At 36.3% G+C, this 70610-nt stretch overlaps 2 protein-coding genes and 2 long non-coding RNA genes across 4 annotated transcripts; 3 read left to right on the top strand and 1 right to left on the bottom strand.

Moving 5' to 3' along the window:
• The first annotated feature begins 13497 nt into the window (after window positions 1–13497).
• LOC144571439 (uncharacterized) lies at window positions 13498–16012 on the top strand. Its single transcript, XR_013517511.1, has 3 exons — window positions 13498–13624; window positions 13749–13851; window positions 15862–16012. It is a non-coding gene; the product is annotated as an uncharacterized LOC144571439 (long non-coding RNA).
• Window positions 16013–17630: 1618 nt separating this feature from the next.
• Window positions 17631–21376, top strand: LOC144571964 (uncharacterized). The gene is made up of 3 exons (XR_013517616.1): window positions 17631–17796; window positions 19637–19746; window positions 21113–21376. It is a non-coding gene; the product is annotated as an uncharacterized LOC144571964 (long non-coding RNA).
• Window positions 21377–31253: 9877 nt separating this feature from the next.
• On the top strand, window positions 31254–33966 carry LOC144571608 (uncharacterized). The gene is made up of 3 exons (XM_078320957.1): window positions 31254–32012; window positions 32595–32867; window positions 33460–33966. Exons 1-3 carry the CDS (start codon window positions 31395–31397, stop codon window positions 33796–33798), a joined length of 1230 nt encoding a protein of 409 aa, XP_078177083.1. The 5' UTR covers window positions 31254–31394; the 3' UTR covers window positions 33799–33966.
• Window positions 33967–35167: 1201 nt separating this feature from the next.
• Window positions 35168–38192, bottom strand: LOC144571754 (putative receptor protein kinase ZmPK1). Its single transcript, XM_078321123.1, has one exon. It carries the CDS (start codon window positions 38100–38102, stop codon window positions 35703–35705), a length of 2400 nt encoding a protein of 799 aa, XP_078177249.1. The 5' UTR covers window positions 38103–38192; the 3' UTR covers window positions 35168–35702.
• Between the last annotated feature and the right edge of the window lie 32418 nt (window positions 38193–70610).

Genomic DNA, 70610 nt, shown 5'->3' on the forward strand with positions numbered 1-70610 from the left:
GTGAACTGGTAAAGGAAGTGCTACCAAAGTGGAATTTTATATGGCTAGAGGGCCTAGGTGCAAATGTGCACCGTTATAGAAATGGTTAATAAGAAAGAAGGAACCGAAAAGAACCATTAGTAAACTAAAGTAAACGTATAGACCACTAAACCCGAATTAAACCAAGTATACGTATAATATAGGTGTAGGCTCGGACGAGCAAGAATTTGCGAGGCAATTCGAGACGCCCGATCCGTAACTAAGCGGTACGCTCGTCGTAACCAGGTGCGGGATTCTTGGACTTGTTTGATACTTTATTTTCAGGAATTAAACTGTTATTCGTTTGTCATGTTGAATATCATTGATTGCATTATTGAATTGTGTAGAGCATTTGCATAGCCCAATCAAATTAAACTCGAATTGATGTGACTTGAGTGATTTGCATGCTGGTATGGTTGTAGGTTGTGTCGATCTATTATGATCTGATCTGATTGAAAGTCACCACGAACTAAATGATTTGGATATGTATGTGAATGGATTTACGAAGTTAAGCACTTGGATCCAATGAATTTGCCAAGTCGGGCTGTATGCTGACTTGGATTCCCAGGATCCTAATGGCCTTAGGTGAACCGCCCTCGATGATTCCCAGTACCGGTTGGGACGAGGGAGGGTGATTATGTTATGATGTGTGATTTGGAATCGTGGGTGACTAGTGTGTAACGTCTATGGCTCGGTGGCATTCTCCTACGTGTTAATGCATTTGGAAGGTCAATTGAATATTGTGAATATTGGAAACGACATCTCAAGAGAATTTTCTTTATGTGACTTGAACCAGATCTTAATAACTGTTAAGCCAAGCGATTGCAGATGGGTGTCAGATAAAGGGTCCAGCTCGGTTGGCCATCTGTAGGTGTCAGTAACCCTACAGATGTGGGTTTGATAAAGGGTCCAGCTCGAAAGAACATCTGTAATTGCTACAAGCCCTAATAAATAGAGATATGCCAAAGTATATGTGTTGTGTTTGAAATTCATCTTGGAAATTCCGTGAACTGTATTTCAGGTTGATTAACTGTTGTCGAGCATTGGCATTCTGTTATTTATGAATTACTATATATACACTTGTTTAAATTGCTATTGCATGGGTTTCATTGTTGAATATAGAGTTTGATTGCAAGTCCAATAATCTAAACTGTGGCAAATTTCGCACTGGGAATTTATTCTCACCCCCACCCTTTGGGTTACTTTACAGGTACTGGTGCGACTGATTCCGGAGAGGCACGAGAGTTGTAGGCCTTAGTAGTTTACCACTTGATAACCCTAGATATGTTTTGTTATATAGATTTAGGGTAGGCCTCATGGTTGGTATCCGGATGTAATACTTTTGTTGTATTATTTACTGTCCAGACTGTGTACTCTGATTTTATATTAGAAACTTGTTTCTCTTGCTTGTTGTTGTGTTTGAATTGTTTATTGCCTTGTAAGCATACACGGCGTTGTATGCTTACGGCGGGGGACTGTTACGACCCGTGGCCGCGGGGTGTGACAGCATCCCACATTTATTTTGCACTTGAGGCACTACCAAAGAGTGAGGCTACCGATTCACTAACCAAGTTATATATGGCATTGCTTGCAAGATCATTTTCTTTCTTGTTTTGTTTTGACTAGGGAGTCTCAATTTTAATGTTGGTTGCACTATCGGTAGTAATTGAGGTAAATGTTGGTGTGTAACCCTTTTCAACCACATTCCATATCTCAAGGATGTTCAAGTAGTTAATCATGGTTTTCTTCCAATGCATGAAATTTTTGGTGGTAGTACCAAAAATTAGGGGTTCCTTCACGGATCTGTAGGGTGCCATTTGTCAAGTTGATCTAACTCCAATTAAGTGTGTCTTAATTTGAGTAACTTGCTCTGATACCACTTTGTTGTACTAAGGGGCACCTCTAATTGCTCAAAAACTAAAATTAAATCGCAATTGAAAGTAAATAGACGAGTTTAGAGAAATTTGACACGCGGGATGTTAACGGAGTTCGGCAAAACAAAGGCCTACGTCTCCGGGGCTTCGCAACCTTGAGTGGTGCGCCTTTCTATTACCCAATATGAAAGGATTACAACTTGTGAACCGTTGAGCCCTTACACACCAAGCGGGAAGTCAAACCACCTGACATTTTGTTGCCGTTGAGCCGTTAGTGTAATAATCTAGAAGTCAAACCACCTTACAACTTGTGAACCGTTGAGCCGTTAGTGTAATAATCTAGAAGTCAATAATACGATAATTTATCATAAAGCTTTGTTCATGAATTGGATGATTAATATCATTTTGTTGCCTTGAGTATTATTGAATTTATGGATCATTTCGAGTTCATGACTGAAATTGTGAAACTCCATAATATAGATAATATATACTCTTAAAAAGTCACTGACCAAGGTAATTAGCAGGAACACTAATTACTGCGATAAGGTTAGTATGTGGATTAAAAGATGGTTAAGTTTTACAAACCACCTGACACGAGATGTCATTTTAATCACATAGATACATGTTCTAGGAACATGGTATTTGACAGACCCCGAATGAAACATTAAATAGAATTGTGTTCGTGTCATTTATATTTTCATTCAGTGTCACGTTCTACAGTATGAGGTATTTATCGTTCCCACTGAGAAATATGTATGTGTGATTGTTATCTACCGCTGTCCGTAAAAAGCAGTCATAACGGTAGCTTTTCCATATGTATAGCTTAGCTGAGGAAGTGATAGTTTACCAAGAATACTATTTGTCCCTCGTATCTCTATACGAGCTATGGCATCATTGGGCCCCTTGATAGAGTAAGATTATCTGCTAGCAGTATAATTACAAGAGTAATTATATTTGATAATCTGCTCAAGATCAAGAAAAGATTCAGTTAGCAAGGATGACACACATCTACCTTGAAACTAATCTGATAGCTATGAGACAGAAGAACAGACACAAGTAAATTGTTTACTGGATCGTGATATTGTACAGTACAGCATCATCTGTGTAATTGGATGGTCATGATGTGTTGCCAGATGCCACCCATGATTATAGAAGTTAAAACAGTTTTTAACTCTATTTACCAACATAACACAGATCCTATTGGGTCACACCATATAGGAGTTAATCGGAGAATCTTATTGTGATTGATTATAAAGATGGTTATAATTAATTATACGTGTTATAATTAACTTATAAATGTTATGTAAAAATAACAAGGAAAAACATTGGTTAATTTATAAACGTGTGTGACACGTTGTATAAAAGTTAACCGGTTAATTTATAAATGTGCAGGACACGTTGTATAAATTACCGAAACAACAACCGCAAGAAAAATATATATAATTGTTCAGAATAATTATACGAATATTATTTGTATTCGGGCCGAGGGCATTCGGGTCTTTTCAGATTCGTCTTATCCGCATGACATGTCATCGATCCTATCCAGATGACACGTCATCGATACCGAAACAAACAACCGCAGAAAAATATATATAATTGTTCAGAATAATTATACAAACATTATTTGTGTTCGGGCCGAGGGCATTCGGGTCTTTTCAGATTTGTGCTTATCCGCATGACATGTCATCGATCCTATCCAGATGACACGTCATCGATCTTATCCACATGACATGTCATCCTTATCCATTCAATGGCATATCTTGTAAATAGGCATAAGTTGAGGGGTATTTCGGTCTTTTGCGAACCTCCTCAAAAGCCTATAAATAGAGGGGTGCATGTAGAGAGAAAAATAACTAATTCACTTGTATCGTTTCGTGCAGAATCGAATCGGTATTTTCTCTCTTTCTCGGTTTCTCTCCCAAATAGTGTTTCGGTTGAGAAAAGAAAGTTATACGTAGTTGACGTATAATCTTGCGGGTTGTTGTGAAGAATATTTACGGGATCGATGAATAGTGTTTTACCGAATTTAGCGGTATGTCAGTTTTGCATATTGATGAAACTGAGCAACCGAAAATTCGTGTTTATGAGTTTTCGTCTTTTCCCCGTGAATAGTGTTTTTGCATAATTCCGCGGTTTACGGTATTTCTGGCAGAAGAAATAAACCGCTCTCCGGTTAGTCCTGTTGGATAACCGATAGAGGTATCACACGTGTGATACTCCGAGTCGATTCCTTCCCTGGTGAGGCTCTACTCGCTCGGTCTACATTCCAACTATGATTTGAAAACAAGGTATAAATATGTTATATTAATCTATTTAATTGGTAAGTAGATTAAAGTTTTAGAAATCAATCATGGAGTAGATCTGTAAAAGGATTAAATTGGGTTTTGATGCCAAAGGAATACTGAAGGTGGACCGCCTTGGAAAGTTTCCTGACATACCCCGTTTAATCCTGAGCTTAAGTTGGCTGTAGAAATTTTTGTTCTACGGTCATTCCGCACCTTAAGCCTAAAAGGGGTTTTGGTTAGCACCGCGAAACCCCAACAGTGGTATCAGAGCTCAAGGCTCTCCCGCTGATTGATTTTCTAAAAGTTATAACTTATGCAAATTAGGTGCATATACCGCATATCAGTTTAATTCTTACATTTGCAGCTTAAGTCCAAAACCGATTAGAAATGAGATTTTCTTGGATCGGTTCTACCGACTAAGAAAGTTAAATTAGATTTAAGTTTTCTTTATGCTTTCTTATGAAATGTAAACTTTTACATTTCTTGGATCGGTTTTCCGACCGAGAAAGATAAAATAGGATTTTTATGCTTTCTTTATGTTTCCGCTTTCAAAACTTTCAACTGCATTTGAGTATATCTAAGAATGTGATGAAGCAATAAAGTATCCAAGTAAGAACTGCTAATCTCCACCCGTGAACGACAAGATTAATGACAAGAAAAGTCTCGACTTTTCGTCTAACCCTCGTTTACGTGTCCTGATAGCTGGCCCAAAGGGAACTTTGTCACGTTACCAAATTACTCTATGCTTTTGAAATGGCAAAATTTAGTGTAAGTTTTTGCCTTTTCGAAAACCTTCGGATAAGTAAAGTTAATCGAAGAATGTGATGAAGCAATAAAGTACCTGAGTAAGAGCTGTCATTTCCACACAAGAAAGAGATGGTTCTGTCTAGGAAAGATTGAGTCTAAGCGGTCCTCGTGACCCCAATCTTTCCTGGGAGCCCCTTTCACGTGTCCTAATGGCTGGCCCAAAAGGAACTTTGTCACGTTACCAAATTGCTTTATGGACCGAAAAGAATATCTGATTTTAAAACATATAAATTGTTTATGTGCTTTAAATGGTATAAATAAGAACTGAGCATAGCTGCAAAATAAAGAATTGGTAGCTGATAGATTATATACCCGACTTGGTCCTGTATATAAGTAAATTAGATTTACAGCTTATAGTAAATTAGATTTACTGCTTTAAAATGAAAATGGGTAAAACTAGATTTACCGTCTTTCCAAGGAACCGTGAAAGAAAACTTTCTTTGAAGAAAAATATGAATGTGAGATCACATTTGACATTGTTTCTTTCTGACTTCCTTTCCACGACTGCTTGCTGAAGCATATGAAAGAGGTCTTTTAGGAAAATGTAAATGGGATCATATTCACTATTCTTTCTGTCTGACTTCCTTTCCACGACTGCTTAGTGAAGCATATGAAAGAGGTCTTTGAGGAAGATAGGAATTGGATCACAATCGATATTTTTCTGACAAGCAACTTTCACGTGTCTGTAACGCTGACAAAGTCAACATTACGAACTGAAAGAAATATACGTGACTCGGTCACATATATAGGTAAATCAGATTTACTGCTATCATATAAAAACATATAGATTAGATTTACCGTTTTTTATAAGAAACCATATAAACTACCTCTACAAGATAGACGGTAGCTAAAGTCAGTTACAAGAACTGACTGCTTAACAAAGCTAAACATATCAAAGAGGTACTGCTTAATGAAGCATATGAAAGAGGCCGTTATAAAGATACGAATAGAATCACATTTAGTCATTCTTACATATGCTGAGAAAAGAAAGTAATGGGGATCACATTCGATATTTTAGACTTCCTTTCCACGACTGCTTAATGAAGCATATGAAAGAGGTCGCTATAAAGATACGAATAGAATCACATTAATCGTTCTTTCTGACATAAGATAAGAAAAGAAATGGAGATCACATTCAGTATTCAAGACTTCCTTTCCATAATTGCTTAATGAAGCATATGAAAGAAGTCGTTATAAAGATACGAATAGAATCACATTAGTCGTTCTTTCTCACATACCCCTTTGGAGATTGCTGGCACTGTTAAGCATAAACACCAACCCATTAAATATTAAGTAGTATGCCATTCCCACTCTATCCTCCTCAAACCATTGTTCATTGGTTGATGATTAACCTGCTCAGTGGGCATCGCCTTTTACCTTTGGTGGTCGAGGGTTATGTGAGACATAACAAAACAAAATAGAGTGAGGTTACTTACCGATGATTTCTAAAAGAGTTTTAGGCTCGGGGCAAAGTCTTCGTTAAATACACGTGATGTTTTAACGAAACCAAGAATCACAAAGAGTTGTGATTAGCAAGTTTGCTTACCTAAGATAACTGATAGCCATGATATGCATACACTGCCTTGGTTATTGGTGAAAATATGGATCTTGGTCCTACTGCAAACGGGAATAGAACAAATTTCCAGTGGGAGTTTTATTATTGGAATAAAACATTACATGAACAAAGCTAAAATCTTTACTTTAAACGTTGTAGAAATATGACTAAAGAAACGTCTTTCTCTCTACGCTACCTACTCGAAAAGGTAGACATACGTGAGAAAAAGGAATATATCCTAAATACACCGGTCCCTGCTTAAATAGTAGAGAGCAGCTCTGTCAGTACTCACACGCTTCGTATGACAAGTGATGATGAGAAACTGGAGAAGCTTAATTGTCCATTGAGCCACGAGTTGGCCACGAAAGTTATCCTGAACTCATTTCCTCCCAGCTATTCGGAGTTCATTGTGAACTCCCATAAGCAAGAGTTGGATAAGAGTTTGCAGGAGCTCCAAGGGATGCTAAGGATCACTGATAAAGACATTGAGAATAGCTCTCATGTCCTCATGATCCAAGAAGGTGGGAGGAAGATCAAGAAAGCAAAAGGGAAAAACGGCGATTAAGTACAAAGGCAAAGGGAAGTTGGTTCCGGGAACGAACTCTCCCAAGATAAATGTTTCTGCTAACTCTGACTGCTATTTTAGCAATAGCAAAGGTCACTGGAAGAGAAACTGCCTGGAGTATCTTGGAGATATGAAGTTTGAGAATGTCTCAAAAGTCTCAGTCTCAAGTATTTATGTTATTGAAATTAATGTTGCGACCTCTCTTAATGATTGGGTACTGGATACCGGATCATGTGCTCATATTTGCACGAATATGCATGCACTGAGAGGAAGTTACGCAATAAGGAAGTACAACTCTGAGTTGGAAACGGAGCACAAGTTGCAGCCGTTACAGTCGGTAGGATAGAATTGTACTTGCCTAGCGGGTTTATTCTGGAACTAGAAAATGTCTATTTTGTTCCTACCATTTCTAGAAATATCATATCAATCTCGTATTTAGAGATGAATGGTTTCTCGTTTGTTATAAAGGACAATAGATGTTCTATTTATAAAAATGAGACATATTATGGATCATCTTACTTGTTAAATGGTCTTTATATGCTAGAAATGGAAAATCCCGTGTTTAACATCAATAACAAAAGACTCAAAACGTTTCATGAAAGTATTGACTTACATGAGACATAAGTCTGAATCCTTTGACGAGTTCAAGGAATTTAAGACTAAAGTAGAAAATCAACTGAACAAAAGTATTAAGGCATTACGGTAGGACCGTGGAGGCGAATACTTGAGTTATGGTTTTCAAAACGTACTTAAAGGAATGTGAGATAGTCTCACAACTCACACCTCTAGGAACACCGCAATGTTACAGTGTTGCCAAGAAAATGAAACAAACCATACTGGACATGATTCGTTCCATGATGAGTAACGCCACCCTTCCAAAATCATTTTGGGGACACGCACTAGATACTGCCGCACTAACGATAAATATGGTTCCATCCAAGTCAGTTGAAAAGACTCCATACGAGTTATGGTTTGGGAAATCCCAAATATGTCTTATCTTAAAAATGGGGTTGCGAAGTATTTGTCAAACGCCTGACGTCTGACAAACTTGGTCCCAAATCTGACAAGTGCTTTTTCGTAGGGTATCCTAAGGAAACAAAAGGATATTACTTCTATTACCAGTCCGAGAACAAATTAGTTGTTGCTCGTCATGGTATACTTTTGGAGAACGAGTTTCTTGCAAAAGGAAGTAGTGGGAGTAATGTAATACTTGAAGAAATTCAAGATACATCACACAATACAATATCTGAACTAAATCAGATTAACCCACCTCTTGATTTTTTGGCTGATGAGCATCTGGAAGTACCAAGTCCACAAGTAGTTGTGGATGAGGTTCTAGTCTCGAGCTCAAGTGTTTCAATGCAAGTTGAAGTAGAACTGGATCCGCAGACAGTTGTGGATCAAGTTCAACAGCCTGAAGAACAAGTGCTACGTAGGTCAATGAGAACAGTCCATGCACCCGAGAGGTACTTAGGACTGCATGAGGTCTCAGTTTTTGACACTGAAGATCCTCTGACCTATGCGGAAGCAATGGAAAGGCCTGACTCTGATAAATGGCTGGAGGCCATGAGATCCGAAATATAGTCCATGTATGACAACACGGTCTGGAACCTAGTTGTACCACTTGATGGGGTGAAACCCATAGCTAACAAGTGGGTTTTCAAAAGGAAAACAGACATGGATGACAATATGACTATTTACAAAGCACGGCTAGTAGCGAAAATGTTTCAAACAAATTCTGGGAATTGATGAAACTTTTTCACCCGTGGCTATGTTTAAGTCAATTCGGATACTCCTAACAATTGCCGCATTTCATGATGATGAAATATGGAAAATGGATGTCAAAACCGCCTTCTTAAAAGGAAATTTAAGAAGAGGATGTGTATATGACACAGCCTACGGGTTTTGAAGATCCAGAGAATGCTGGGAAGGTATGCAAGCTTCTTGAATCCATTTATGGATTGAAGCATGCATCACGGAGTTGGAATCTTCGATTTGGCGAAGAAGTCAAAAAAGCTTGACTTCATCAGATGCGAAGAAGAATCTTATGTGTACAAAAAAACTAGTGGGAGTGTCATCGCCTTTCTTAATCTTATATGTAGATGACATACTCTTAATAGGAAACGATATTCCTCTATTGCATTTAGCCAAGTCTTCATTAAAGAAAAGTTTTCTCGATGAAGGACTTGGGCGAGGATGTCTATATACTAGGCATAAAGATCTACCGAGGTAGATCAAAGAGACTTATAGGATTAAGTCAAAGCACGTACATTGACAAAGTGCTGAATCGGTTCAGCATGCAGGATTCTAAGAGAGAATTCCTGCCAATGAATCATGGTACACAACTTAGCAAGACTCAGTGTCTGTCGACAACTGATGAGCAAAGCACTATGAGTAGAGTACCATACGCTTCGGCTATTGGCTCTATCATAAACGCCATGTTGTGCACTCGCCCAGATGTCTCGTACGCTTTGAGTGTGACTAGTAGATATCAGGCTAATCCAGGCATAAAGCACTGGAATGCTGTAAAGAATATCCTTAAGTTCTTGAGGAGAACTAAGGATATGTTTCTCGTCTACAACGTTATCACCTAATACTAGAGATCATAAACATAATAAGATGTTTATAAATAATTATAAAAGATATAATTAATATAAAGGTGATGTAAAGATATGTAGAGTTGACACAGTCAGCAACACAGCTGATCCACTTACAAAATCTCTTCCTCAAGCCAAGCACGAGATGCTTAATGCTTCTATGAGTTTGGAACACATAGAAGATTGGCTGTGAGATTTTCTCAGGATCTACGAAATCTTAGAGAATATAGAGTTTTGTATATAAGTAGGGCCTATGATGATTGGCTCCTAGCTTAAGTGGGAGATTGTTAGTGTAATAATCTAGAAGTCAATAATACGATAATTTATCATAAAGCTTTGTTCATGAATTGGATGATTAATATCATTTTGTTGCCTTGAGTATTATTGAATTTATGGATCATTTCGAGTTCATGACTGAAATTGTGAAACTCCATAATATAGATAATATATACTCTTAAAAAGTCACTGACCAAGGTAATTAGCAGGAACACTAATTACCGCGATAAGGTTAGTATGTGGATTAAAAGATGGTTAAGTTTTACAAACCACCTGACATGAGATGTCATTTTAATCACATAGATACATGTTCTAGGAACATGGTATTTGACAGACCTCGAATGAAACATTAAATAGAATTGTGTTCGTGTCATTTATGTTTTCATTCAGTGTCACGTTCTACAGTATGAGGTATTTATCGTTCCCACTGAGAAATATGTATGTGTGATTGTTATCTACCGCTGTCCGTAAAAAGCAGTCATAACGGTAGCTTTTCCATATGTATAGCTTAGCTGAGGAAGTGATAGTTTACCAAGAATACTATTTGTCCCTCGTATCTCTATACGAGCTATGGCATCACTGGGCCCCTTGATAGAGTAAGATTATCTGCTAGCAGTATAATTACAAGAGTAATTATATTTGATAATCTGCTCAAGATCAAGAAAAGATTCAGTTAGCAAGGATGACACACATCTACCTTGAAACTAATCTGATAGCTATGAGACAGAAGAACAGACACAAGTAAATTGTTTACTGGATCGTGATATTGTACAGTACAGCATCATCTGTGTAATTGGATGGTCATGATGTGTTGCCAGATGCCACCCATGATTATAGAAGTTAAAACAGTTTTTAACTCTATTTACCAACATAACACAGATCCTATTGGGTCACACCATATAGGAGTTAATCGGAGAATCTTATTGTGATTGATTATAAAGATGGTTATAATTAATTATACGTGTTATAATTAACTTATAAATGTTATGTAAAAATAACAAGCAAAAACATTGGTTAATTTATAAACGTGTGTGACACGTTGTATAAAAGTTAACCGGTTAATTTATAAATGTGCAGGACACGTTGTATAAATTACCGAAACAACAACCGCAAGAAAAATATATATAATTGTTCAGAATAATTATATGAATATTATTTGTATTCGGGCCGAGGGCATTCGGGTCTTTTCAGATTCGTCTTATCCGCATGACATGTCATCGATCCTATCCAGATGACACGTCATCGATCTTATCCACATGACATGTCATCCTTATCCATTCAATGGCATATCTTGTAAATAGGCATAAGTTGAGGGGTATTTCCGTCTTTTGCGAACCTCCTCAAAAACCTATAAATAGAGGGGTGCATGTAGAGAGAAAAATAACTAATTCACTTGTATCGTTTCGTGCAGAATCGAATCGGTATTTTCTCTCTTTCTCGGTTTCTCTCCCAAATAGTGTTTCGGTTGAGAAAAGAAAGTTATACGTAGTTGACGTATAATCTTGCGGGTTGTTGTGGAGAATATTTACGGGATCGATGAATAGTGTTTTACCGAATTTAGCGGTATGTCAGTTTTGTATATTGATGAAACTGAGCAACCGAAAATTCGTGTTTACGAGTTTTCGTCTTTTCCCCGTGAATAGTGTTTTTGCAGAATTCCGCGGTTTACGGTATTTCTGGCAGAAGAAATAAACCGCTCTCCGGTTAGTCCTGGTGGATAACCGATAGAGGTATCACACGTGTGATACTCCGAGTCGATTCCTTCCCTGGTGAGGCTCTACTCGCTCGGTCTGCATTCCAACTGTGATTTGGAAACAAGGTATAAATATGTTATATTAATCTATTTAATTGGTAAGTAGATTAAAGTTTTAGAAATCAATCATGGAGTAAATCTGTAAAAGGATTAAATTGGGTTTTGATGCCAAAGGAATACTGAAGGTGGACCGCCTTGGAAAGTTTCCTGACATACCCCGTTTAATCCTGAGCTTAAGTTGGCTGTAGAAATTTTTGTTCTACGGTCATTCCGCACCTTAAGCCTAAAAGGGGTTTTGGTTAGCACTGCGAAACCCCAACAGATATCAATAGTGATAAGGAGATGGGTACCAAGGCGGGTAAGAATGAGGAGGGAACCAGGGCGGCATGCTCTCTGGTGGGGTAGCGGCCGATTTATGCGGTGTGGACTGTACTCTCACCCTTCTCGAGCGGCGAGTAGGATCTGTCTCTTGAGAGTGGGTCACGGGGTGGGCCGTTCCGTGTTTTGGTCGGGAGCGACAACCCTGGGTCTAATGGGAGGGTCTTTGTCCCCTGCTGGGGTGTCGGTACTCCTTGGCAGGGAAGCGGTATCGCCTTGAGGGGACTCCGGCATCTTCGAGATGAGGTCCAAGAGCCGGTTAAGGTCGTCATTGTTAGTGGGTGGTTTGCATGTGTTGGTAGCCATGTCACTCTTTGGTTAGGAAGGGCCCCACGGTGGTTGATACGGACTATGTCGGATAACAGGCCGTATGCTCTTGCTGGGCTGAACTGGGCTCGTCCTGCTTGAGGTCGCAGGCCGAGAAGTGGTCGACTTGAGGAAGTCAAGTAATGATCTCGAGGATCGAATCCCGGAAGTAGGTAGGCCACTTCGGGGATAAGGGGAAGAATCTCGGAGATATCAAACTCTTACCTATATGATATCTCTGAGGATGTATGTGAGTGTACGAGTGTGAGTGTGTAAGAATATCAGAGTCTCTCTCTCTCTCTAATTATTCGCCCTTTTCTTACGGAACGAAGGACTTTATATAGTATACCCATATACTGCCTTTTCCCTGCCAGGGCAAGGCAGAACGTTGGTTGGTTACAAAGGTATGTGATCATGACCACGTTTAATCGTGTGAACGAAGTTGGTAACCGACATGGTAATCGGTTATAAACGGTTAATATCTCGGAATCGACTTTGGGCTGTATAACCCCCTGCAAATGTTGTTTTATCATAACTGGGCCGGCTTATCACGGGCTTCAATCATGGACTCCCGCATTGTTTCCTGGGTTGGCCTCGCCAAACGAGGTCCTAATTCTGGCTTTGTTTGTGGTCCAGATTGAAGCTATATGGGCCGTGGAACATGGCCCTATCAGAAGGTAATTGAGAAATTTTGTTCAAGTCCTCAATTTCGTGTTTTGGTACGAATTGGTACCAAATTTTACTGCTGACTATTGCTTGCTATGGTACAATGTCCTAAGTTTTAAGTAAAGTACCTAAGCAGGCCCTTTGAGATGGCTTCAGCAGTGGCCAAAAGAGAACATCACAGGCGCTCATCATCTGGTCAATGAATTTCTTCTGAGAGAGATCGTCATTCTTGGTAGCACGCTAAGTGTTTCTCACCGCGCCCTCCCAAGCTCCCATGTTGTTCTTTGTTGCAGTTTACCCTCTTCGGAGACATCAGCTCCAATTTCTCATACCTCCTATTGCTGTTCACCTTTTCCCCATTCAATTTCCACGAGTTCAAGGACGCACAGAGGCACACCCAGCACAACCCTGATCAAGTTGATAGTCGAACACGCACCACAGAGAAGATAGCAAAAGGCCCCTAATTGGGGTTGGGGAAATTGAATACAACAACAAAAAGAGAAGAGAGAAAGATAATAAAATAGAGAGGAAACAAGTTCTACCGGTAAGATTTCTTCAACTTTGCTAATGCATTTCTTTTACTACTTTAAGAATTTATCCAGAAAAAGGATTTCCAGTTCAATTTTAATTTCATCATTCATTTATTTTTGTTCTTTTAACTGAATCAGTTAGAAACTTGCATATGGTTATATACTGAGATAAGGACAGGATGCAGAACGATGACATAATATGGGACGTCATCAAGCACCACCACTGCACCTACATGGCCAAGTAATTTCAAGCTCCTCCCGATTTTATTTTATCATCCCTTCAGTGGTTTTATTTAGTATTTTTTGGGTAATTGGAGAATTGTGATATTGCTATATCCGACCTATTGTTTTGACCAATTTCACTACCAAAACACGAATTTTGAGCCATTAAATAACATCTATTATAATGATTATGCGTAGAATTGGAACTGCTGTGCTTTCATTCTTATCTTGCAGGAAAATTGGTGAAATCAAACGAATTGCTGAAGTTAAGAGACCTTGATGCGACCCTCATCAGACTTGACGCGAGGCGCATCAACCACTCAGAGCCGCACCAGCAGGTCGCAGCACCACTGCATTCGAGGCGCATCCATCACACTCCGATGAGGGTCGCTTCAATGGTGATGCGGGTCGCATCGCGAGCTTCCAGAGCAGACAGCAAAGGCCCAATAAGGGCCCAGAATTGAAGCAACCGTTTTGGAAAGTCTATAAATAGACCACCTCTGTCTCCAGAGAGGGAGTTCCGAATTTAAAGATTCAAATCCTCAAGAATTGGAGTGTTGATCAAGAAAGAAGGGAAGATCCTTGCAAGATTTCTACATTGGGTTCTATCATGATCTCTTCTCTTCTCTCTTCTTTTATGATGTTGTTTGAGTAGATCCTTCTTTGTTTCTAGGGTTGATGTAGTCTAAAGCTTTGATTGTATGTATTTTATTTGAATTTGAGTTGTTCTTGTGATCAATTGATTGTGTATCTTTCTTTTAAAACTTGATTGAGATTGTGTGATTGCATTTTATTGACTATTGTTGAATGAATCTTTCATCTCTTCTAATATCTTGATTTAGATCTTTCTTGCAATTTAATCAAGCACTTGAGATAGGTTAGAAATCTGAAAAGATAGATCAATTGAACCGAAAGGTGAGATTTCCATTTATTGAGAGATAGTGGATACCTTTAGCAAACCGATCAATTGACTTAGATTGAACACGAATAAACGAGAGTTGAAAGTTGTAGATCTAAGAAGGTGAAATTGCAATTTCCTACTAGGTTACTGGTGCTAATAAACGAGAGTTGAGGCTCAGGAATCGTAGGTAGGGTCAGTAGAACCTTGCACAATCGAATAACTCAGAAACAGGTGAAATGCTGCATTCACTCGATGGCCATGCGACTCGCATGGGAGATGATGCGAGTCGCATCACTAGGGTCGCATCAGAGATGATGCGAGTCGAGTGAATGTCCAGAGAGGCAAAGCTGAGGATGAAATCTGAAACTCTGGAAACATCCTTTTAAATTTGACTGAAACAAACATTTACTTTCTTTTGCAATCTCTTGTTATTGAATTTAGAAATTGAAATCAATTCAACCAAAGTTTGTCACTTCTAGTACCTAACTTGGATTAGTGGGAATTTAGAATCGAATTAAACCGTCCCTGAGGATCGATACCTTATTATACTATACGGATAGGATTGTGCACTTGCAGTCCTAGACGTGAGTTGATTCAAGGTTTAAAACAGGTACAACTGTACTTGGAACTTTGTAAGCACACTCTTGTAGGCGAACAAATTGTCTAGAAACCACCGCTTGAGCAACGTCCAGTTGCAATTTCGAAAACCTAATTGGCGATGAATTGTTCACTGAGATCATCTCCTTTCTCATTGTTTATGATTCAAATTAAGTTCCAGTAGGATGACAGGTCGATTTGCTGATGCCAAGTTGTTGTAAATACTCGATTATACCCAATTTTGGCTTCGTTTGTTTTCTATCAAATTAAGATGTATATTGTATGTTGAATATGTCTGATTAATTAAAGGTGAGAACTTTTCACACACCATAACATATGCTTTTAAGAAACTATCTTCTACCCTGTATGACAATAAGAAAATTTGAAATTGATTTTGGTGATGCAGACTTTTTAATAATTTAGTGGAATATGGTGGTATCCACCATTTTTAAAAAAGGAACAATAGCATTAGATTTATTAGAACTTTCTTAAATTGATTTGATTTTGACTTTGTGAGTTCACTATTTTCAGGAATATTATACCTATATATGGAAACAATAGAAAGACCTCACATGCCGAATATATTATGGGAAAGGGTTAAACTACCGAAAAGCTACATGAAGGCTCTTGAAATTATTGACAAGCACCTGGTATGTAATTCTTATTGATCAACGAATGTTTGGTGTCATAAGTTTCTGATTAAATGACTATGCAAACTTCAAGGCTTCAACCGAATTAAGTAATGGGCATATAACTACAAACAAAGTTTAGCTTGAAATAAGGAATATATTAATACTAGATAATTGCATGCTTCATCACATAAGGAAAAGTTGAAGATCAAAAGTGTGAATTACCAATTGATTGAGTAAATATAAAAGATCCACAGTAGGCAGCAATTCAATAGTATTTCATACTGGGTCAGTACTGAATAAAGGGGAATTCAGTTGTATTTCAAGGGTACCAGTTGTGAATATTTTATGGATAGATTCGCATGAAAATTGCAGGAGTTCAAAAAGAAAGCTTAGAAACAAAGAGGAATACCTCAGCACGGATAGAAAGAGCAATGCACACAAAAACAAAATTGCAGGATTGCTGCTTAATTGTTATTGTTATATTCCAAATTTTAAAACGTGATTAAGATCATTAAAATGATATTTACACTAAATAAAATTTTCTAACTAAATTAATCATCGATCGCACGTCTGATTTAAAATTAAAACAAATATGAAATTTTAAAATATAAATGAATATAAAACTTGTAGATTTAAAAACTTGTGATAGATCCTAAAATAAATTTATAATTTTCCGCAAAAATTTGTTACCAGTCGTGAGATTTAGAAAAGAAAGATAAGACAAAATAAAATTTTATTATATGAATAAATAATTTTAGTGAGCGTTAAATTGTAGAATACTTGTACCAAATTTTCATACGAACAAATTTTATGAGAGTTACAATTCTCGTTTAATTGAGAATTATAAGGATTTGATTTGATAATCATACATATATATATATATATATATACACTCTAATCAATATTAAATTATTGAATTCTGAAATCACATTATAAATACTTGAGAATTTTACGAAAAATTCGATTCACATCCTTATAATCGTAACAAAATTTTGAAACAATAAATTGAAACCAAGTTAGAACTGCTGGAATTGTCTAAGCCATTGATCCTTAATATTACACGAATCTTGAAGATATCATGCCCTTTGATTTTTGAATGAATTAGAAATTGGGAATTAACCCAATTTGATGTGGGGTTCGGGTCCATCACCTCTTCCTCTCCAGTCTCTCTTTCTCTCTCGCTTACATGCAGACCCCCCCCCCCCCCGCTCCCTCTTTTTATTCTCTTTTCCGCCTCCTTCACCTCTCCCGTGAAAACCTAAACCCGGCTCTCCTCTCTCTCTCTGAACTACGGCCCCACCCGAGAACTCCTCTCCCTCCCTCTCTCGTTTCCTTCCTATAGAAGGAAACTAATTTCCCGCTCTCGTGCAGTCCCGTCGATTGTCAGAAAACCCCTCCCCCGTACTTGACTTGTGCGCAATTTCACCTGCCCAGTGCGACTTGTGCTGTACTCGTGCCTACCCTCTGACAAGGGGGCTTGGCCGTGCTTCCTGCTCCGTACCTGCTGCCTTGTGTGAACCCGGGTAATATATATACCCCCTCTATGTTTCTTGTGGGGTTTTGCCTCTCCTCTTTCTCTCATGTGTTGAGAAAAATCTGTTCCCTCTCTCTCGTTGCATTGTTTCCTGTTTTATTTGAGATTGTAAGAATTCGAAAACCCTAGACAGTTTAGAGGTTTTCTTTGCTTGCTTGTGAGTATTTTCGGTGTCTCTCGGTGCTAATTTGGTGCTTAGAGATGCTTAAATCTGGTGGTGGTGTTGATTTCTTTCCGACGGCTGTGAGGCGACGTGACCGGCCGTTTTTGCCATCTCCATCTTGTGCTAGCTCTAATCGGGTAAATTTCGATTTACCTTGTATATTTGATGTGTTGCTTTGTCGGATTTTGAGTAGATAATTTGTCTTGCCGGGTTGTTGATTTTCCCGGAAGCAATGAGGTTTCCTTGTTCCTTGTTGCGGCATGACCTCCCTGTTTTGACCATTGATACCGTGTGTTGTTCTGTTTCGAGTCAGTACCTAGGTGCTGCCTTGTTCTGATCTGAATTGAGTTATTCCTCTTATTTTTCTGGTGCCTTGTTGAGGTGTTGTATGATGCTAATTACTCAAAATTTGAGATTTGATTTTGGTGTTTGATGCCATGCTGACATGGTGCAAATTTCCTCTTTGATCTGCCGTGTTGTGGTTGTTTGATACTATATCGGGTCTGGTTTTGTATACTTACCAGAATATTGAACTGGCAGGGACCGTATTGCAAAAATTATTTCTTAGGGATCCGAATGTAAAATGCATGCCCTTGTGTGAAATTTTATTGATTAAGGGCCAATCTGAAAAATGTGAATTTATATAGTATAAAGGGGCCGTGACCTCACTGTTGTGCTATGCATAAATAAATTAAATGTTGATTGTTTTGGGCCTTAAGGAATTGGGCTTGTTTATGAATTTGATTAATAGATTGGGCCTTTGAATTGATTGGATTATGACATGACATGATATGTATATATGAATAAATGGGCCCAATCTTAGAATAGGAAAAAGGAATTGAAATTGGACATTGGTATTGGAAATGAAAATTTTGGAATTTGGAATATTCAAAATGCGTAATTGTCGGATAAAAGACGGCTTTTAACACTTAGGTTATAATTAAGAATCGAATAAAATTGGACGCTTAAGTAAACCTAAATAGCTCGGGAGATGATTATACCGTCCAGGGTCTTGATGCCTCGATGATAGCTCATAACATAATTTGAGCAGATACTATAATAACCCGATTGGACACCTGTATGATCCCGAAACAAACCTAATGAAAACACCCAACACATTAAACTAAAATAAAAGTTTTATAAAAAAGTTTTTAAAGTTAAAATAATTCTTTTAAACATTTTTCGAACTTGTACAAAAATTCGTTGTTAATTATTAAAGGACCAATTTATTTAGCAACGGAAAGTATTTACTGGACATAGATTCGAAACGACTAATTAAACGTAGAAATTAATTTAGTTATAAAAATAACGAATTGCGCGACTTAGGAATAAATTAATTAGAAAACTCGTACGATAATTAAAGGTTCTGTTTTTAAAATTTTATAAAAGAATTATACATCTAGAATATAAAATAACTAAACTATATTAAAACGGATTATAAAAATTGCACTGACCATACAATCAATATATTTTTATTAAAATATTCGCATTAGAGATTTTTGATTATGAATTTACTTTCGAAATCGAATTTTGATCAATTAAAATTAATTGTAGTCCGTTTAAAATAAATCAAAGTAGATAGGCAATTAGAATATATTAGTTAAGTAAAACCCGTTAATTTACCATAGCTCTCGAACAATTATTTTATTTACGAATAATTCGACATTTGAATTTCTACAAGCAAATATCTTCAAATTAAATTATTAATTATATAAATTAATTTAGGATTAAATTAGATTAAATTAGATCAAAGTGAATGATCAATATCTGACGAACTTATAAAGAAATTAAGATTAACGCTAAGCTCGATGACATGAAATTAAATAATTAATATATGCCTAACCGGATCAGTCAGACTGACTGAATCGGTAATTTTATAAAATCGAACTAATCGAGAAATTGAATTGCACATTAACTGGGACGAGGGTTATAATAAATTAGCATAGATTTTAATTAGTTTAAATTACGTGATCACAGATCAGTCGACTCCGTACGAATCCGACCCGTGGGCTGATCCGACTGACCCGCAGATCGGAGCATACGTGGAGCACGCTGATTATTAGCGACTGAGACTCCAGCCCCCTCAGGTGTGAGATATCTGAATTATTCTTTTCGTGGGCGTACTCTTACCAGTCGATCCATCTGACCTGACATCTGCACTTTATTTTTAAGTAGTTGCATTAAAACTGTAGAGCATGTTTATCCTTTCTGCACTGTAGGTAGAATTGCATAAACCCTGAAAAACCTGAATTTACTATAGTTTAGGAGTAGAATAATTAAATAATATTATAAGTATATTATTAGAATATTAGGTTATTAGTTGTCTCCCTCTCGTGGAAGACAATATATTATTATTATATTACGTGCATACGCATGCATTGGTGAGAGCTGAGCAGAGCCGAGTGACTTCGTTCCGTCTTGGTGTCACTTGGCATGGGACGGCCCGATAGCCGCTAAGCTGAGGGTCACTTGATCCTTGGATAGCTTTAGGATTTATATTATATGTATAAACTTTGATTATATATATATTTTTCGATTCATTTTACCATTACGTGCGGGCCGGATACGAGCCCTGAGGTGCGAACGATTCGGGATTTATTCCTTCCCTACATTAGGAGCTACTTTGCCTAGAACGGAAGTTCCCAAGGCTAGTGCAGGCCTTGAGGAATGATGTGCAAGTGCATAAGGTCGACGAGCCTTGATGCACAGGGTCGACGAGCCCCTGATCCTATTGGTCTGGCCGGACGGTAGAGTTCTCTCCTGCTCATGAGGGAAGATATTAACTTTTTACGACTTGCATTGTATGATTTCTCCTATTGGATATGTTTGGGTGATGAATCGTTAGGCGAGATGACACACCGGATTTTGATATAACCATCGGCTAGTGTGCAGTTCTTGTGGGCAATGCGCGATGTCATTAGGCAACGTGTATCATTGTTCCCTGATCACAGTCCTTGGATTATATTATTCAGATTCTTTTGGTAATGGTATAACCATCGGCTAGTGTGCAGTTCTTGTGGAGCAATGCTCGATGTCACTAGGCATCGTGTATCATTGCTCTCTGATCACAGTCCTTGGATTATACTATTCGATTCTTATGATACTATTGGCATGGCACAGGGTGATTTACTTAATTTCATATTATTATTATTATATTTGTTCACACAGTGCTTTGGTACTGGACTCCGACTGGATTTATATCCGATATTTCACCTTGATTTTATCTTGGGTTTATTTCGCATGTTGGCATAATAGAATAATCGCATCATGGCATCATTCAAAGCATGATAAATTATATTAGATATTAATATAGGTTCACACATGTCCATATTTTCAATTGCATTCATTTTATAAATAAAAGTGCTTTGACCGTAGAGGATCCCTGAGGGGATAATTCTGGGTCACATACTGGGCGATTCGTCGCTCACCCACAAGTTGTTTCGTGGGTTTTAGGTACAGGTTCTGGCGGTCCGCAACAGGAGATGTCAGGAGCTGTCCCCGAGGGCCACACCACTTGACCTAGTTAGGAGTATGCTTTTGATTAGGTTTACGAGTCCCGTAATTTCTGTGTTATATATATACGGGCTCGATAGATCATGTATCCCCTTCTATAGATGGTGTGATTTGGATCCGAGATGGATCGAATTATATGTTATGTATGTGTATGTTTATTTATTTGCTATGTGACTGATGCTTGATATTTATATTATTTTGCTTCCGCTGCTGTTTGATTTATTATTGATGATTAGCCTTGCGTGCTTAATGACTAATTAAGCACGAGGCGAGGTTGATCACACCCTAAATCCAGAATTCCTGGTTTGGGGTGTGACAGTTATTGAGAAAAAAGCTGGATTGTTGAGAAAATCTAGACTGTTTTATGAATGTCGGTTGATTATTGAATTAGTTTGTATAATGGTGTTAATGTACTCTTCTTCAATTTGAATTTTGTTATTATCTAAGATAGTTGCATATTGCATTTATCCTGCAATCCCTTTTGTATGCACTTGTTCAATAGGTTTATATATTTCACCAAAATTTCAAATACTTCCTAATAGTTTTATATGTTTACCGCATTATATTTGGAATTGTATATTTATGTCCGTATTTTCTCTAAGAACCATCAGAAGAAATCCTGCAAGATATATCAATTTTTATTATCACATTGATTCTATATGTTGTTACGTTTACACTTTTGTACAATTTCAATTCCGATCCAAGGAGAATATGTGGTACAATGATCACAACAAAAGTAGAGAACAAATTGTTCCCCGTTTGCACCAACATACACTCGAAAACAGTTGCGGCAACGCCGCAACGAAGCATCTAGTTATATAGATTGGTGGATAATCATCCATACTCTTGAGATTTTGCATCAATTGAGCCAACTGAGAGTAATATTATTCTGATCGGCCGTTTGGAGATCAGATTGAATGGTTCGAATGTACCATAATTTAGACATTTTAAAATAGAATGTACAATATTGCAACGTGAAATTCAATACAACACGTTGTATTTTGGATTTCCTTTTTTTTTTTTAAATGATTGCCTGATATTTGATTGCAGAATAAAAATCCGCACTAATTAATTAACGCACCTTTGTCAATTGTTTTTATTATTCTATATTCCAATTTTTCAACAAAATATTTTTAGTTTATTAATCGAACAAAGGAACTCAAAAGACAATAGTCGTTCAGACATGGGTCTGAACCCTGGATTCATGAAATTTGACAGAGTCCCAAACATTTGTTGGTTATTGGTCAGAGTACGTAATTTATAAGCAAATAACAAACTCCAAAAAACTATTTGATTCACCTGTATATCCTGGTTGCTTCAAACTAAAACTGTAACAAAGAAAGATCCATGATGAATAGAGGATACGCTGACATAGTGATATCAAATTTAAGTCTCAAATATATATCGACTGTGTCAGATCTTTGAATTTAATTAATAGTTAATTAAGGTGATAAGTTGTTGAGATGATTTTCAAAGGTAATAGGTGTTGAATTTATTGCCAACTTTGTTGGATTTAATGCCAACATTGAGCATATATGTAATCTAATTATGCATTGTTTACTGTCATATATGATTGTCAATTAAAGTGATCAAATAAGGTAATAGACAATTAATATATTCATTAGGATGTGGTTCATAAATCTGTAGAACAATTTAGGCAAAAATCAAATCATTGATGGACTGATTTAGAAATTTGCAACTCAAAAATCTGTCTTTATGGAGGGTTGTGCTATCCGCACGGATATCGATGCAGTTGCACAGTTTTTGATACACCAGCACAGTTTTTGATGCACAGCACAAAATACCTTTTTCAATTTGGCAGATAACCATAAATGTTATTATATATAAGGATTGGTCCCCAAGGCACAAGGTAACCAAGAAAAACACAGAAACTGAACATATATTTTTCTCTTAATAAAAATACAGTTCTGTATGTCTTCTCTTCTTCTTCCACCATCAAAGAATAGAGAAGAGAAATCCATTAGGAAAATTTGGAGAGGATTTCTCAAGGGCCACACCTTGCTGTCTTGGAAGACTTATTCCTCGACCCGACGACAAAAGGCGAGAAGGACTTCTTGCCATTGAAGACTTGTCTCGTGGTCACGGAGACGGCTTGCTCTACAAGGCTTTGGTTATTCCATGGAAAACGACATAGAATCAGGTATTATGTTCCGCGCTTATGATTTATGTTTTGGGTCTCTTTGGCATAGAACGGTCCTTAGGTTAAGGTGGAGAATTGTTTCTCCTTCCCCGGGGTGTAAGTGTTTGACCTCTAGATGAGATGTAATTGTTTGATCTCTAGATAAGGTGTAATTGTTTGGCCTTTTATGATTCCCCAACAAGTGGTATCAGAGTCTTCCTATGCCGAAGGATTAAGTCTTTTAGGATCTAGAGAGAATAAGAAATTATTGATGATTTTTTCGTCGATTTTTTGTTTGATTTTTCTTGATTGTTTTAAATCTGAAATTTTTTTTGTTTGGAGAGCACAAAACTTGTAAAAGTTTGCAACCATAATTGTCTATTTTTAAGTTATTAAGTTGGTTAAAATTTCCTAGAAGATTTCCAATTGAAATCGCAAATTTTTAATCAAAATTCGGTCTTGGCAGATTTTGTACAACCCTCCGTGTGGATGCACAGAGGCTATACAAAATTCCGCATAGCCTTTATTGGCAAATTTTAATATGCAGTTATGGATTTCTTTTTAGTTTTTGGTGAAATTTATTTTTGATAAATTTCCTAAAACAAATATACAGTTTTGGAATTAAATTTCTAAATTTCAAATGTTACTTAAGGTGCTTCCAAAATTATGAAATCTCTCTAGATCATGAGTCAATTTCAGCATAATAAATGCAGTTTTACAGCTACTCAGAAAACAGATTCGGCCGCACGGATTTTGATGCAAAAGCACGATTTTTTATGCAAATGCACAAAATACTTTTTTAAAATTGGCAGATCGCACTAAAATTCGTGGAGGCCACAAAATTCTCTGAAAATTTACAGAATAATTTTTGAGATTAAAATTGCAGTTATTATGATGCAATTATATATATTTTTTATTTAATTGCAATTTTGTTTTATGGCTAAGATATAAATTATAATTCTTATAAAGGCATTAAAGTTGTATGTATCTTGAATTGAATTAATTGAGTCCTAATTGTACCCAAAGGTACCTCTTTTGACAAGATTAATTTAAATTCATTTTACAAAAGAAAGTTAAGGTGCAATTAATGGATGTAATCATTATCGGCCCAAAGGAAGGTAATGGTTACAAAAATTATTTGTGCAAGTGAGTGATAATAAAGTATTGTGATGACAAAAAATTTTACACATATGTCAACATTGTCGGCCCAAAGGAAGGCATGTTGCTCGGTATGTTATAGGCTATCAGTACTTTATTATTGCACCAAAGTATCATAAGAAATTGACCCGTTACCCAAAGGTAGCCGCTTAATGGAAACCGATACTTTGTTTTTAAGATGGTTTTTGAGTCTCATAAAATGTGATGATTTATTAAGATAAGTTACGATACTATGAATGTAACAATGTCGATGAAAGTTCTGTCTAGGCAAGTCGGAATTCGAAGTGTATCCTTAGGGATCCCTGACTTACCTGGGAACTTACCTGGTTGTGAAATTCGTGTGTATAGTAACAAAAAAAAGGAAAATCATCTCATATATTTGTTGGGTTTTGTGGAACGGTTCAAACCCATTAGTTTAGCTTAACAGCGGAAGTGTGTAAAACAAAAATTTTACGGTTTAAGTTAAGCTAAAAATTAAACGAGGTATGTCAGGAAACCTTCCAAGGCGGTCCACCTTCAGTATTCATTCGGCATCAAAACCTCATTTAATTCATTTACAGATCTACTCCATAATTGATTTTCTAAAGCATTAAATCTATTTACAAATTAAATAGATTAATATAACAATTTATACCTTGATTCCAAATCTCAGTTGGAATGCAGACCGAGCGAGTAGAGCCTCACCAGGGATGGAATCGACTCACAGTATCACACGTGTGATACCTCTATTGGTTATCCACCAGGACTAACCGGAGAGCGATTTATTTCTTTTGCCAGAAATACCGTAAACCGCGGAATTCTGCAGAAACACTATTCACCAAAAAAGGGGCAATTTAAATATATTTAAGACTCCAAGTTATTCTGTTTCACTTAAAAAGCAAAACAAGAAATACTGCAGAGTTTGCAAAAATATATTTTTCCGAATCTCGTAATAACCGAAACCGGGGAAGAGAGAAAAACCGATTAACGAAGTAATCAGATTAACACGTGAATTAGTGAGTCTTTCTCTCTACCCCTACCCCTCTATTTATAGAGTTTTGAGGAGGTTTGCAAAAGACCGAAATACCCCTCAAAACAAATCTATTTACCAAAAGCCCTTGACACCTCATCCTTTTATCATGTGAAATGACCAAAATACCCTTGCCACCTCACATGACACATGTCAACACATGGGAAGTCGGCACCAAGGTAAAAAAGACCATTTTGCCCTTGGCCCATTAAGGATGAATAGTAAAAGGCTTTGATTTTTGGGCTTTGACTTTGGGCTTTTAATTTTAATTAAGGCTTTGATTATTTTGGGCTTTTAAATCCATAATTTAAATCCATAATTAACAAATTAAAATCCAAATCAAATATATATAATTGTCATATACAATTATATTTCTTTTCGGTTGTTGTTCGGTAACTTTTATACAACATAACGTGTACGTTTATAAATTAACCGTTGTTTCTGCTTGTCAATTTTATATGACATTTATAATTTAATTATATCACGTATAATTAATTATAACCATCTTAATATTAATTATAATCAATTTATAATTAATCAGTAAGATTCTCCGAGTAGCTCCTATATGGTGTGACCCAATAGGATCTGTGTTATGTTGGTAAACAGAGTTAAAACTGTTTTAACTTCTGTAATCATGAGCGGCATCTGGCAACACATCATGACCATCCAATTACACAGATGATGCTGTACTGTACAATATCACGATCCAGTAAACAATTTACTTGTGTCAGTTCTTCTGTCTCATAGCTATCAGATCAGTTTCAAGGTAGATGTGTGTTATCCTTGGTAACTGTATCTTTTCTTGATCTTGAGTAGATTATCAAATATAATTACTCTTGTAATTATACCGCATGCAGATAATCTAACTCTACCAAGGGGCCCAGTGATGCTATAGCTCGTATAGAGATACGAGGGACAAGTAGTATTCTTGGCAGACTATCACTTCCTCAGCTAAGTTATACATATGGAAATGCTACCGTTATGACTGCTTTTTACGGACAGCGTTAGACAACACTTACTCATATATATTTCTTAGTGGGAATGATAAATACCTCATACTGTAGAACTTTGACACTGAATGAAAACATTAATGACACGAACACAATTCTATTTAATGTTTCATTCGGGGTCTGTCAAATACCATGTTCCTAGAACATGTATCTATGTGATTAAAATGACATCTCGTGTCAAGTGGTTTGTAAAACTTAACCATCTTTTAATCCACATACTAACCTTATAGCGGTAATTAGTGTTCCTGCTAATTACCTTGGTCAGTGACCTTTTAAGAGTATATATCATCTATATTATGGAGTTTCACAATTTCAGTCATGAACTCGAAATGATCCATAAATGCAATAATACTCACGGCAACAAAATGATATATAAATAAACATTCAATTCATGAACAAAGCTTTATGATTAAGTTATCGTATTATTGACTTCTAGATTATTACAAACTAACAATATTTTGAGCAAGTTGGGCCTTTATTTGAATGTAATTTATAAATTCATATTTTTTATTTGTGTTGTTCTTTGTGATTTTTAGTTCGTGATTTTTCAGTTAGCATTGTTAAATGCCTAAACAACATTTTTTTATGTTGAATGGAACCAACTTCAAATTTTGACATGAAAACATAGTAATAGTTCTCAGTGTCATGGATCTGGAACTTGCGTTTAGAGAAACTTGTCCTACTATTACAGATACAAGTACTTATGATCAAAAGAAGGAAAAGGAAAGTGAAACAGGTCTAATCGCATGTGTATTATGATAATGAAGAGGTTCATGAAAAGACATTAATGAGCGCTCAAGGGGTTATAAATTTTATAATCCTACAGAACATAATGTATTTGAGACAGGAAAATGCAATTTTTTTGGAGGATGTTGAGTTTGTGGGGGGTGAGAAAATAATTGATTTCGAATAGGAATATGCAAATATTCCGTTAGGTGTTACGAGTTTTGTGGATATAGATCCGAGTTTTACTCAAAACACCTATACGGACGAAATCATTATTAAAACTCAAACTCAACAAGACGAAACAACATAAAATAAAAATCCAGAGACGGGTGCAGGCCACTCAATGCTGCATAAAGTTTTGGAAGATGTTGTTGTAAGCCAGATTATTTCAGACAATGCTGGAAATCCTCAAGAAAATTCAGAAGTGCCAATAAAAAAAATATAATCATTAACTGACAATGACATTAGAAAATTACTCCATTACCTAAAGATGCAAAACTCATTAGTAATGAGGAGTAATATAAAGCTCATCTTTTCGTCAAAGATTTAAGAGATTTTCTATTTTATTTCATTTAATGAATGCAAGCATTAACTGGCTCAAATGAAGGTTAATGATTGTTAATGATTGTTAAAATTATGTGCACATAGAGTATAGTGATGATTATTATGTTTACATATAATCAATATTGTCGGCCCAAAGGAAGGCATATTGATTGATATGTTATTTGAATCATCAATACTCTATTTTTGGAAGTCTCTTTAAAGATCATATTGGCATTGGTTACGCATTTTAATTTGGAGGTTTAGTAGATGGATATTAAGACAACGTTTTTAAATGGTGACATTAATGAAACAATCTATATGGTGCAACTAAAAACCTATGTGTCAAGAGACGCAAAGTTTATAGTGTGCAAACTTAAGAAATCCATTTATGAACTAAAGAAAGTATCTCAACAATGGTATTGCAAAATCATAGTGAGATTATCTCGTTTGGTTTTGAGATAAATTTATTTAATGAATTTGTATACCTTAAGTTCTGTGGGAGTGAGTTTGTATTTCTGATTTTATATATGGATATCATATTGTTTGTCAATATCGATATAAATATGTTGCAATAAACTAAGAACTTTCTGATAAAGAATTCAGAGATGGAAGATTTTAGTGATGCATCATTTAGCCTAGGGATTGAAACACTAAGGGATGAGATCCAAAAGTATTCTAAGTTTATCCCAAAGGAATTATATCGATAAGGTTCTCCTTAAAGTATGACAAGCAAAACAGTAAACCAAAAAATAAATCTTAATAGGGAAATGAGACAAATCTAGTCTCAACAAGTGCCCGAAGTATTATTCAGTTAATGAAAGAATGCTAAAATAAAGTAAAATAAAGGAAAGAGTACAGAATGGTGAATTGAAAATAGAACATGTAGGAATAGACTCTATGTTAGAATATCCTCTTACTAAGAGATTGACACCGGCTAAGTTTGAAGAGCATGTTGCTCATATGGGTGTATCTCTATCGAGAATATTCAGTTTTAGTGGGAGTCTGTTATTTGAAATTTAATGTTCTATTTTTCATTGTAATTTTGGATATGTAACTTGTGACATGTAACAAGTGTTATATATATTATGAAGTTTTGACATTATATTTCTCGTTTATGTTTGAATATTCAGTTAATTTATGAAATTCAGTTTCAAGATTTAAGTGAGAGACCAAGTTAGAAATAGGCATGTGAAGATCACAATTGCATGTAATTTCTATGCTACACATCCACATCATGATTCATGTCATTCAGCTGTATTAGTGATGTGATTATTGAAGGTTTAGTTGTGAATAAATGCGACGAATGCCGCTTTGGTCATTTACTGGTATAATTGATGGACCGAATTGGTTTGGGAATATATAAGGAAGACAGTAAAGAAATGTCTGCGCATAAGGAACACAATGCATAATTAAAAAGTCATGACATATTGCTCAAGTGAGAGATTGTTGGATTTATTGCCAACCTCATTGTATTTAATGCCAACATTAAGCATATATGTAATCTAATTATGCATTGTTTACTGTCATATATGATTGTCAATTAAAGTGTTCAAATAAGGTAATAGACAATTAATATATTCATTAGGATGTGGTCCATAAATGTGTAGAACAATTTAGGCAAAAATCAAATCATTGATGGACTGATTTAGAAATTTGCAACTCAGAAATCTACCTTTATGGAGGGTTGTGCTGTCCGCACAGATATCAATGCAGTCGCACAGTTTTTGATGCGCCAACACGGTTTTTGATGCACAACACAAAATACCTTTTTCAATTTGACAGATAACCATAAATGTTATTATATATAAGGATTGGTCCCCAAGGCACAAGATAACTAAGAAAAATACAGAAACTGAACATATATTTTTCTCTTAAGAAAAATACAGTTCTGTGTGCATTCTCTTCTTCTTCCACCATTAAAAATAGAGAAGAGAAATCCATTAGGAAAATTTGGAGAGGATTTCTCGACCCGACGACAAAAGGCGAGAAGGACTTCTTGTCATTGAAGACTTGTCTCGTGCTCACGGAGACGGCTTGCTCTACAAGGCTTTGGTTATTCCATGGCAAACGACATGGAATCAGGTATTATGTTCCGCGCTTATGATTTATGTTTTGGGTCTCTTTGGCATAGGACGGTCCTTAGGTTAAGGTGGGGAACTGTTTATCCTTCTCCGGGGTGTAAGTGTTTGACCCCTAGATGAGATGTAATTGTTTGATCTCTAGATAAGACGTAATTGTTTGGCCTTTTATGATTCCCCAACAATAGGTTCACGTCAAGTAGTGGATACAATATGAAAAATAAAATTATAAACCTTCTGCATGATAAAAATATACTATACACATTTAATCATTTTATTATGCAAAATTGACATATGCATCAATTTTTTTGGTAATTGAATAATAATATAGTCCAACATCGGCTTATATAATTACGCATAACTAATACAAATTAGATCCAATGCCAACCCATTGTTGCAATTAATGGGTAAGATCAAATTATTCTACAGTACATAAAATGAGAAATTAAAATAATTAGTTTTTAGTCTAGCGACAAAAGTAATGTACTTCGTGTGAAAGGTAGTTTGTTTGAAATTCAGATAGAGAAATCTCTTATAAATATTAAAATAGTTGGGCGAATTGATCTTCAATTTTTACTCAAAAAAATATAAAAAAAAACATTAGGTTTATAATCAATAATCCATAAAAAATTTCAAAATAAATAAGATGTTGGCAACTGTTAATAATATTAAATTTTTCATAATACTAATGTTATTTTTTGTTGATAATTCCTCCCGCCTCAAGGCACAAGACTTGCACACTTCAAGACTTATACCCATCGAACCGAATTTTTTTAAAAATATCTCCTGAGGCTACAGATTGGCTCTACGGTCCCTCCAAAATGGAGCTGTAGATTGGCTTTGCGACCGGAGTAAATGTGAAATTCTTCCAAAATAAAGGTGTTTTGATTTTTTAATTTTTTATTACGGTATATAAAAAAAATTCTGCCCATTGAATTTACCAAGCATTGTCCGTAACTTCAATTATTTTCTCTTATTTATAAATGATCGGTGTGCTATACAACTAGTACATCACTATTTTATATTGGAAAAACATCACAACATTCAGGATGCTGGTAGAAACCAAAAGCATTAGACGGTAGAAACCAATCACTTGGTAAAATACGAACTTTCTCAAGGCAATATGCAAAATTGAAGTATTGCCGCAACCACTCTAATTCTTGGGCAATCTCAGCTTTTAGTTAGGCACAAACACATACTGGATATAAAATGAATTTACCTCATTAGTCATTACAACCTAAAAACCAACCAACAATACTGGACTTTTTTGTAAAAATTTTTTGGTGGATATTAAAAGAAGTCGGTAAAAAAAAAGAAAAAAAGACGGGATTTTCATTTTAATTCAAAAAAAATACCAAAAGCCCAAGTCAATTTTGATTTTTCCTGATCAAAACCAAGAGAAATAGAAGAAAAGGAAAGAAAAAAAGAAGGCCCAAGTCCAACCGCTCTAGCTTCTCTGTCCTAAGTCCAAGCCTCCCTACTAACTTTTCTCCCTTTTGCCTCGCTCAAACTCTAAAGACTCCGATTGAGTTCTGATTTTCTATTGTAGCTCACTGCCATGGCGAATCCTTCAAGACGAACCATCGATTGCATCCAGAGGCTCTATTCGCATAGAACCCTACTGAATCCGATCAATCCGCGCTCTAATCTCTCTCAAATCTATCAAATACACCATTATACGACCTCCAATAGTATCTTTTCTCGTATTCTTACACAAAACTACACTTCGCTCTCGCATCCCTACAATGGCCTTAATGGGAGTATATTTTCTAGGATTTCCCGATCTGGTTGTTCCATTTCAAGGCGCATTAGCAACCAAAACCTCACAAAGCTTCAATCTCTCGGTTCAGGCCTCAAAGGTCTTGGCTCATTTAGGCTTGTCTCAGTTAGAAATTTTAGTTCACTTAAATCCGGCTCCAATTTGGGGAAATCAGCCATAGACAAACCACTGAATGCTGCAAAATCAGTGATTTCACGTTATAGAGAGGCGGTTGGCTTGCAAATTGAGGCCTTTTGGAAGAAAAATTACATGGTTGTGGTAGGTGCTGGTGCAATAGTCTTGTGCATTTTACTGTGGAGATTGATGTTTGGTATAGCTGATATGACTATTGGAATTTCTGAAGGATTGGCTAAGTATGGATTTCTTGCACTCGCTACAGCTATGGTTTCTTTTGCAGTAAGTGAACTTACTAGTTATATTTAACTTATGAATTTGCAACTTAACCAGATCATGCCTCAATTGGCTGTCAACTTTACAAATCTAAGTATAAGTGCAATCAGATCTAATCTCCAGTTGTTCAATTGGACCTCATTGTGACCCAAACTAGCATTAACTTATGTTTGACTATGCAATTAAGCACCAAATAAGCCAATAGCAATTAAAAAAATAAATTGAGAAACAAGGGGTATAACTGCTACAGGTGCTTCTTATCTGTCTTCTAGATTATAATTTGGTAATCATGTCACCCAACATCTAACATTCGAGATCGAATATGGTTTGGTGTACCGTGTGACCCTGTATTTATATGACTTTACATTGAAAGGGGAAAATTTTGAAAAATATTACACCCTATTTGCAGATATTAGTAATGTTTGGTGTTTATTTTGTATATTTGCAATGAACTTGTGCTAGGGACTGGATTAGACAAAAAAAGATTTGGTGGTTATCATAAAGCTGAAGCCCTAAAATATGAGGTGCAATATGCAAATTAGCTATATAAACCACCCATTTCTCCCTTTTCACCTTTCTTATTTTTAGATCTTGTATCTACGGTCAAGATTCACTGTAAACCCAGATAAGGTGTATCGAATTGCAATGCGTAAACTGAACACGTCTCCTGCTGTCCTAGAAGTAATGGGTGCACCTCTTACTGGTACAGATGTGAGAGCCTATGTCATGTCAGGTGGTGGGCCTAAGCTGAAGAATTTTAAATTTAGGCTTGGTGGAAAGAGGTGTTTTCTGATTTTTCCCATTAGGGGCAGTGAAAAAAGAGGTCTCGTCAGTGTTGAAGTTAAGAAGAAAAAAGGCCAGGTACTTTATGCTAATTTCAGTTAGTTATTACTGATTGATATCACGTAATACCAACTGATACATATAAATTGCTGGTCTCTAATAGCGTACAGTATCAAATAGTAAGAGACTCATTCCCAGTTCAGAATGGTATTTTGCATTACACCCACTAATTAAACATATGCGCAAATAAAGCCAACAATTCTATTATTTGCAACTAACACTAATTTTTTTTTGTAGTTTCTTTGCTAAACTAACTTATATAGGCCAAACTGAAATATTTGCCACAACCCCCAAAAGTTTGAATGAGTAGTTTCAAATCTGACAAATGTTGGTTTCATTGCCAATATGGTACTACTTCGGAAAAGAAGCGGTATACTACGATGCTGCCAGTTTCATTTTGAAACAAACCAAATGTGTTATATCACTCGGACAAACCACATTGTATCTTCCAGAGAAAAGTAAACAAATTTGTATTATCTCAAACCATGTTGTATTGAAACATCAGCGACAACAACTTGGTACAAATTCCATGCATACAGAGAAATCTGAGCTAACTATATTGTTTTCTATATTTTCTGTGCTGTTAGTTATTAACGTTGTTTTTTATTAGTATGATGTGAAGCTACTTGCGGTTGACATTCCAATGGCATCGGGTCATGACCAGAGATTATTTGTAATTGGAGATGAGAAAGAATACAAGGTAGGTGGGGGTTTAATCTCTGAATTGCGGGACCCGATCGTCACTGCCATGACAGCTGAGAAGGAGTTTGATGACTTAGATGAAAAGGAAGAGGAAGAGGATGAGCTAAGAGAAAAGCAGGAGGCTGAAAGAAAGCAGAAAGAGGAAGAAGAGAGAGCATTAGAAGAAGAGGTGAGAAGGCGTGAAGAGGCTGAAAGAGAAAAACTTATAGAGCAGGAACAAAAGAAGTTAGAGAAGTCTAGTTCTTAGTTGTTTTCCCCATTAACGGGGGTCTTCTTCTCTTTGTTGCTAATAAAAAAATTGTTTATTTCCCCCCTCTATTGAAAGGATTAATGCATGTTAGAGTGATTTGTTCTTTTTTTCAGAAGAACAGCTTGAAAGGTTTAATAATTCAAGCAAACTAAGGTTTTCTCTTCATACAAGCTGAAATTTTGCTATCTGCATTCAGTTAATTTGGGTCTGTTTATTTTTGCTTTCATTCCATGTTTGGAAGGTGGAGGGGTAACTGAGATGTAAGTTCCAAGAGAAGGTAACATTGGATATAGTTAACGGAGCTCGGATGATAAAATATGTTGTACTTTTTTTTTTTTTGAGTAAAACCCGTAGGATGTTGTACTCATCTATCTCATTATATAGTGCCTACTAGTTGCTGCTCAGCCTACTAGTTTATTCTTTTATTTATTTATACATTTATTATTGTGTTGTCTTTTTTATGGTTAATTGCACAAAATAAGGGTAAATAGAGATAATTTGGGTCTTTGGAACTTGAATATGAATATAGTCGAAGTTGTATATGAAAAAATTAATCGTTCTCCTCCGCCGGACAGATCTAAACTAATTCGTAAACTTATGAATTGGACCTTCAATTTCTTTGGAACTAAAAAAGTTTCCACGTGCCGACACGTGCCATTTTCATTTTCTTCCAGTGTTGTGTTCAGTTTTCTGTACTCATCTAGCACAGCAAAGGGATATCACACTACCATTTTCTTCCAGTGTTGTGTTCAGTTTTCTGTACTCATCTAGCACAGCAAAGGGATATCACACTAGTAGTATGTGTATCATTTTAATTTAGGTCAGCTGGAGAGGCTACAGAGTCTAGACCTTCAGAAGTTCAGATTGTGCTAAAACGTTTGTAAACAAGCAAGTAATGTATTTCTCTTTCTGTTTTTGTTGGTTCCCTGGGGCGAATGCAAGAGAAGAAAGAAGTGTCAGAAGATTAAGGCCCCTTACATCCCTATACACCACCATGTGTATTAATTGTTGCCATGGTGATGTGGTGATATTTGCTGAAAGTAGCAAAGCGCTCGTGCAAAATTAAACTATTTGTTGTATTAATTTAAGCAGAGAATCATTTGTTTCTTTTAACATGATTTTGATAGGTCTAACTTCACATTGAAGTTTAAATGGACAAACCCACAGCTCCTAAGAATGGTAAATGAGAAGCGTTCAGTAACTTAAATAAAATGCTAATAAACCATCTGGATCTAATAATTAAGCAACTTGTTGCATAATCTAATGCAACTAAGATCAAGTACTGCTAAAGTCACTTAATGATAAAGTCGATCGCTTCACAATTTATTCTGTCTTCATCATAATCAGATAGAATTGATCATTAGAATTTATCTTTTATTCTGGCCCACGCTAAAGAAGTTAGATCTGATTTTTCCCAAATTTAATCAGTCATCACACACTAATCCCACATGATGCTTAGTTTCGACCAGCTAGCAGGAATTCTATCCAAATGCTCTAACTCTCTTTAATTGCCGTTGCAAATAAAGTGCATATATGTTTTCACCATACTAACCTCTCACTCTGTAAAATAATCTATTACAAAGATCAAATTTTAATAAATAATCTGGCATTAACTAAACTATCATCTGATTCTGATTCTGATTTTGGGTATATTTTTGCAATTAAACGTCTCTTAGTTCTGCTCAAATCTTAACTAACACTCAATTACAGCAGTCATGTAATTAAAATCTTCTTTTGCTAAAATATTATACAAGTTCAATCACAATAAGCAATACAGGTCTAACAAAAATATAAACGCCTAATTACAGCAATTTTTGCCAGCAAGCTCAACTTCTGCTACGGGAACCAAGTTTCAACAAACTTCAACCTGCAAACTCAAAGATTTTGGATACAATAAATAATTATAAAGAATCTGCTTCATAATCCAAGGAAAGGAGCATCTGCAGCACATAGTTCATCTTTGGCCTCTTATCTGGTTCCTCTTCTACACAAATAGTAGCCAGCTCCAGCATTGCCACGGCTTGCTCGCGATCAAAACACCCTTCCAATTGAGCATCCACCAACTGATAGATCCAATACTCATCCCGCTTTAGTTTCTCCCAGATAATCTCAACCAGCCTCCTCACACCAAGTTCCTCCTTTTCTCCATCTATCACCATGTTTGAAACCCGGACACCTGTCACCAGTTCTAGGAGCACAACTCCGAAGCTATAGACATCTACTTTTGCAGTAATTGGAAGATTGTATGCCCATTCAGGAGCGATGTAACCTTTCGTCCCTCGAATATCCGAAACCTTGGTACGAGAACCTCCCCTGTGTAGAAATTTCACCATGCCAAAGTCTGTAATCTTGGGCTCGAGATTTGCGTCTAGCAATATGTTCTCAGGTTTCATGTCACAATGGATAACCCATTCGAGACATTCATGATGAAGGTAGGCCAACCCCTTTGCTACCCCTATTGCAATCTTGTACCTTTGCTTCCATCCAATCAATTTACCATTGTCCTCTTCACTGAATAACATTTTATCCAACGATCCATTCTCTATGTGCTCAGAAATCAAGATTCTGTGTGTACCTTCTGAGCAGAAACCCCAAATTCTTACTAGGTTCATATGGTAAATGCGACCTATGACACTCAATTCTGCTTGGAACTCTTCCTCTCCTTGGGTCATGTATTCCAATTTTTTCACAGCTACCGATCTTTCATCATTCAAGATTCCCTTATAAACTACCCCTGATGCTCCCCTCCCAAGCTCATCCCGAAACTTTTCAGTAGCTTTCACAATCTCCTTGTAGGTATATCTTCGAAATTGATCACTTATTGCTTTATATCCTTCTAGTAATTCAATTGGTTCACCCTCTTTTCTATAAATAAACAAACATCCCAGAGCAATGAACAAAACCTCTATTACAAAAAATGCAGCAACAAACCCATACAAGTAGACTAACTTCCCAATTCCTTGGCTTTTGGAATTGATATCTGAGAAATTTGCCCAAACTTCTTTCACATTGCAATTGAGTTTGGATGCTTTAGGGTTGTAAAACCAGCTGGATTGTGGTATGTACTCATTTGTGACATTAATAACTTGCGGAAGTTTGAGGAATATGGTACCCTGCAAGTCTGGAGCGGTCAAGCCATTATAGAGCTGAGATTTGAGGTAGCACATGCCAAATGCGTTATGATAAGCAACAGCAACACATGAGCAATCTCTCATACACCAGACTTGGCAATCATCAGGTGAAATGTATGTTGTGTGATTATAATCATAACCCGGAAAGTCAGTAGCAGGAAGTGGCACCATCTGCATTTTATCACCACAAATAAGCTGAATAGTTGGCTTACATCCTTTACGCCAATCACTTGTGTCCCTCATCTCGTAACCGGGAGGGCATGAACATGAGGGCACAGGAATGTATTGGCAAATTCCATTATTACCACACAACCCATGGATTTTGCATGGCTGAGCAAGAACTTGATATGAAATCGACCAACTTCCTTCCAACTCATCTAAACTATAGAGCCGGAGAATACCATCAGAGTCTAGAGTTAGCCTTCTTTTGATCATAGAACCTAAATCAGAAGCTTGAAATGCAAGGTTATCAGTTGACGAAAACTGCCCTTCCTCATCAAGGATTCCTTTCTGGGTTCTATTAAAGTAAAACCTATTGTTGCTCCACTGATTAGTATCCGCATCAGGGAAGTAGATGCTCCTTACCTCCAAACCAACGTAAAACAGTGATAATATCCCATAGTCACTATATTCAAAGCTGTAATTGCTTGAAGAATTATGAGATATGTTAGCTGATACCAGTTTTGTGGTTTGTATGATTGATTGACTTGGTAATAATGTATCAGTAGGATGATCAAAGCTTTGCCATAGTTTGTTAGAGTTATAATCTAAAACTACAAGGTTCCCATTTTCTAGTATCTCAGCATGACTTGCTTCTGGGATGTTTGTGTTGGTGCTCCAGATGATCTCTCCATCATGGTCGATCAAAACCATGTTGCCTCCCTTCCGCAAAACCACAGCCGATCCTATGCCATTGACAGGTCTACTGGGGTTTGCACTCCAAACCACGGTTTTGTTAGCAGATTTAGAGAACCAAATTGAGAAAGTGAAGGAGTTTTTACCGACATCGCGGAAGCCACAAGAGAAGGTACCTTTTGGTGAGATGAGGAGAGCTGAGGAATCTTGAACTAACAGAGAAGAACCCTTGTGGAGGCGATTGTCCGTGGCCATGGTGAACACCAATGGAGAGAATATGAAGATTAAATAAACGGAAGCTAATATGGTGTGCATATTGTTTCTTCTTCTATCTTTCGAAGAAGCAAAATGGGTATGTGTGTCTGTGTGTATTTCTGCCAATGATTTTGTAATTGTAATATAATCAACGCGGAGGAATATTCAATATGAAGCTTTGTTGAAGTAAGCTTTTAAAATGATATGCATCGTAAAATAAAGTGCTCGAACGAGCATTGTCTTATGTCATCTCCTTTTGTGTGAAACGGGTCTAATAAAAATAGTGATTGGTCCTTTTTTGTTGTCATCTAGTTGAGTGTTAAAACGGATGTTGTGATGATTGTGAATTTGTGATTGTAAATTGGTTCTATTGCCATTTGCCAAGTCAAAAACTGTGTATAGTAGGTAGGATGCATGTGATGTCTTATGGTTGTAATAGCTTTAAAATTTTGTTTGAATATTGGAATACCAGTGGTTTGGTAGCAAATCAGCATTCCAAGTGCTATTAATTAATAAATAGACAAGCAAGACTTGCAAAAGGCCCCCGGCATCGGTCAACTAAAAAAGGTCAACTTTAGTGTTCTTAGAAGGTTGATTAGTAACCGGTGTCTCTCTCGGACTTATGTTCTGCCAAATTATTGAAAATATTAGCTAGATAAACACGACAAATAAAAGAAAAATATATATTTTTTTTGTTATATCCTAACTGAATTTAATTTATCTGATGTCCCCCGCAGAATAAAAAAAAGTTGTTGAACATATTATTCCCCTGCAGAATAAAAAAAGTTGTTGAACATATTATTCACCTGCAGAATAAAAAAAGTTGTTGAACATATTATTCTCCTGCAGAATAAAAAAAGTTGTTGAACATATTATTCCCCTGCAGAATAAAAAGTTGTTGAACATATATATTATTCTAAAGTAACCTTGTTAAATGTAAAAGAGATCTGAGATAAAGAAAAAGCAAAGAAAGCCATCAAAGTTATCAAAAAGTGAAGTGTGAAACCGAGATTTTCTCTTGCATTATTTATTAGAGCTTTTTTTGAAAGATTTTTTTTATATGATTTATTAGAGCTAGGAATAGATGCAATTCAGTTTTTTGTAATATATTTTTTGTAATATTGTTTCTAATTTAATTAAGAAAATATGTATTTTAAAACTTTTTACTTAGATTGTTAGGCAACGAGTCATCATCCTCTATCGCACACAGACACAGTGATATATGACCGAAATTTTTAAATATACCATTATACAAAAAAAAATAAACCAAACCACCACTTTCTCTCAAAATTTCGAATTTTGACATGGCCGCATTCCCAAAATGCGGCCACTTTTCCGCGGGCCGCATCTAGGGGATGCGGCCACCTTTTTTTTTTTTTTTTTTTTTCTCTTCTTTGTGCAGTTCAATTTGAATGGGAAAAAAAAACGGGGTGGCCGCATCCCCTAGATGCAGCCCAAAAAGAGGTGGCCGCACCTAGAGGATGCGGCCATGTCAAAAATCGAAATTTTCAGAAATTGTGGTTGTTTTGTTTATTTTTTTTGAAAGTATGGTATATTTAAAAATTTCGGGATATATGACGCACGGATGAATGGATTTATATTAGTGCAGAATGATTCTTAATATCATCGGAGTCTGTGATGTGTCACAGAAAATTTAAAATATAATTAACTATCGGGATGTATATATGTACGTAGGAGACAATTACACTTTAGATGCCGGTAAACATAGATGTTGTCCCTCTTGCCAGTTGGCACCCTGACGACATGATGGAAGGAGGCACTATTGAAGATACTAGGATGGAGATGGTGGTTTATGCTCCACCTTTGTAATACTCTCATTGTGGGTCAGATTCACCTTCATGTGTTCCCAAGTATGAGGAAGTGAACGAATCACTGCTTGAAGTTGTTGCTCATCAGTCAAAACATGGTCAGCGTCCTTCAACTCACTAATCATATTTGACATCTCCCTGAGATGTTGCCGCATGCTATGATTAGGACGCTTCTTGTAAGTGTCAAACTTGATGGTGAGTTGTCTCAGTTTTGTAACATAAGTTCCACCGAACTTCTGCTTCAAAGCAAGCCATATCTCTTTTGCAATCTCATATTGCCTAAACTCACGCATCACATCATTGTCCATACTGCTCAGCAATGTAATGCGAGCAATGGAGTTCTTCTTTTTCCAAGACTCATATGCAGCACTATCAGCAATGTGCTTTTCAGTTGTACCTTTTTTTCCGGTTCGGTTAGAATATGATCCAGGACCGAAAGAACCTCTTGTTCTTCCAAGACATACTGAATTTTCATGGCCCAAATCTCATAATTATCGTCATTCAGTTTTTCACCTTTATTGAGTTCTGCCACAATATTCCTAGATGCATATGTCATTTCACTAAGAATTTACAATTAAACTAAGTTAGGACATATCACAGTTCTGATGGCTTAATATAAATTATTTAATACCTAGCATAACACTTCTAGTTTTACAACAACTATGAAATAATTTAATAACAATAATACTTATAGATTAAAATCAAAAGATCACTAAGTTTCACAATCATCATTTAATTCTATAAATTTTATTACAATTAATTATTCACTGTGCAAAACTCCCACTGAAATTATACATTTAATATATAATTTTAACAAACAAAAAAAATTATGTAAACAGATTTAAAAAATCCGTACAACCATAAAAAAAATTCCATGGCTAAAAAAATATATATATAATATATATAAACAAGAATTGCAGTTGCAAAGAAAAATCTGTTTTGTAGTATATATAATATATAGAATGAATAACATAACATAACATGAAATAGATTGTGGTATACTGGTAAGACCACTGTCTTCTATGGTGCTTGACCGGGTTCAAGCCCCAGCGACTTCAAAAAAAACTTTAAAATAAAATTCGGCAAGTTTTGAGAATTCTTGAGAAAAAATGTGTCTTTGGACGGTTGTGATTCATTTGGACTAAAAAATTGTCCAACCCAATTGTATTAGATCCGTAATAAATTAAAGATGCATGGTTTTGCTTTGCATCTCCCATTTCCACTATACAAGATCACTGTTTTGCAATGCATCTCCAAAAGATATATTTAAAAAATCTCAAAAACAATGAATTTCAATTAAATACGTTTTATAAAAATAAACACCGTATTTATATCTATCAAATTTACAAAAAAAATTGTGAATCAAATCTTAAAATTAATTTTCGGAAATTCTCCAAAACATCTGAAAATTTCTTTACAATTAATTTTCTGAAAATTTTTCAGAAAACTGAAATTATTTAAAGAAAATAAAATCAGAAAATTTTCAAAAAAAAATTAATCATAACAGATTTTACGTGTGTATTAAAACCAGAATACATGCTATAACATGGCTCTGATACCAATGTTAATCAACGAATAGAACTTATAAATTACTCCGTTAATCTTCGTGCGGAAGCAGATGTTGCGAGTGCAGCAGTATTACTGGTTCTGCAAGAAATCATAAACCGAAGCCGGTCGGAAGCCTTGCGTTTTCCACGACCTAAAACCTTCTTATATTAACAGAGTGTTTTTCTCTCTTTCTTAACAGTCTCTATTTTCATATTTTATTTTCAGAGAGAGTGAGAGAAAATGATATGCATGTTTTATATAAAACCAATGCACCTCTTCTTAATGAGTTGACATCTATTCATAACGGGTCGGATATTGGATTTGGGTTTTCCATAACGGGCATACCATTTAATAAATCCAACAAATTGCATAACAAAACAACACTAATTGTGTAATTTTACTTTATTCAATGAAGATAGACCTTGTGCCTTTTATCAAAAAACAACTAACTCTTAAAAAAAAATCTTCAAATTATATGAAGTGTCGAATACTCGAGAGGAAAATGTTAAGATTTGTTGAAGCCGTGAAAATCATGCTGGATGCTATAAAATCGAACAGATGCTTAATTAAACTTGAGAATAACATTATAATACGTATCAGGAATTTTCATTACGTGGACTAACAACAGTCTTTAGAAAATTGACTTGTCACCGGTAGCCGTCTCTCTCTCTCTCTCTCCCTCTCCGACTTGTATGTTATCTCATGAAAGGAACCTAAGCATTAGTTTGATTTCTTTGAGGTACTTATAAAGACCGAATCAATGATTCAGTCCTTGCTTGTACCTGCTACACTGAACCAAACTGATATGTATGATATGTTGCGTAAAATTTCCAAATAATAATTATTTTAATATTGCCACTATTATTATTGTTCTTTTTATTCTTGTTAGTATTAATTTTTGTTATTATATTGTTGCTATTGTTATTTGTAAACACGAAAAAAGTTTGTTGAATGATCTTCAATATTTTTTCTTAAAAGAACTATTTCGATTTCAAATAAAAAAAAATAGAAATGTTGAAGATAAAAAAAAATTCAACTCAATTTTTGAGAATTTTGACAAAAAAAATTCCGAATATTAATAAAAATATTTCGGTATGTTTTGCATGCCATTGAAAAATATTTTACAATAGCGGATTTTGGGCCCCAAAATACGATTTTTGGGTCAAAAAAGATCCAACAAAATCTAATTTTTGGACCCACAACCACAAGGTACCATTTTAGAGCATTTAATAAATGACCATCGGATTTTTTTAGCCAGCTAGCACAATTTTCGAGCCTACAAAGGCCTACTAAGACCGGATTTGAGATGCATTAAATCATGAGGAGCATCCACAATACCTATTACACTTACACCATTATATTTCCACCTATTTATTAAGATATCATATTAGCTTATTATCTGACTTGAAAGATATATGGCTTTACGTTTCCCTTTGTGTTGTCGGCATGAATTTCACACTATGTTATACTGATACGGGTACGGATATCGTATCGGATACGATACGGATATGGTGATACGATAATTTTTAAAAATTATGGATACGATATGTCTAACTATTAAATATATATATATATATATATATATATATATATATATATATATATATATATATAATTTTAATTATATTAGTAATTCACACTTGTATTATTTAAATTAAATAGAAAAAATCATGTGGTTTAACTATGATTAAATATACATTAAATAAGAAAATTATATATTAAATATCATTGTTACTCAATTCTAACATCAAATGGGAGTTGGTGTCGTGGTAAAGGCGTAGTTTGGTGATAGTTGACAAATATATATTAAGACAAAGATTAACAAGGTTATTTACAAGGACCTAGTCCTCTATTCTCCCTAAATTTACAAAAACTATTTAGCAAATTAAAATTGGTGCCAACATAGAGCAGTAAACTTTAGTGAGTTTAAGAATACCCGATATTCACTCAACTTTTACTGCCCATTCACATCACAGCGTGTCCCTGAAATATATATATATTGACCCTCCTGAGTCCTGAGTCCTGAGTCCTGACCATCTCAATTGAATTTACCCTCCCCAGTCCCCATCCCTTCTCTCCCCACAATAGACTTGGTCCGATATCGCTAGCAATGCTAATGGTATCGCCCTTTTTAACTTCTCTAACAAATAATATACAGATGGAGATGGAGGATTAATTGAGGACTAAAATTATGATCAATTTTTTTTTAATAAGTATAATATTGATTACAAGTTTTCTTATGTGAATATCAAAACCACAGTATATTATTATGAATAAATGACATAACAAAATAGAAACGCTTAATTAATTCAAGTAAAAAAAGTAAATGATGCTCCTTATTTTTTTAATTTTTTTAAACAAAATAAAAAATAGGGAAAAATGGTACGACAAAGCTGGCTTTGTCACATAATGGTACGACACGTGTGTCAGTTATGTGTCGTGATTCGCGTGTTCTATGTCATGACCATTTGTGCGCTGTGACCATAGTGGCACACAAATAGTTCGGGTTTGGTTCGGCAGAGTAAAAAGTTCATGATTCGAGTATAATTCGAAAATGATCCGGTACAATAATTAAAGAAGAAAAAAAATAAAAAATCATTTTTTTTGCGTTTTTCTCGTAAATAATCCGTGACTCGCGTTTTATTAGCAAATAAAATGTATTATACGTTTTTTTGCGTTTTCTTTGGAGTTCGGTTCAAAAACGTCAAAAAAATGTTTAATATGCGAATAAACGCAAATTTCTCACGTTCATTGTCACTATGGCCGTGATCATCTTTTGAAACTTTGGCACGACATGACATATCATGTGAAAGATCTAGTTACGGCACATCACGTGGTCACGCGAGTCTGTGTAATTAGGACCATTAGATATTTAATCAAATGATGAATCTTGAATAAACAAACCTAAATTATGATTAAACAGTCACGTGAGTCACGTTTGGTCACAGCATGTTTGAGCACAGCGTGACTATTTGAGTGTCGTGATCTTCTCTTAATATTTTGATCACGGCATAATACGACATGTAAAAAATTAATCTAATCATGTCACGACAAGGCACAAAATCAAAGTTACAATATATTACGGTACAACACATTTTTTGCACTCTGTTCATCTGTGCTCTCTAAGTTGGATGTTGCATCAAATGTGGCTTTTGTCACGCGCAAAGCACCATACCGAATAATTTTCCTTCCACCCAGACACCCGTGAATTATACAAGTTACTTAGTACTCACTTCACAAATAGTTATAATAAGGAAGCGTCTAGTTGTCCACAGACTTTTGTCCATCATTTGTCCACAGATTTGACTTGCGCGAATACTGTAAAACTACTTCTACATACTGTATAATTATACAATATATTACATAAAATATATCAGTTAATCATAAAACATTCTGCAACTATTTGAAATGGTCACATAATAGTTAAAAACAAATTGCAACTTGCACAACAGGACAAAAAATTATACTTTCAAACTGTACTTTCGAAAATTGCAGTTATAAAAAGTTATTGGCAGTTAGTGTTAGTTATTGGCAGTTATTTTGACAAAAACGTGATAAAAAGAAAATTGGCAATTAGTGTTAGTTATTGGCAGTTAAATTTTGCGATTATTTTTTTTATTTTTTTTTATCGATTTAATGAACACACAAATAAATCATTAAAATAATGAATACTGTAAAATTGACCACGTTAATTATAAAAATAAAATGTACAAACTATAAAATTACAGACATGCAAAATTCATATATGAAAACGATAAAATAAAATGTTGAAAAATATCAATTTTCAATACTGTAAAAATATCAAGTTAAACTGTGAAATGAAAAGGTAAAAACTATAAAATTACAAAATTATAAAATTAGCAGATTAAATAAAATTTTAAAAAATATCAATTTTCAATACTGTAAAATTGTAATCCTAAACTGTGAAAATAAAAAGTAAAAACTATAAATTTACAACAATGTAAAATTAGCAAATGAAAACGATTAAATACAATTTAAAAAATATAAATTTTCAATACTGTAAAATTGTGAATTTAAACTGTGAAAACAAAACGTAAAAACTATAAAATTTCAATAATGTAAAATAAGCATATGAAAAGGATAAAATAAAATGTAAAAAATACAAAAATTTCAACTTAAACTACAAAAACAAAACATACAACCTCCAAACAATTAATACTGTAAAATTTCTAAATCTAAACTATAACTCAATTCCATGTATACTGTAAAATTTTTAAATCTGAACATACATCCATCATCTGTTCCACAAAACCATAATATTCACCACACACAGCATATGTTCAACACAAAGAATAATATTCACCACAAAATATAGCAAACCTAATAATATCATTCAACATTCATAATAACATCAAAAAAACTATGGAAAAATAACTTCTACATTAAAAACCTCATGTATTCATTGTTGGAATGAGTAAGAAGCCTCGTCAAAAGAACTACACGTTCTTTTGAGATATCATCCTGCATAAAAATAAAAATAAACAATGAAACAAATTAGATTTATTCCTAATTCAATACTGTGACTTATGTAACAAATCTTATAAACAAATAATTATGATTGTCAAACATATAAAAAATTCTCATTTGACCAGCGCAAATCCTGTAAAATTCATAATTCAATGCTGTAACTTATATAACACATCTTATAAAACACGTAATTTAAATTTTCAAACATCCATAAACTTTCATAACAGTTTGCAACATGCACAACTTGGCAAAACTAATAGTGCAATATGAAAATATTTCAATCTGCCATATGTTGTAAAATGTAACATGATATTGCTATATCCGACCTATTGATTTGACCAATTTCAGTACCAAAACATGTATTCTAAGCCATCAAATAACGTCTATTATAGTGATTACATGTAGAATTTGGTACTGCTGTGCTTTCATTCTTACTTTGCAGGAAATTGGTGAAATCGAGATAATTTCTGAAGTTCAGAGTGTTGGGTTTTGCGCGCGGTGCTAACCGGAAACCCGTTTCAGGCTTAAGGTGCGGAATGACCGTAGAACAAAAATTTCTACGGCCAACTTAAGCTCAGGATTAAACGGGGTATGTCAGGAAACTTTCCAAGGCGGTCCACCTTCAGTATTCCTTTGGCATCAAAACCCAATTTAATCCTTTTACAGATCTACTCCATGATTGATTTCTAAAACTTTAATCTACTTACAAATTAAATAGATTAATATAACATATTTATACCTTGTTTCCAAATCACAGTTGGAATGCAGACCGAGCGAGTAGAGCCTCACCAGGGAAGGAATCGACTCGGAGTATCACACGTGTGATACCTCTATCGGTTATCCACCAGGACTAACCGGAGAGCGGTTTATTTCTTCTGCCAGAAATACTGTAAACCGCGGAATTCTGCAAAAACACTATTCACGGGGAAAAGACGAAAACCCGTAAACACGAATTTTCGGTTGCTCAGTTTCATCAATATGCAAAACTGACATACCGCTAAATTCGGTAAAACACTATTCATCGATCCCTTAAATATTCTCCACAACAACCCGCAAGATTATACGTCAACTACGTATAACTTTCTTTTCTCAACCGAAACACTATTTGGGAGAGAAACCGAGAAAGAGAGAAAATACCGATTCGTTTCTGCACGAAAAGATACATGTGAATGTGCATATGTATATATGTGAATATATCTTTCTCTCTCTACCCCTCCACCCCTATTTATAGTGTTTCGATTCGGTTGCAAAAGACCAAAATGCCCTCCAAGTTCGGCCTATTTACAAGATATGCCATTGACACCTCATCCTTTTATATGTGAAATGACCAAAATACCCCTTCCACACCCTTCCACATTCTTCTCCATGCTTCTACACATGCAAGGTGGCATAGGTGTGAAATGACCATTTTGCCCTTGTGGATAGGATTGATGACATGTCATCTGGATAGGATCAATGACGTGTCATGCGGATAAGCACGAATCTGAAAAGACCCGAATGCCCTCGGCCCGAACACAAATAATATTCGTATAATTATTCTGAACAATTATATATATATTTTTCTTTCGGTTATTTGTTTCGGTATCGATGACGTGTCATCTGGATAGGATCGATGACGTGTCATGCGGATAAGGACGAATCTGAAAAGACTCGAATGCCCTCGGCCCGAACACAAATAATATTCGTATAATTATTCTGAATAATTATATATATTTTTCTTGCGGTTATTTGTTGTTTCGATAATTTATACAATGTGTCCTGCACATTTATAAATTAACCGGTTAACTTTTATACAACGTGTCATACACGTTTATAAATTAACCAATGTTTTTGCTTGTTATTTTTACATAACATTTATAATTTAATTATAACACGTATAATTAATTATAACCATCTTAATATTAATTATAATCAATTTATAATTAATCAGTAAGATTCTCCGAGTAGCTCCTATATGGTGTGACCCAATAAGATATGTGTTATGTTGGTAAACAGAGTTAAAACTGTTTTAACTTCTGTTAGTCATGGGTGACATCTGGCAACACATCATGACCATCCAATTACACAGATGATGCTGTACTGTACAATATCACGATCCAGTAAACAATTTAATTGTGTCTGTTCTTCTGTCTCATAGTTATCAGATTAGTTTCAAGGTAGATGTGTGTCATCCTTGCTAACTTAATCTTTTCTTGATCTTGAGCAGATTATCAAATATAATTACTCTTGTAATTATACCGCTAGCAGATAATCTTACTCTATCAAGGGGCCCAGTGATGCTATAGCTCGTATAGAGATACGAGGGACAAATAGTATTCTTGGTAAACTATCACTTCCTCAGCCAAGCTATACATATGGAAAAGCTACCGTTATGACTGCTTTTTACGGACAGCGGTAGATAACAATCACACATACATATTTCTCAGTGGGAACGATAAATACCTCATACTGTAGAACTTGACACTGAATGAAAACATAAATGACACGAACACAATTCTATTTAATGTTTCATTCGGGGTCTGTCAAATACCATGTTCCTAGAACATGTATCTATGTGATTAAAATGACATCTCGTGTCAGGTGGTTTGTAAAACTTAACCATCTTTTAATCCACATACTGACCTTATCGCGGTAATTAGTGTTCCTGCTAATTACCTTGGTCAGTGACCTTTTAAGAGTATATATCATCTATATTATGGAGTTTCACAATTTCAGTCATGAACTCGAAATGATCCATAAATTCAATAATACTCAAGGCAACAAAATGATATATAAATAAACATTCAATTCATGAACAAAGCTTTATGATAATTTATCGTATTATTGACTTCTAGATTATTACAAACTAACAATCTCCCACTTAAGCTAGGAGCCAATCATCGTAGGCCCTACTTATATACAAAATTTTTTATTCTCTAAGATCTCGTAGATCCTGAAAAAATCACACAGCCAATCTTCTATGTGTTCCAGACCCATAGAAGCATTAAGCATCTCGTGCTTGGCTTGAGGAAGAGATTTTGTGAGTGGATCAGCTGTGTTGCTGACTGTGTCAACTCTACTTATCTTTACATCACCTTTATATTAATTATATCTTTTATAATTAATTATAAACATCTTATGATGTTTACGATCTCTCGTATTAGGTGATAACGTTGTAGACGAGAAACATATCCTTAGTTCTCCTTAAGAACTTAAGGATATTCTTTACAGCATTCCAGTGCTTTATGCCTGGATTAGCCTGATATCTACTCGTTATACTCAAAGCATACGGGACATCTGGGCGAGTGCACAACATGGCGCATATGATAGAGCCAATAGCCGAAGCGTATGGTACTCTACTCATAGTGCTTTGCTCATCAGTTGTCGAAGGAAACTGAGTCTTGCTAAGCAGTGCACCATGATTCATTGGCAGGAATTCTCTCTTAGAATCCTGCATGCTGAACCGATTCAGCACTTTGTCAATGTACGTGCTTTGACTTAATCCTATAAGTCTCTTTGATCTACCTCAGTAGATCTTTATGCCTAGTATATAGACATCCTCGCCCAAGTCCTTCATCGAGAAAACTTTTCTTTAATGAAGACTTGGCTAATTGCAATAGAGGAATATCGTTTCCTATTAAGAGTATGTTATCTACATATAAGATTTAAGAAAGGCGATGACACTCCCACTAGTTTTTCTGTACACATAAGATTCTTCTTCGCATCTGACGAAGTCAAGCTTTTGACTTCTTCGCCAAATCGAAGATTCCAACTCCGTGATGCATGCTTCAATCCATAAATGGATTCAAGAAGTTTGCATACCTTCCCAGCATTCTCTGGATCTTCAAAACCCGTAGGCTGTGTCATGTACACATCCTCTTCTTAAATTTCCATTTAAGAATGCGGTTTTGACATCCATTTGCCATATTTCATCATCATGAAATGCGGCAATTGCTAGGAGTATCCGAATTGACTTAAACATAGCCACGGGTGAAAAAGTTTCATCAATTCCCAGAATTTGTTTGAAACCTTTTCGCTACTAGCCGTGCTTTGTAAATAGTCATATTGTCATCCATGTCTGTTTTCCTTTGAAAACCCACTTGTTAGCTATGGGCTTCACCCCATCAAGTGGTACAACTAGGTTCCAAACCGTGTTGTCATACATGGACTGTATTTCGGATCTTATGGCCTCCAGCCATTTATCAGAGTTAGGCCTATCCATTGCTTCCGCATAGGTCAGAGGATCTTCAGTGTCAAAACTGAGACCTCGTGCAGTCCCAAGTACCTCTCGGGTGCATGGACTGTTCTCATTGACCTACGTAGCACTTGTTTTTTCAGGCTGTCAAACTTGATCCACAACTGTCTGCGGATCCAGTTCTACTTCAACTTGCATCGAAGTACTTGAGCTCGGGACTAGAACCTCTTCCACAGCTACTTGTGGATTTGGTTCTTCCAGATGCTTATCAGCCGAAGTATCAAGTGGTGGGATTATCTGATCTGTTTTAGATATTATATTGTGTGATGTATCTTGAATTTCTTCAAGTATTACATTACTCCCACTACCTTTTGCAAGAAACTCGTTCTCCAAAAGTATACCATGACGAGCAACAACTAATTTGTTCTCGGACTGGTAAATGAAGTAATATCCTTTCGTTTCCTTAGGATACCCTACGAAAAAGCACTTGTCAGATTTGGGATCAAGTTTGTCAGACGTCTAGCGTTTGACAAATACTTTGCAACCCCATTTTTAAGATAAGACATATTTGGGATTCCCCAAAACATAACTCGTATGGAGTCTTTTCAACTGACTTGGATGGAACCATATTTATCGTTAGTGCGGCAGTATCTAGTGCGTGTCCCCAAAATGATTTTGGAATGGTGGCGTCACTCATCATGGAACGAATCATGTCCAACATGGTTTGTTTCATTTTCTTGGCAACACTGTAACATTGCGGTGTTCCTAGAGGTGTGAGTTGTGAGACTATCTTACATTCCTTTAAGTACGTTTTGAAAACCATAACTCAAGTATTCGCTTCCACGGTCCTACCGTAATGCCTTAATACTTTTGTTCAGTTGATTTTCTACTTTAGTCTTAAATTCCTTGAACTCGTCAAAGGATTCAGACTTATGTCTCATGTAAGTCAATACTTTCATGAAACGTTTTGAGTCTTTTGTTATTGATGTTAAACACGGGATTTTCCATTTCTAGCATATAAAGACCATTTAACAAGTAAGATGATCCATAATATGTCTCATTTTTATAAATAGAACATCTATTGTCCTTTATAACAAACGAGAAATCATTCATCTCTAAACACGAGATTGATATGATATTTCTAGAAATGGTAGGAACAAAATAGACATTTTCTAGTTCCAGAATAAACCCGCTAGGCAAGTACAATTCTATCCTACCGACTGTAACGGCTGCAACTTGTGCTCCGTTTCCAACTCGGAGTTGTACTTCCTTATTGCGTAACTTCCTCTTAGTGCGTGCATATTCGTGCAAATATGAGCACATGATCCGGTATCCAGTACCCAATCATTAAGAGAGGTCGCAACATTAATTTCAATAACATAAATACTTGAGACTGAGACTTTTGAGACATTCTCAAACTTCATATCTCCAAGATACTCCGGGCAGTTTCTCTTCCAGTGACCTTTGCTATTGCTAAAATAGCAGTCAGAGTTAGCAGAAACATTTATCTTGGGAGAGTTCGTTCCTGGAACCAACTTCCCTTTGCCTTTGTACTTAATCGCCGTTTTTCCCTTTTGCTTTCTTGATCTTCTTCCCACCTTCTTGGATCATGAGGACATGAGAGCTATTCTCGATGTCTTTATCAGTGATCCTCAGCATCCCTTGGGGCTCCTGTAAGCTCTTATCCAACTCTTGCTTATGGGAGTTCACAATGAACTCCGAATAGCTGAGAGGAAATGAGTTCAGGATAACTTCCGTGGCCAACTCGTGGCTCCACGGACAGTTAAGCTTCTCCAGTTTCTCATCATCGCTTGTCATACGAAGCGTGTGAGTACTGACAGGGCTGCTCTCTACTATTTCAGCAGGGACCGGTGTATTTAGGATATTTTTTTTTCTCACGCATGTCTACTTTTTCGAGTAAGGAGCGTAAAGAGAAAGACGTTTCTTTAGCCATATTTCTACAACGTTTTTAAAGTAAAGATTTTAGCTTTGTTCATGTAATGTTTTATTCCAATAATAAAACTCCCACTGCAAATTTGTTCTATTCCCGTTTGCAGTAGGACCAAGATCCATATTTTCACTAATAACCAAGGCAGTGTATGCATATCATGGCTATCAGTTATCTTAGGTAAGCAAACTTGCTAATCACATCTCTTTGTGATTCTTGGTTTCGTTAAAACATCACGTGTATTTAACGAAGACTTTGCCCCGAGCCCAAAACTGTTTTGAAAATCATCGGTAAGTAACCTCACTCTATTTGGTTTGATATGTCGGACATAACCCTCGACCACCAAAGGTAAAAGGCGATGTCTACTGAGTAGTTTAATCATCAACCAATGAACAATGGTTTGAGGAGGATAGAGTGGGAAGGGCATACTACTTAATATTTAATGGGTTGGTGTTTATGCTTAACAGTGCCAGCAATCTCCAAAGGGGTATGTCAGAAAGAACGACTAATGTGATTCTATTCGTATCTTTATAGCGACCTCTTTCATATGCTTCATTAAGCAGTCGTGGAAAGGAAGTCTAAAATATCGAATGTGATCCCCATTACTTTCTTTTCTCAGCATATGTAAAAATGACTAAATGTGATTCTATTCGTATCTTTATAACGACTTCTTTCATATGCTTCATTAAGCAGTCGTGGAAAGGAAGTCTAAAATATCGAATGTGATCCCCATTACTTTCTTTTCTCAGCATATGTAAGAATGACTAAATGTGATTCTATTCGTATCTTTATAACGACCTCTTTCATATGCTTCATTAAGCAGTCGTGGAAAGGAAGTCTTGAATACGAAATGTGATCTCCATTAGTTTATGTTCTTATCAGTACCTCTTTGATATGCTTAGCTTTGTTAAGCAGTCAGTTCTTGTAACTGACTTTGGACACGTGAAAGTCGTCTGCCAGAAAGACAACGGTGAGTTCCTTCACAAATCTTTCTTTGACATCACGTTCTTTCACGGTTCCTTTGAAAGCAATAAATCTAATTTATTCAATTCATATCAAAGCAGTAAATCTAATTTACTTATATACGGGAGCAAGTCAGGTATATTATTTATCAGTTCCTAATTCTTTATTTTGCAGCTATGCTCAGTTCTTATATACCATTTAAAGCACATAAACAATTTATATGTTTTAAAATCAGATATTCTTTTCGGTCCATAAAGCAATTTGGTAACGTGACAAAGTTCCTTTTGGGCCAGCCATTAGGACACGTGAAAGGGGCTCCCAGGAAAGATCGGGGTCACAAGGACCGCTTAGACTCAATCTTTCCTAGACAGAACCATCTCTTTCTTGTGTGGAAATGACAGCTCTTACTCAGGTACTTTATTGCTTCATCACATTCTTCGATGAACTTTACTTATCCGAAGGTTTTCGAAAAGGCGAAAAACTTACACTAAATTTTGCCATTTCAAAAGCGTTAAAGCAATTTGGTAACGTGACAAAGTCCCCTTTGGGCCAGCTATCAGGACACGTAAAAGAGGGTTAGACGAAAAGCCGAGACTTTTCTTGTCATTAACCTTGTCTTTTACGGGTGGAGATTAACAGCTCTTACTCAGGTACTTTATTGCTTCATCACATTCTTAGATGAACTTTAACGCAATCAAAAGTTTTGAAAACGAAAACATAAAGAAAGCATAAAATCCTATTTTATCTTTCTCGGTCGGAAAACCGATCCAAGAAATGTAAAAGTTTACATTTCATAAGAAAGCATAAAGAAAGCTTAAATCTAATTTAACTTTCTTAGTCGGTAGAACCGATCCAAGAAAATCTCATTTCTAATCGGTTTTGGACTTAAGCTGCAAATGTAAGAATTAAACTGATATGCGGTATATGCACTTAATTTGCATAAGTTATAACTTTTAGAAAATCAATCAGCGGGAGAGCCTTATGCTCTGATACCACTGTTGGGTTTTGCGCGCGGTGCTAACCGGAAACCCGTTTCAGGCTTAAGGTGCGGAATGACCGTAGAACAAAAATTTCTACGGCCAACTTAAGCTCAGGATTAAACGGGGTATGTCAGAAAACTTTCCAAGGCGGTCCACCTTCAGTATTCCTTTGGCATCAAAACCCAATTTAATCCTTTTACAGATCTACTCCATGATTGATTTCTAAAACTTTAATCTACTTACAAATTAAATAGATTAATATAACATATTTATACCTTGTTTCCAAATCACAGTTGGAATGCAGACCGAGCGAGTAGAGCCTCACCAGGGAAGGAATCGACTCGGAGTATCACACGTGTGATACCTCTATCGGTTATCCACCAGGACTAACCGGAGAGCGGTTTATTTCTTCTGCCAGAAATACTGTAAACCGCGGAATTCTGCAAAAACACTATTCACGGGGAAAAGACGAAAACCCGTAAACACGAATTTTCGGTTGCTCAGTTTCATCAATATGCAAAACTGACATACCGCTAAATTCGGTAAAACACTATTCATCGATCCCTTAAATATTCTCCACAACAACCCGCAAGATTATACGTCAACTACGTATAACTTTCTTTTCTCAACCGAAACACTATTTGGGAGAGAAACCGAGAAAGAGAGAAAATACCGATTCGTTTCTGCACGAAAAGATACATGTGAATGTGCATATGTATATATGTGAATATATCTTTCTCTCTCTACCCCTCCACCCCTATTTATAGTGTTTCGATTCGGTTGCAAAAGACCAAAATGCCCTCCAAGTTCGGCCTATTTACAAGATATGCCATTGACACCTCATCCTTTTATATGTGAAATGACCAAAATACCCCTTCCACACCCTTCCACATTCTTCTCCATGCTTCTACACATGCAAGGTGGCATAGGTGTGAAATGACCATTTTGCCCTTGTGGATAGGATTGATGACATGTCATCTGGATAGGATCAATGACGTGTCATGCGGATAAGCACGAATCTGAAAAGACCCGAATGCCCTCGGCCCGAACACAAATAATATTCGTATAATTATTCTGAACAATTATATATATATTTTTCTTTCGGTTATTTGTTTCGGTATCGATGACGTGTCATCTGGATAGGATCGATGACGTGTCATGCGGATAAGGACGAATCTGAAAAGACTCGAATGCCCTCGGCCCGAACACAAATAATATTCGTATAATTATTCTGAATAATTATATATATTTTTCTTGCGGTTATTTGTTGTTTCGATAATTTATACAATGTGTCCTGCACATTTATAAATTAACCGGTTAACTTTTATACAACGTGTCATACACGTTTATAAATTAACCAATGTTTTTGCTTGTTATTTTTACATAACATTTATAATTTAATTATAACACGTATAATTAATTATAACCATCTTAATATTAATTATAATCAATTTATAATTAATCAGTAAGATTCTCCGAGTAGCTCCTATATGGTGTGACCCAATAAGATCTGTGTTATGTTGGTAAACAGAGTTAAAACTGTTTTAACTTCTGTTAGTCATGGGTGACATCTGGCAACACATCATGACCATCCAATTACACAGATGATGCTGTACTGTACAATATCACGATCCAGTAAACAATTTACTTGTGTCTGTTCTTCTGTCTCATAGTTATCAGATTAGTTTCAAGGTAGATGTGTGTCATCCTTGCTAACTTAATCTTTTCTTGATCTTGAGCAGATTATCAAATATAATTACTCTTGTAATTATACCGCTAGCAGATAATCTTACTCTATCAAGGGGCCCAGTGATGCTATAGCTCGTATAGAGATACGAGGGACAAATAGTATTCTTGGTAAACTATCACTTCCTCAGCCAAGCTATACATATGGAAAAGCTACCGTTATGACTGCTTTTTACGGACAGCGGTAGATAACAATCACACATACATATTTCTCAGTGGGAACGATAAATACCTCATACTGTAGAACTTGACACTGAATGAAAACATAAATGACACGAACACAATTCTATTTAATGTTTCATTCGGGGTCTGTCAAATACCATGTTCCTAGAACATGTATCTATGTGATTAAAATGACATCTCGTGTCAGGTGGTTTGTAAAACTTAACCATCTTTTAATCCACATACTGACCTTATCGCGGTAATTAGTGTTCCTGCTAATTACCTTGGTCAGTGACCTTTTAAGAGTATATATCATCTATATTATGGAGTTTCACAATTTCAGTCATGAACTCGAAATGATCCATAAATTCAATAATACTCAAGGCAACAAAATGATATATAAATAAACATTCAATTCATGAACAAAGCTTTATGATAATTTATCGTATTATTGACTTCTAGATTATTACAAACTAACACAGAGACCTTGATGCGACCCTCATCAGGCTTGACGCGAGGCGCATCAACCACTCAGAGCCGCACCAGTAGGTCGCAGCACCATTGCATGCGAGGCGCATCCATCACACTCCGATGCGGGTCGCAACAGTGGTGATGCGGGTCGCATCGCGAGCTTCCAGAGCAGACAGCAAAGGCCCAATAAGAGCCCATAATTAAAGCATTCGTTTTGAAAGGTCTATAAATAGACCACCCCTGCCACCAGAGAGGGAGTTCCGAATTTGAAGATTCAAAACCTCAAGAATTGGAGTGTTGATCAAGAAAGAAGGGAAGATCCTTGCTAGATTGCTACATTGGGTTCTATCATGATCTCTGCTCTTCTCTCTTCTTTTATGATGTTGTTTGAGTAGATCTTTCTTGTTTCTAGGGTTGATGTAGTTTAAAGCTTTGATTGTATGTATTGAATTTGAATTTGAGTTGTTCTTGTGATCAATTGATTGAGTATTATTCTTTCATTGTTTGATTTTGATTGTTTGAATCTTGATTGTCTATTGTTGAATGTTTCTTGCATCTCTTCTAATATCTTGACTTTGATCCTTCTTGCAATTTAATCAAGCACTTGAGGTAGGTTAGAAATCTGAAAAGATAGATCAATTGAACCGAAAGGTGAGATTTCCATTTATTGAGAGATAGTGGATACCTTTAGCAAACCGATCAATTGACTTAGATTGAACACGAATAAACGAGAGTTGAAAGTTGTAGATCTAAGAAGGTGAAATTGCAATTCCTTACTAGGTTTCTGGTGCTAATAAACGATAGTTGAGGCTCAGGAATCTTAGGTAGGGTCAGTAGAACCTTGCACAATCGAATAACTCAGAAACAGGTGCAATGCTGCATTCACTCGAGGACCACGCGAGTCGCATAGGAGACCATGCGGGTCGCGTCACTAGGGTCGCATGCGAGTCACGTGAGGGTCCAGAGAGGCAAAGTTGAGGATGAAATATGAAACCCTGGAAACTTCATTTTAAAATTGACTGAAACAAAAACATTTATTTCTTCTTGTCATTTTCTGTTATTGAATTAAGAAATTGAAACGAACTCAAACCAAACTTTTCACTTCTAGTACCTAACTAGGATAAGTGGTGATCTAGACTAGATTTGTACCGTCCCTAAGGATCGATACCTGATTGTACTATTGGACCAAGGTTGTGCACTTGCAACCTAATACGAAAGCTCAATCACGGTTTAAAAGGGTACAGCTAGCTGTACCTGAAACTTTGTGTGCACGCTGTTGTGCGAACAAGTTTTTGGCGCCGTTGCCGGGGACGGCAATCATTTCTTTTCTGGATTTTTGCTTATCCAAGTTAATCTAGATTTTAATTTGTATCTTTTTCTTTTATTTTTCTCTTACCATAGGAACACAGCTGTTCCTGCACAACCACCTCTCGACGCGCCCCGCATCACAACCGACGCGACTCGCGTGGAAGAGACAGAGAAGCTCAAGACGCTATGGCAACATACCAACAGTGGTCCGGCCACGACAATTCTCGAGGAGGAGGAGGCAGTCGATACAGGGTTGATCAGATCACAGCTCTATATGCTAGAGCTGCCGAGTTGGAGGAGGCCATGCAAGAGGCTTTAATCAAAATGAGCGTGAAGACAGTCAGTAACTATTAACCACAGCCTTGTGCCATGTGTGGGGATAGGAGGCACTCTGACGAGTATTGCCCACTGGCGGAATGGGATGAGGAAACCGAACAGGTCAACTATCTCAGCAACTACAGTCGCAATTTCTACAACAATGCACCATTCGATAACTCAAACAACTGCTCATTCCAATCCGATCCACCCGAGCCGTACATTGATCCCGCTGTGAGTAACTTCACACACGAGCAAGGGAAAATGAATCAAATCATGTGGGATCAAATGCAATCTATGTCTACTCAACTAGCTGCTCAGAACAAGTTGCTGGAGCAGTTGAGTCACATAGTCACCTCGAGCCAACCTTAACCTGGAAAGCTACCTGCTCAACCAGAACCAAACCCAAAAGGAGAGGCAAAGGCAATCACTCTGAGAAGTGGGGCCCAATACAAGGAACCAGCCAACCTAACAGGTCAGATCCTATCTGACGCGACCCGCATTCCAGAGATGCGACTCGCATCAAGCTCTGAAAAGGTGAGTCCTGGTCGCATAGGATCAACTGAACCCGCATCGCCGATTGAAGAGCCAGTGAATGCGACCCGCATCACAGACACGCGACCCGCATCAGGTGAATCTAAGGGCCAGGAAAAGAAGGAGGTTGAGAAACCACAACCATACCGGCCGCCTATTCCTTTCCCTCAGAGGCTAGCTGAACCAGGAACATGCTGCACAATCAACATGAGGGATCAATTGGCTAAGGGACACCTTCGCGAGGGATACAGGAGCACAGTTAAAAATTACCCTGATTATTTATCTGAGTTGCAGGTTTGAAACAAGCGAGTTGGAATCAGTGTATGGAGCAGATGTGACTACTGTCGACCTAGGAGAACCTGGACGCGGGCAGGATGAAGCAAACGCGAGCCGCGTGCCACAGTCTGAAGACCCAGAGGAACCAGAACGCGAGCCGGATGAACTTGACGCGGGTCGCGTTACACAGTTAGAAGGTCTGAAGAGTAAGCAAAGCGAGTCGGATGAAGCTGCTGTGAGGTCTTCACGCGACTCGGTGTGCCTGACGCGGACCGCGTCAAAATTCAAACAGAGAGTCCGACCCCTGAACTCAAGCCTCTTCCAGTAAACTTCAGGTATGAGTTCCTAGATCCAGATAAAACTTGTCCTGTGATCTTAAATGCAGATCTCAACCCTGATCGGACTGCCACACTCTTGGGGAAATTGAAAGCTCACATAAGCGCGATCGGGTGCTCGATCAAAGACTTGAAAGATATGGGGTGGATTTTTTTTTTGCAAGTGTTTGAGAACACGACCCTCCACTCAGATTTGCCCCCGTATTTCACTGCTGGACACTTTGAGGATTTCCAAACTCAGCAAAATGTGATCGCGAACTTTATCGAGAAGCTGATGGGCACGAATCCAGCCACATGCATGCACAAGACCTTACCAGCGGATGATCATAGACACACGGACCATGCAGACCATCATACGGGCCATGCACAACCAACCTGGTCGATGCATTATGTTCCTTGGTGTGTTAGAAAGAAAAAACCACCCGACCCTTATGAGGAAAGAATGGTGTATCCCTCCGACACATTCGACACGGCGCTTCACCAAAAACCACCCGATCCACCTCCCACCAATCAGTGAGGCGCCCCCGCCTCACCCCCCACTCCATGTCTGGTTAGTTTCCATATTTTCTTCTATTTTACCTTTTCTTGTGTGAATTCAAGCATTGAGGACAATGCTTCATTCAAGCTTGGGAGGGTTGAATAGAAGAAAACTCTATCTGCATTTAGGTCATGTTTATTTTTCAAACAAATTGCATTTCTAGGTGAAAAATTTGCGTGAATTGCTTGAATCAGGGATTTTTGTAAAACATTTTGGTTATAATTAACATGGCCTTGAATTGATTAGAACTAACCCCATGGTTGACCACTTAACTGATTAGAATGAGACTGTTTTGTGAAATTGAAAAAATGAAAACTTGAATTGTATCAAAAAAGCATTTGGAATCTGAACTGTACCTTTCAAAATAGGGAAATGAGATTTAAAATAAAGAAATATTGGGATATCCATTGGTATGAGAGAATACCAGTGGATGTGTGTATTCATGGTATATGCAAATAAAAAAAAGGGAATATGAAAAGAATTGAAAAGATGGAGAAAATAAGAGTACTGGCAATAAGTCCTTCGGGGCGCCTTTGAGCTCGTCTCCCAATTAAAACATAAAAAAAAGAGTACTGGCACAATCCATTTGGATGCCTTTGAGCTCGATAGAACACAAACAGACTTTTGCATATATCAACACACTATGTCCGCAACTTTCTGACCCAAGTTTGTTCCAAGCTTGGGGGAAACAAAATCTGTGAAAAAATCACCACAAACGAGGGTATAACTTCAGTCTAAGAATGAATATTGATAAATTCGAGTTATTAGTCTTTTCAAATATCAAAACATCTCAGAATGAGAAGTTGAGTGGTTAGTTTGTGGAGTGAATCAAAATTGATTCAAGAAAAGTCCAAATTATTGTCAAAATGATTTTCGAAATTCCTGGTAATAACAACTCATGTAAGTTTTCACATTTAGGAACTTAACTAGCATTTAGTGTCACACCCCAAATCCCCGGGGTCTGACAGCCTGCCGCGCGTATCTATCAAGTGTCACATATACACGCAAGGCAGTGGATCTTTTATATGCATTACCAATATCCTCATTTGCTGCATCCGTAAAATAAACCTGAAAATAATCGGGAGGGTTGGGGTGAGAATAAATTCTCAGTGCGAAAATTTTCCACAGTTTAGATTATTGGACTTGCAATCAAACTCTATATTAAAAAATGAAATCCAAACAATAACAATGCAAACAGATATATATAATCATAAATAACATAATACCAATGCTCGACAACAGTTAATCAACCTGAAACACAGTTCACGGAATTTCCAAGATGAGTTTCAAAACACAAGATATATTTGGCTTAACTCGATTCATTAGGGCTTGTAACAACTACAGATGTTCTTTCGAGCTGGACCGTTATCAAACCCACATCTGTAGGGTTACAGGCGCCTACAGATGGCCAACCAAGCTGGACCCTTTATCTGACACCCATCTGTAGTTGTTTGGCTTAACCATTTCCTAAGGTCCGGTTACAAGTCACCAATACAGGTCAACTTGACAATGCAATCACATGGAATCAAAGTTACCTATACAGGTCAACTTTGCTAAATCTCAAGCAAATATATCAAAGCCACACATACAGGTCAGCCTCGCAAAATCATCACAGGTCAACGCATAAGTCAGCAGCGTCACCTCATCCAGCCACCTAAACAGGTCGGTCTGGCAAATTCGAACAGGTCAACGCATAAGTCAGCAGCGTCACCTTATCCAGCCACCTAAACAGGTCGGTCTGGCAAATTCTAACAGGTCAATGCATAAGTCAGTAGCGTCACCTTATCCAGCCACCTAAACAGGTCGGCCTGGCAAATTCGTAAACACAGGTCAATGGATAGGTCACCGTCACCTTATCCAGCCACCTAAATAGGTCGGTCTGGCAGATTCATTCACATCAAGAACAATTAATAGAACTAATCAAATAATAACCATACCAACATGCCAAATAATCTTAACCGAACAATTCAAATCATTCTCAGTTATCCAAGAATCAATCTACAGCATGAATTCCAAAATATGCAACAATTAATCATTCAACATGACAAACGAATAAACAGTTTAATTCCTGAAAATAAAGTATCAAACAAGTCCAAGAATCCCGCACCTTATTATGACGAGCGTACCGCTTAATTTAAGGATCGGGCGTCTCGAATCACCTCGCGATATCTTGCTCGACCGAGCCTACACCTATATTATACGTATACTTGGTTTAATTCGGTTATATTATCAAAACTTAAATTCCAAAAGCCGTCTTTTAATTCGTCAATTCTTTTATACCTTTCGGCTCATTTATAATCATTTCAATTCAAGTCCATTATAACTATTTTCACTTTCAAGGCCCATGTATAAAATTCTCATGCATGTCATACATTTTAATTTAGTCCAATGCATACATAAACAAAGGCCCCAAATTCATTTAATCAATTCATCCACAAGCCAACAATAACGACCACGGCCTAACTTATCACATATACAAATTTGGTCTTAAATTACACAATTTCACAAGGTCAATCATTTTACAATTCTAATCTCGATTTATGACAATTTAGGAGAAAGGCCACTGCCATTGCAGTTACTGGTAAGCCATTAGGATACACACAGAACCAGAGATAGAGATCAAGGAATGTGTAAGCACCAACTAACTTAACACAATCATAGAGAGCAATTCGGGACAGCAAGGGTACAAATCAGAGAGGGTAATTTGCACTATACTACATATCAACAAGGCATCAACCAAGCCGTAGCAACACAAGCACATTAGCACGCAACAATCATGGGGGTACCAGCCGCAATTTACCAGCACAACATCAACACAGAACCAGCAAAACAGGTCAGAACAGACCAGCAAAACAGGTCAGAACAGAGCCAAGCAACAGGTCAGAACAGCCTCAACAAGGCACAACAAGGCAGCACCTTTGCCGGGAAAATCAACAACCCGAGCAAAGGTGTATTTAACGAAACAATCCGACAAGGCAAGAATCCGATCAAATAAACGAGGGACTCGGAATTTTACCCGATTGAGCTATCACGAGATGGATTGGGAAAAGAACGGCCGGCCCCAACTAAGCACCAGACAACACCAAGCCGACACCAGCACGGCATCCAGCGAGCACCGGGACAGCACCAAGCCAAGCACCGAGGCAGCACCACCTCAACCCTAGTTTCTAGGGTTTCATGGGAGGGAAGGGGGGGCGGGAAAAGAGGAGGAGGGGCGGGGGTTTTCCGAACCGAGAAGGAGAGAGAGAGGAGAGCATGGGGGCGGGTTTTGGTGGGTCCGCCGGTGACGGGAGAGGGGAGGGCGGGGCCCTCCTGGCTTTGGCGTAGAAGAGAAAGGGGGGGCTGGGGCTCACGGACAGGGAAGGAGAGGAGAGAAAGAGAGAAGGGAAGGGGGTGGGATTTAAATGGGCTGCTTCAAGATTCGTGTTGGTTTTAATCCAAAGGTTGATATAATTTCAAAATTTTAAATTACAACATTTAAGATCCGTGCTGAAATAAATCTAAGGGTTCAAAAATTCTGAAATTCAAGTATAGTCTCATTTAATTGATTTATGATCTGTTTCTTTTATAAATTTGAGTCGAAGTTTCATAATATTTTTGTAACTATATTTGTACATATAATTCGTATATTTATTTCTCAATTTAAGATTCGAATAATTTGATTTTCCTTTTATATAATTATATATATTCAATTTTAGAATTCGAATAAATCGATATCGGATAGTATCTATGTCTATATATATAAATATCAAATAAAATCCTTAAAATTCTCAAATAAACGAAATTGGTAACTTTTATATAATTTATCTCGTACGAATAATTTCGTATAATTATACTCTTATTTGGAATTCAATTACTTATTTATAAATACGAATCTAATTAAATCAATTTCTTCTTTTCTAAAAATTCAAAGGAATTGTAACGGATTTCCTAAGTTTCTAATTTACCGAATAATTATAATTTACTATATAGTGCTATCTTTTATTTTATTTCTAAATCTCTAAATTTTATTATACATAATTTCATACATTATTTATATTATGAAATTTTAGTTTCGTTTTAGTCGGTAAGAAAATTTCTGAAAGATCGTTAAGTTAATTAAACTTTTTATTTAAGTTAATTGATCGATTTATCAATTTAATCAAGTTTTAAAATTTCAGAATGTAACATTTAGAGTCCAACCCGGTAACAAAGAACAGATCTTTGCTTGAGGACAAGCAAGAGTTCAGCTTGGAGGAATTTGATATTGCTATATCCGACCTATTGATTTGACCAATTTCAGTACCAAAACATGTATTCTAAGCCATCAAATAACGTCTATTATAGTGATTACATGTAGAATTTGGTACTGCTGTGCTTTCATTCTTACTTTGCAGGAAATTGGTGAAATCGAGAGAATTTCTGAAGTTCAGAGACCTTGATGCGACCCTCATCAGGCTTGACGCGAGGCGCATCAACCACTCAGAGCCGCACCAGCAGGTCGCAGCACCATTGCATGCGAGGCGCATCCATCACACTCCGATGCGGGTCGCAACAGTGGTGATGCGGGTCGCATCGCGAGCTTCCAGAGCAGACAGCAAAGGCCCAATAAGGGCCCAGAATTAAAGCATTCGTTTTGAAAGGTCTATAAATAGACCACCCCTGCCACCAAAGAGGGAGTTCCGAATTTGAAGATTCAAAACCTCAAGAATTGGAGTGTTGATCAAGAAAGAAGGGAAGATCCTTGCTAGATTGCTACATTGGGTTCTACCATGATCTCTTCTCTTCTCTCTTCTTTTATGATGTTGTTTGAGTAGATCTTTCTTGTTTCTAGGATTGATGTAGTCTAAAGCTTTGATTGTATGCATTGAATTTGAATTTGAGTTGTTCTTGTGATCAATTGATTGAGTATTATTCTTTCATTGCTTAATTTTGATTGTTTGAATCTTGATTGTCTATTGTTGAATGTTTCTTGCATCTCTTCTAATATCTTGACTTTGATCCTTCTTGCAATTTAATCAAGCACTTGAGGTAGGTTAGAAATCTGAAAAGATAGATCAATTGAACCGAAAAGTGAGATTTCCATTTATTGAGAGATAGTGGATACCTTTAGCAAACCGATCAATTGACTTAGAATGAACACGAATAAACGAGAGTTGAAAGTTGTAGATCTAAGAAGGTGAAATTGCAATTCCTTACTAGGTTTCTGGTGCTAATAAACGAGAGTTGAGGCTCAGGAATCTTAGGTAGGGTCAGTAGAACCTTGCACAATTGAATAACTCAGAAACAGGTGCAATGCTGCATTCACTCGAGGACCACGCGAGTCGCATGGGAGACCATACGGGTCGCGTCACTAGGGTCGCATGCGAGAGCATGCGAGTCACGTGAGGGTCCAGAGAGGCAAAGTTGAGGATGAAATCTGAAACTCTGGAAACTTCATTTTAAAATTGACTGAAACAAAAACATTTATTTCTTCTTGTCATTTTCTGTTATTGAATTGAGAAATTGAAACGAATTCAAACCAAACTTTTCACTTCTAGTACCTAACTAGGATAAGTGGTGATCTAGACTAGATTTGTACCGTCCCTGAGGATCGATACCTGATTGTACTATTGGACCAAGGTTGTGCACTTGCAACCTAATACGAAAGCTCAATCACGGTTTAAAAGGGTACAGCTAGCTGTACCTGAAACTTTGTGTGCACGCTTTTGTGCGAACATAACATATATCTTGTAATACAAATATATATATATTTATATATTATAAAAACGGATAATACAAAATCCAGTGAACTTACAACAAATTCAATCGTTACTCCTCTCCAAGGCTGAAGGTTTCATCGCGATCATGTATAAAAAATGAGATCGAGTCAGTAATCTCAAATAAATTCATCATTGCAAATGAAAAATGAATGACAGAAGGTAAATGCAAAAAAATTGTGTGATATCTTGTAAAATGTGACATATATCTTGTAATTCATATACATATATACCGTAAAAAACGGAGAATACAAAATCAAATCAAATTACAACATACGAATAATATTCAGATAAAATTTCTGTCAAAATGCTAGATCTGTTACTTCATACAATGAAAACAACAAATTAAACAGAAAAACTTACTAGATTTGAATATCGCCGTCTTCTATCCGATCGAAATTCAGTCTTCCATCGCGATCATCTTTAAACAACGAGATCGAGTCAGTAATCTCAAAAAAAAAATCGTCATGTTCTTCTTTCGAAAGTGAAATCTAATATTGCAAAACAAAATATCAAATCATGTAAGTTCTAAAATAAAAAATTCAAATCGACGACATTACAAAAATGATCTCTGTAATTTTGAATTCACATATCAAATTCAAAATAAAAAATTAAAATCAGAAATTGAAATAATGCGAGATCCGTTATTGAACATTAAATAATACAATTGAAATTCAAATCAAAGTTCAAATAATGATAGATTTGATATTTTAGAATGTTAGGTTAAGATCGGGATAATGCGAGATCCGTTTTGAGAAACTGAAGTTGATTCAGTGACCGAAAAGTCATCTTCAACTAATTTATCGAAAAAATATTCATCAGTTTAATCCTTAGCTAAGAATTGAGAAACCATCTGTCTTAAAGGGGGTAATTAATTTTTGGACTAAGTTAGGTAAAATTGAGCTGATTTGAGGGGACGTTATCTTGGATCTGTTCACAAATCGTAAAATATCAGTAAGATCTATGACTTTCTATTAGAAAAATTACTTACTCCGTCCAATTCTACTTTTTATCAGGAAAACGATAGAAAAATTAAAAGATCCAACTAGTATGCAATTGAATGTTTAGAGCTTAGTAGTGTACGGAAGCATAGAATCCATTAAATATAGGGTTCGTAACAGGGTTACATGGGGCGCAACTCGAGATTTGGTCCGAACGTTCCCAACCACGGATCGCCGTCGACCTGGTACGATTGAACCGGCGATCCAAGGAGGAAGAGAGATTTCATAAATTCTGGACTCACGACCTTAATTTTCACTCGTGTCTCAGGGATGAGAGCAAGGCAATAGTTGTTATTTTTTGTTTGAGATTTTAGCTGTTGCGTTTATTTTATTTTGAAGAAACATAGCGGAGGTCAAAAGAAAATAGAAAGAGATGTATCAGAAAATTAAGGAAAGTTTATATACGCGTATTTGAGTGTTCGTTGGAATGTGGGGACCGGGTCCGTTAAAAATGGTTAAACAAGAGTGAATAAGGTTCTGTGGACAAAATGTGAATAGAAGGTTGTGGATCAAAATTTGAGAAATCTTTACATAAATTCGATGCGTTTGATTAAAAAGGAAGACTGGAAGAGTGCTTAAATAACGAAGAGAGCTTTCCCAGCTGGCAACATAGAAATTGATAACTTTTTTATATTTAAGAAAAGAAATTGATAACTTAACTGCCGTACATGAACACTGTATACAAACAACTCAGCTTAGTACCATTTTTTAAGATAGATTATTGGATCTATTCCTTCGCATGACGACAAAAACTGCTGGATGAGTGGAAGTGGATGAAGAATTTAAGATGCTGCTTAAGAATTTTCGAAAGTTGAAAATTAAAAAAAAAGTTCCCGCCTAATCTAATACAATACTCCCACATGCCACGCGCCTAATGGGTGTGGGTCCACCACAACCATGCTGAGTTCCTTTGACTATCTTTCCCAAAATGTTGACACGTTCTCTATTCAGAATTGTGTAGGCTATCGCGTCGTGTCGCTCCAATTTTGATGCAAAAAAAATAAACAAACAACTAAGCAAGCAAATTTGAGTGGTTAGATCAAATATAAATATCTTCAGCGGCGCAGATAAATTTTTTGCAGCGATAATTTCAAAAATTGAATCTTTAACACTACTAAGTACTAAAACAAAAGAATATTAATAGAAAAAATATAAAAGAAAAAAGCAACTGTAAAATGATTCAAAACTTGAAAAACAGGAGTCTCCATTTCCGTTGACACCATAGAGGAGCCAGGGATTTATTATCCCGGACCCGGATGCAATTATTTATTATTGCAGTTGCACAGCTGGCGACCCCATGCGTTGTTCAAAGTTGAAACATAAAAAAAAAAAGATTGACGTGTGAATATCTCAGGCGTTAATTAGCACTGGTCTTCCAGAAACCCTAGGACGAACGGCCACAAAGAAAGATTTGACCCCGCCATTTCCGTTTTGATTGTTTTATACTTTTATCAGTTTCTTCGTACAAATCCCGGCTTTACAGTTTACAGAAGCCTGGCGCACAGAACTTGAACCAAATAATTAATAAACAACGTACAACAGAACAAATGTTTCAAAATAATAGATGAAAGGACAATTCTGCCCCCGTATTAAAATTGTTTTGATTCATTATGGAAGGGAGAATTCCATAATTATATTTGATTGTCACTACTCAGTACTCACTAGTGAGCAGCAATTTGCTTTCTTACAACTTGTACCCAAATAAATTATTGACATGCACCGGTGCCTGGTGCTCTGTGAATAGGGACGGCAACCTCAAAACTGGACATCTCGCTTTTGTTCTGTACTTGAGAGTTGAGATAACCTATAAATCTATTATTATTAATTTAAAAAGGAACGGCCTGGCCCAGGGGTCCTCCATGCTGTCGACAAGCACGGGCATTTTGGTCATTACCCTTTCAGTAACTCTTTTGACACCAGAGCTCAGATCCGGTCCCGAGCAGGAAATTTCCAGCGCAGAGACAGTGCGTCTGTTTGCTTTAAGATCTGTATAAACTCAATCTCAAATAAACCCCTGCAAATCTACATCGCAGATCTCACGCAGTACTCCAACTTTTATAACACCCGACTTCCAAGTAGCCAGGTCCCAGGGACACCTCACACAACTCAGTGACACAGTGTCCCTCTCTCTAGTCTCTCTCTCGCTCCGTTTCTCATTTTGAAATACGAGCCTCTCTACCCGCTCCTTAAGTCCTTCCCCAACCCTGACAGCTCAACCCGCCGTTGCCGCATTTTTGGCATTGATCTGGTTAGTTTTTTCTCTCCTAGTTTTTTTTTCTTTTAAATTTAAACCTTTCTTTTGGTTGGATTTTAGTAGTTTTGTTTCTTTTTTTGCATAAAAATTAGAATTAGTACCTTAGTATTGACAAAGAAGGAAAATCTACAATATTTGGAGAATGCCTTTTTAAATCTACGATACTTGCTCGACTGTTCTTCATAAGTTTTGCAATACGGTCTTCCTTTTCCCTTTTTAAATCTCCCTTTTACAATCTGTGCCTTCACTTGCCATCTCTAATTACGGCCTCTTAAGGCTAGATTTTTGTTGACAACATGTTAAATCAAATGGAAATAATTTTCATTGTATTTTTCAAAAGCTGTGTAGAATAAATATATATATATAAATAGAAAATAATGGTTTTTTATTTTTCAAAATCTAAGTGTAGAATAAGTAGATAATAATTTTTTTTTGTTAGGCTCAAAATTTAGATTTTTCTTTAATAGAAATTGTCCAATTTTTATTCTTTAAGACAAATTTTATTTAAAATAATTTCGTGGGTTTTATCTGTAGAAGCCTCTTTTAGAGAGTTGGTTCTTGATTTGAAGGATGTATATCCACGCACCAAAATGGGTCTCAGAAGTGGACATCATGTTTGCATCTGGGGCCTTGTGTGCTGTGCATATATGGTTTCAACACGAGGAACCAATAAGCAAACTGGTGAGGGTGTATCCGCAAAACTTTAGCGTTCATTATTTTTATTAGATGATTTTGTTTCCCGTGCCACGCTGCCACCAACCGTGCTCTACATGAGTAAGGCACGTGCAGAAATTAAAATCCGAAAATAATGAAGATAATAAATGCAATCCTATATTATTATTTACATTTTCCTTTCTGCCATCGGTACCTGAGAAATGAAATCTCTTGAATTTAGATTTATTGCAATGGATTACTGTTTCAGTTGAACTGACACATCTAACAAGTTTGACTAAACACCAAATCTGACTTATAGGTGGGTCGGGGCTCTTCTTTTCCCACTAATAAACATTGCCAATATTCTAAAATAGTATTTAGGATTATGAATTAAATTGTTTTTATTCATTCTGGCGCTTTTGTTGCACTCTGCTGATAGAGGGCCAATGAAATGTGGGCCCAACTTGTCTCTTGCATATTGTGGTAATGTGAGTAATTATCAGTGTGAATCTACTCCACACAAGCCATCTTGTCATCTAAAGATGTCGGCACAGAATTGGTGATATAGAACAAGTGCAAATAATTAAATTGGGTGGTTGGGCTATCTATCATGTCCTATTGTATTCTAATTTATGTTTATACAAATACAAGTCAATGAAATATTTTTGGCTTTCATGCATGTGTCTTGCATTCATATTCTCATGCTTGCATGGGTTCATATAGTATAGACAACCTGTCAAATTTCTTAGTTTGCAATTAGTAAACAGAAAGCTACCAAAATTGGTGTATCTATTAGGTAGGATTGATGGAAAGGAAGTTTTAATAGAAATGGAATTAAAGGATTAGGACAACTTAATAATGTTTTTGACTTTTACAATGTACATATTGAAAATTGTCATGAATGAAATTTGAAATTGAACTTTTTGAATGAGATTTGATGCCTTTTTTTTGTAATCAAATAGTTTGAAATGTTCAGTGGTGTAGTTAACTTGTTTGATAGATCATTAAATAATATTCAAATTGCATTATATTTCACTGCTAAAATCAGCAGTTGAAAATATTGGTAATGTTGGATTTAAAATTTAAACCTTATTTTTTTAAGATTGTCAAAATAAGAAATTGTCAAATGATCCCCTTCATATTTTAAATTATGTCCTGACTGTTGTGCTTGCATGTGTTCATATGGCCATATGGGTACGGACAGCTCATCATTAATAATCTGGAAATGTTCAAGCTCATCATGTCTGGTATTATTTAGCATATTAACAAGTTTAATATAGAATATACAAGGTCTAAAATATGTAAT

Source organism: Carex rostrata, chromosome 19 (genome assembly GCF_964058835.1).
Source record: "Carex rostrata chromosome 19, lpCarRost1.2, whole genome shotgun sequence".
Taxonomy (NCBI): Eukaryota; Viridiplantae; Streptophyta; class Magnoliopsida; order Poales; family Cyperaceae; genus Carex; species Carex rostrata.

Coding starts and splice junctions, on each gene's coding strand:
- LOC144571608 (XM_078320957.1), top strand. CDS start 31,395: ATGGCGAATCCTTCAAGACGAACCATCGATTGCATCCAGAGGCTCTAT. Junction 32,013..32,594: donor CAGCTATGGTTTCTTTTGCA/GTAAGTGAACTT, acceptor TCTTATTTTTAG/ATCTTGTATCTACGGTCAAG. Junction 32,868..33,459: donor TTAAGAAGAAAAAAGGCCAG/GTACTTTATGCT, acceptor GTTTTTTATTAG/TATGATGTGAAGCTACTTGC.
- LOC144571754 (XM_078321123.1), bottom strand. CDS start 38,102: ATGCACACCATATTAGCTTCCGTTTATTTAATCTTCATATTCTCTCCA.